This window comes from Lygodium microphyllum, chromosome 15 (assembly GCF_053477565.2).
Source record: "Lygodium microphyllum isolate KBCC chromosome 15, Lygodium_microphyllum_v1.1.10, whole genome shotgun sequence".
Lineage (NCBI taxonomy): Eukaryota > Viridiplantae > Streptophyta > Polypodiopsida > Schizaeales > Lygodiaceae > Lygodium > Lygodium microphyllum.
Window position 1 is genome coordinate 78,941,606 of NC_141149.1, and position 72,089 is coordinate 79,013,694.

General features: G+C 38.7%; 1 protein-coding gene and 1 pseudogene across 1 annotated transcript; one reads left to right on the plus strand and one right to left on the minus strand.

The window, feature by feature from the left end:
• Positions 1 to 14,225: 14,225 nt before the first annotated feature.
• Positions 14,226 to 31,222, minus strand: LOC148024695 (uncharacterized). Its single transcript, XM_087693738.1, has 10 exons — positions 31,158 to 31,222; positions 25,831 to 25,896; positions 15,491 to 16,086; positions 15,359 to 15,397; positions 15,144 to 15,221; positions 14,862 to 14,899; positions 14,678 to 14,770; positions 14,525 to 14,595; positions 14,380 to 14,451; positions 14,226 to 14,285 (listed from the first exon to the last, which is right to left on the minus strand). The coding sequence occupies exons 3-7, from the start codon at positions 16,076 to 16,078 to the stop codon at positions 14,731 to 14,733; spliced, it is 783 nt and encodes a 260-aa protein (XP_087549864.1). The 5' UTR covers positions 16,079 to 16,086; positions 25,831 to 25,896; positions 31,158 to 31,222; the 3' UTR covers positions 14,226 to 14,285; positions 14,380 to 14,451; positions 14,525 to 14,595; positions 14,678 to 14,730.
• Positions 26,968 to 32,019, plus strand: LOC148024696 (subtilisin-like protease SBT1.7; annotated as a pseudogene).
• The last annotated feature ends 40,070 nt before the right edge of the window (positions 32,020 to 72,089 follow it).

Here is a 72,089-nt window from a genome sequence, read left to right on the forward strand (position 1 = left end):
GTTTTTGTTATCATTCTTTTCTTTTCTTAGATTGTTATCCTCTCATTCCATCTCTCTCTTTTTCTATGACCTAGCATATAGTATCATAGAACACTAGTATTTAGTACCTGGTACTTAGTACCTAGCACATAATATTTCGTTTCTCCCTCTCTCATTTTCTCTCTCTTCCCTCACCTTGACCCTCTCTCATTTTCTCTCTCTTCCTCCCCTTCCTCTCATTTTCTCTCCCCCTCCCTCTCCCTCTCTTTAATTTCCCTCTCTTTCTCCCTCTCCCTCTCCCTCATTTCTTCTCCCTCTCTCATTACATACAAATTATACAAAAAATAAATAAAAAAGAGAGAGAATACACTCTCCCTCTCTCATTCCCTCTCTCCCTCTCACATTCCCTCTCTCTCTTCCTCTCTTTCTCTCTCTCATTTCCTCCCCCTCCCTCTCCCATTTCCTCCCTCTCCCTCTCTTTAAATTCACTCTCTTTCTCCCTCTCCCTCTCCCTCATTTCTTCTCCCTCTCTCATTATATACAAATTATACACAAATTAAATAAATAAGAGAGAGAATAAACTCTCCCTCTCTCTCGTTCTCTCATTTCATCCCCCTCCCTCCCCTATTTCCTCCCTCTCCCTCTCTTTCTCTCTCATCTCCTCTCCTTCTCTCTCATCTCCTCTCCCTCTCTCAATATATATACACAAATTATAAAAGAAAAAGGGAGAGAGAGAGAGAGAATGCACTCTCCCTCCCTCTCCCTCTCTCATTTCCTCCCCATCCCTCTCCCTCTCCCTCTCTCTCTTTCTCTCCCTCTCTCATTTCCTCCCCTGTCCCTCTCCCTCTCTTTCTCTTTCTCTTTCTCTCTCCCTCCCTCTCCCTCTCTCTCGTTCTCTCATTTCATCCCCCTCTCTCTTCCATTTCCTTCCTCTCCCTCCCTCCCCGTCCCTCTCCCTCTCCCTCTCATTCTCTCTCATTTCCTCTCCCTCTCTCAAATATATATACACAAATTATAAAAGCAAAAGGGAGAGGGAGAGAGAATGCACTCTCCCTCCCTCTCCCTCTCTCATTTCCTCCCCATCCCTCTCCCTCTCCCTCTCCCTCTCCCTCTCCCTCTCCCTCTCCCTCTCCCTCTCTTTCTCTTTCTCTCCCTCCCTCTCCCTCTCCCTCTCTTTCTCTTTCATTTCCTCTCCTAAACAAGCAAAAGAAGGAGATAATTAAACCCTAAACAAGCAAAAGAAGGAGAGAATGGACTCACCGATGAGATATGGCGAGGGTTTGGCAGCTCCTCTTCCTCTTCGCGATGAAGGCTCCTCCTCTCCTTCGCGAATGACAGCGGAAACGGCGGTAGTGGCGGCATCGGCGGCAAGCCTTCTTCCTCTCCCTCTCTCATGACAGTCGCTCTCTCTCTCTCTCGCTCTCCCTCTCGAAACGATCGACGCAAATGTGCGAAATGAACCCGCGCTCGGGTTTCGGCCTGTTTTTTTTCCCTGTGGGGCGTCGCTATTTGCATCGCAAATGCGACACAAATAGCGATGCCGCTACCTGCGTCGCTACACACGGCGCTATACATTTAAATCCTTGTAGTGATTTCAGGAGGAGCTCAGTGCCGAGATCACTCACAAATGTGTCCAGTCCAAGGACACTAAAGACCCACTTGAGCAGTACCAAAAAAAGGCTCTCGAGTTAGATGACTGCCATATCTATGAGGACTGAAGTTGAGTTGATCGTTGTTTGACAGTGATGTTAATGGTATTGCCATCGTGGTATGCCCGCTTGCCCTTCAATATAATGGATCCAAACATCTTGTATGCCTCTCTGTGTTTAGTGTTTTTGTGAGTCGTCTTCAGCAGAGGGAAAGCCAGATGAAGTGAAAAATGTAGATGTAAAAGCTGCCAACCTCGACGACAAAGTAGATGATCTGAAGATGAATGGAGATGCTGATTGTAATAGTGTGATTGTAAACTGTGACAAAGATTTTTTGCCATTAAGCATGAGACACCTACTGAACCCTCTAAACCTATTGACCTTGCTGCATGCAAAAGTAAGTAAAATTTGGACTCTCAGTCTTCAGGGGAGGAAAAGCCAATATTGCATTCCTAGTGTCCATTAGAGGGAAAGGCCAAAGTGGAATCTCAGTCTTTAGCAGATGGAAAGCTGGAAGTGGAGTCAGCAAAGCCAAAACTGGATTCATGTCCCTTGTTAGAGGGTAAACCAAGAGTGGATACTCAGTCTTTAGCAGAGGGGAAAGATGAGTTGACCCGAGATGGCCACAACTGTGGAACAAGTTGTGGGTGTGTAAGCTTTGTTGGACTTTTTTCCTGCTTTCTCTCCTCGTCACGGCCCAAATGCCCAGTACCACTTGAAGCAACTTGTCACCGCTTGTAGCTCAACATTATTCTTCACTTCGTTCTTTTCTTCCTAAGGGCTAGTATTAAGGTTAAAGCCCTAGCTTTTAAAGGCCCATTCACACTAGCTCATCCTCTCTCTCCCACACTTGTTCACACCTACACTTCTCCAAAACCAGTTTGTTCACACCTTATGCATTCGATAAGAGTTGTTTGCACCACGATTAAATGATCAATACCAATGTAGTAATTAGCCATGAGCCCAAGCCAAATAAATCTCACAAATAATATACCCCAAAATCTATGTCATGTATGACAAAAGAGAGCTTGTTAAGTTAAAGCAATCATACAAGCATGAAGCGAAAAGACTGTGTCAAGAAGACTAAAAGAGAAGAACCACACACCAACAAAAGGGATAAGAAGCACAACAAAGAAAAAGAGCATGAAGACAAAGAAGAACTTTGAAGAATGCCGAAGCATGCTTTCCGCTGCTACAAAAAAAATGCCTTGCAAAAATTTTCCATCATGGATCTTGCATTCCCTTAGTGGATCTACTTCCCATAGTGGATGTAACAAACCCTACCGAAAATGTAAAGTTTCAAGCTTGACCTGAGTAAGATTGCCAAAGAGCTAGTCTCTTGGTCCATGACCATATGTAGGGGGGAAAATGCCAAATGCCAACAGGTGTAGGAATTCATCATTTGAGGGGGGGTGTTGAGAATAGAAAATGATGCTTGGCCATAGAGGCCAGATGAATGCCCATAGAGCCTGAATCTATGCCCTGAAGAGGCTAGGAGATATGACAAAGATGTATGCTCTAGAAGCTCTAGGAAGAGATGTCCAAAATCCCATATGCATAGTGGGTACAATGGTACTATCCAAAAGCTATAAAGGCATGTACTTGTTGACACTCATTTCAATGCAATAGTACTATCATTCTGTGTTACTCAAGATTGTGTTTATGAGTCCAAGTTAATCTATCTTGGAACGTAATTCACTTGAGTTATAAATCTTTATCTCAATCATGTTTTATGCTTATAACCTCCGTCTGCCACAGCTAGCATAGCTCTAGATCTGTGTTTATTAACAAATGTTTTTTGTGAGATTTCTTAGATGGCTTTGAGTCCATTGTCCAAATAAAAAATATCATGGTTTATTTAAGATCATCCCATCATTATAATATGTAAGTGTCCCAAAAGATATGACCCAAAAAAAATAATGCATGATCATAAGAAGGGAGCCTAAAGTGGTGCCTTTGGAAAATGAGAGGGATTTTTCCTAGAGAGAGAAAGATTCCAACTTAAAGGTGGTCTAGATTACAAGTGTTTCCAAGGTGGAGATAGAAAAATATAAATCCATAGACTTAGGAGTTTGCTACTCATTTAAAGATTCTACATGAGCGAAAAGATAGGTATTGTGTCAATGCTTTTAGGGGTGCATTGTTTATTATTTTATTTTAGGCTATTTATAGTTAGTCTACCCAAGAATCACACATTCAAATGTTAGTTTTTGGTAGGTGAGAGAGAGATCTCTAGATAGAGATACTCTAATAGCCTATTGTATAGATTCTTCTTCAGTCTTCAACATTCATACTTTGTAGACTTCATCTTTGTTCTCTCTCTCTCTCTCTCTCTCTCTCCTCATAGTAGCATACATGACCATCTTGTCAGCAATAAGCATAGATGAACATGGATTTCCCAAATCACCAAAGTGTCCCCTCATGTGAGCTTGGACTAGAAGCCAATCCCGCCCTTTGTTAAGAAAATAGCCCATAATGAATCCAGTGTGTCAAAAGTGGATGCAGTGATGGAATCATGGAAAATTGCTATAATAGACCACTGAACACAAGAGACAAAGGAAAGAGAGACATTGCAAAACAAAGAACACTATACAAAGAACTCAGAAGCAAAGAGATACTTAGGAAATGGAATCCATATACCAAGATATGAGATAGTACAGAACCAATATGAGTCATCCGATGTGAAGGCACTAGCACTATCTCCTCTCTCCAGCAAGGACTTGTCACATGATGAATATGATGATTGTGGAGGAGTACCTGAAATAAATAGGTAAAAATAATGCCATAAATGGCAGCAAGTTGACCATAATTGTTGGTGGACTAGCACAAAATGGCCGAATTAGACATCATAAAATGCCTAAATAATCTAGGAAATGTGATGGTGCCCTAGTCCACTAAATCACATGCACAAACTCAACCATGATTGACATATCTGCTAACACTTGGATGCCAATCCTAGTTATAGGATTTCAAAACCTACTAGTTGATGCAAAAAGGAAGACTCACTTCAGATCCTTTGCACTTGTATATATGTATAGGTGAGGCTCACATGCCCCCACCTCACTACCCTCTCACGCTCTCTCTATGGCATTACAGAGTCATGAGGGATGACCAAATCACTTGCACTAGAAAGAAGTTGAAGGAGGGCCAACCAACCCCTTTCCCTTCTTCGAAGAAGATGACCCCTTTTACCCCTTGAACTTTGCCTTAGTCAAACGATTTGAATCCTAGTCTGAGGAGGAAGAGGATGACTCATTGAAAAATCCTTGGTCACTCCATCAAACTTAATGAAGCTTTTAGAGTATCAAAGTATGGAGGAAGCAATGTGTGTGGTGTAGAAATACTAGAGGGTCACTTAAAATGACTTAAAAAACTAGTTGGATAGCTATAGATTCTTTGGATACGAACCAAAATGTTGCAAGTCAACAAGTTTGTTGGTTTTGAAGTTCATATAAGACATGCACATAGATTGTTTTAATCGATAAAAGTTATAGCATTATTGAAGAAGCAAATGATGTGACTAGTTGGATAGCTATAGATTCTTTATATACGAACCAAAATGTTGCAAGACAACAAGTTTGTTGGTTTTGAAGTTCATATAAGACATGCACATAGATTGTTTTAATCCATAAAAGTTATAGCATTATTGAAGAAGCAAATGATGTGACTCGTTGGATAGCTATAGATTCTTTAGATACAAACCAAAATGTTGCAAGACAACAAGTTTGTTGGTTTTGAAGTTCATATAAGACATGCACATAGATTGTTTTAATCCATAAAAATAGCTAAGTACCCATTGATTAAAATGAGTATTATTCCACCTTCTTATTGGTTTCTTTAATCTAGATCCATGTGCCATTGGCTAGTTTTCACAACACTTTAGTTTCTATGATGATGATTGTGTTAGATTTTGTTGCCCAAGGATTGCTTTCAAGTGAGCCCAACTCAACTTGGTATTGTGGTCTTGTTGAATGTACCCAATTGGTGCTATTTTCTAAGAGAGGGTTGGAAATGCACTTTTTGATCTCCACTCCAATGATGGTAAGTTGTGGTGTTTTCAAAGTGATCATGTATGAGAGGATGTCCTAAGTGGATGCACTGGCAAAGATTTTTGGGCAAACCTTAGGGTTAGGTTGATCACTATGGCCAATGTTTGATTAATGTAGTTAAGGTGATGCATTAGAGTGGTAATAACATGCATCATCTATTCTATTTGAGGGATACCTTCTAATTGGAACATGGAATGCATCTATCTATCAACATGTGTAGAAGAAGCAAGACTTTTGGGTAATGCATAATGGCTTAAGGTCATAGAGATGCTCTATATAGGATCAGAAGTACTCCTTATGCCCGTCCTCTCCACCAATGCAATAGGGCTAGCTTCCTTCATATTTTTTTGTAGTGAATAACATCAATACATGTGAGCCCCTTGACCAACCGTCTTTGCCATGTTGCAGTGTGCATGCAATATCCCTCACAATAGTAAGATCAATTGTTAATAAGCTCCATATAGTAGAATGTGAGACATGCATATAAAGAATCATCAAATTTTTTTAATTTATGGCTGCATAATTGTGTTATTTAGCTATTTAGATATTGGAATTTTATTTCTAGTTAATATTCATGATAATGTCTTTTAAAACTATTATTAATATATAAAAATATTTTACTTTTATAACTTTAACTAGTTTTCTTATATAGGAAAAGTTTACTATATAAGTAGTTTTAACTAGTTTTCTTATATAGGAAAATTTTCCTATATAAGAATATTTTACTATATCACTAACTTGTAAAGTGTTCTACTTTCACTAATTGAGACTTTTTCTAGATAGTTTAATAAGTATCTAAAAATTTCTCCTTTTTTACTATATGAAAACGTGTTTAAAGTTCCTTGTAAGTGAAGCATAAAGCCCCACAACAATCATGATAGGCCCCCTCATCCAAGCCTCCATTCACATGGGCTAAATGTTAAAACTAGTTCAAACTCTTATATTCACACAAGAAATCTATTTTTGATGCTAATCATTATGTCACATGTGCATATGCATCGGGCCATGAACAAATACATGAGGGAAGAGGAGGATTATAGCATGAAGATATGGAATTAAAGGAGGACTAAGCTCATTGAAATGAGAGGTAGAAGTTCTATACTGCATATATTAGGACACAATTACCAATTTTGTAATTCAAACCAACATCTATATTTCATGTCACATGTCCACAAATACACACACACACACACACACACACACGCACGCACGAACGCACGCACGCACACATGTATACAAATATAAATAAATAAATAAATAAATAGCTATTCAGTCATGTTGAAAGTGTGCATCTTGTTATGAAATTGGGCATTGTTCCTTAATGTCTTATTGTAACGGTACACCTTTTTTTTGTTAATTCCATTAGTTATGGTCCTTGATGTCTTGAAAAATCAACTTTTATGATGTAGCCTCTATCTTAAAAAGTTCTTGACATGCAAACTTTATATAAGAATAACAAAAAAGGAACTCTTGGCTATAGAATTGTATCCCTATTTTGTAGGAAATTTTACAAAACCAATAGCTACCTACATTTTTAATATTAGACAAACTAGTGTCTATATATGCATCTATAAGCACATCTTAATTTTAGACCTAACAATTGCATATATAGGAGCTATGCAAGTCTTTAGACACACTTATAGAAGTGTTGATAGGTCCATCCGCACATCTTCTTTTAGGTTTAAAAACATGTCTATTTGTCACATATAGCTTAGTTTCCTCGTAGTCCCTATTGATTTTCTTGTGATGTCGATGATACGAGGATAGTGAAATTGGCTATCCACATGCCTTCTAAGTTAAATGTCTTATTTAAGATGTGCAATATAGTGAACATGAACATGGTCATTCACATACCTCCGTTAGGGTTAGGCCATAGTAGGGCCAATGGTGCTTACAAGGTTGTAATAAAGGAAGATTCCATGGCATGAAGCTTGCACCCTAGCGCTTACCCAATGTTTGCAATAATATATGTGAGCTAGAGTAAAGATCACCAACAAACTTTTAGACCTTCCCTCGCAATTGACAAACGTTTGGGTCGAGGTATGCATGGACCAATAGTTAGTAAGGGTAGCACTTAACCCTCCAAGTGCTATGTTAAACACGCATTCTAGGTTTTTGGGTTTGTTGAGGGATGGTGAAACCCCATCATCCCTTCTCTCGCCTAGTGTGACAATGGGTTTGTGGGGGGAGGGGGTCTACCTTCCACCCACTAGAGCCATGTGGGACCTGACTTTTACAGGAGTACTCATAGCCTTGCTAAAGCGGAGTTTTCAAGTGTGTACCCCTCTTGCAAAGGGGCCAAACAAGAAACTCATAGGTTTTTTGCAAGCTATGACATTGCAAAAATGTAACTACTCATATTTAGCACTATAAAGTCCCCTCTTTGAAAAGTTAAATATTGTTAAGTGTAATTCACTTGAGACCAGCCCTTTGTTTTCTATCAATACTAAGGGTCATGCTACACGTATAGTGTAGACTCTGCAGTAGCATTTCAAAGAAACAATGACTACAGTTATAGTAAGAAAGAAAAAAAGAGAGCATTTGATGTCACACAAACTCAACTTATTTGACATCTAAAAGGGCTGTCAAGTGTACGTGTGATATGACATTAATAGCCTTTTGGTTGTCTTTGTTGTGAGTAACCAAGGGAATTCCTTTCAACTGTAAAAGTATTACATCATTAGGGTTACTATTTTGAGTCTAGGACTCTGTCGCGCGCACGCTCGCGGGTGCGTTCGGTTTATACCTGACATTTCATCTCAGTATCACCGAACGTTGGTCCATGATTAGTAAACAGATGCATATGTATCCTCTGCTTAAACACACAGAAAATCGTCGTCCAGCTTCCAACTGAAGCTGGATCTGTTCAAGGCATCCCATTGATCAGTGGTACGATATAATTGGGAAGGAGGACTAGCACTGACCGGAGAAGAGTATAAGGTACTGGTAGAAGAAGAGTACTGTAAGGTAGTGAATAGTTCCAGCTGCTGGTGCTCGTGAATGATATCCGGGACGAGGGCCGGGCTCGGGGAGTCGCAGTAAAACGCCCCAGGGAGATCATCACCACCATCATAATCGTCGTTATTATCATTCTCGTCATGACCGACAGCTGTGAGTTGGCCGGTAGTGTGGCTCATAACTGTCGGTGGGTCGGTGGCAGGGGAGGCAGAGGGAGCCAATGAAGAGAACGGATGGTGCAAATATTGATCCCCCCAAGGGGAGGCCGGCGGACTGCTTGTATGTAAAGGATGAGGGGGAGAAGATGAAAAAGAAGACGCAAGGGGAGGCAACGACGTTGCTCCGTGAATATTACGCACAGATGCTACACTCTCATGGACACCATACACATGAGAATGGCACATCCGAAGCTTAATCTTCTTGCCGCAGCTAGATGGGGAAGCATCATCCATAGAGCTATAACAATCATGACCTACGTCGATAGTTACACTCTGATCATGGCTTCGACAATCCGCAGAAGCCTGGGCTGGCGCTGCAGTGTTCCAGGCGTCACAGAGTGATTCGCTGCTCCCTGACCTTGGGATGCCTGAACTGGAGGACGCATGTCGACGTGGACGCCTGCGATTGGATGCAGCAATGATCGGTGATTTGGTAGAGCTAGCTTCGAATTGAGATGATGATGGCAAGTAATTGCAGTGATCATGTAATCTCTGGTTGTTGTTGTTGTTGCTGCTGCTGCGGCGGCCGGCGGTGAGGCGTTGCACGACAGCTCGGAATTCTGCCTGGGTTGTCTTCACAAACAGAGGAGGCGCCGTGTGAACTATGGTTATTGTGCACGCGGGCTTCTTATGACGGCGTTGTTGCTGCAGCACCGTCATCTCTCCTCCTCGAATCCTCGCTATTAAGAGTCGCAGACTCCAGTAACGTAATTACAACACTAAGGCAATTTACCTATAACCGATAATCTCAGACTCCTGAATAGTGCTATAGCGATCATTACAAGCCCTCTTCTAATTACTACAGTTTGCATATTGCTTCTATGGACATGATATCTTTCTATCAGGCTAGTGAGACAGAACATGTACTTGTATACTTTTATAGGAAGGAACTATCCAAGCATCGAAATGAGACCAGAGTCCCTTAACCCGTGGATGGGAGAAAATTGCGCCTACACTGAATGTAAAATCAACCCGTAGAAAAGTCAATACACGTCATCGCAAACTCCATTGTCCTCAAGCGACCACATAAAACGGATGACCCGGTTACTTCTCGGAACTCTGTAGACTTTTATCCAGAAAGGCAATGAACTGAAGCCTACCTACTGCATACATCTACGACTTTCGTTCTAAAGACATAAAAATACCAAGAACGTGAGTTTCTCAAAATCACTAAAACTTATTGAGAAAGTGAGTTTCTCAAAATCACCACAAATCAATTCATCTTTAACATGTTGGGGATTGGAAAGGTCTAGGGCTAGATCTACTCTGGAATCTAGATCAAGGAAAAAAGAAGAGAGATGGAAAAAATAAATGTTGCAACAATAACTCTTGGATATATATCCTCTAAAACACAAGAAACAGTCTAAACCCAACACCAAGAAACTGTAATAAATCCCTTCAAGCTAAACACACTATGCTTAAGATAATAGCTCAGGCAAACTCTGTTTGAGATGATAGCTCAACACCACTCTTTTAGCTCGAAAGAAAATTACAAGTACAAAGGAAAACTTGTAGTCCTTATCTACAACTGTAGGTAAAGAAATCTTCAAAGTTGTTCCAAAAAAAAACTTCTTATATGTAGGCCTTTCTAGGCTAAAGACACCTAATAAAGAGGTAGAATCACTTGTCTTTTACACCGACCCTCTTAATTACAATAGTAAATCACTTGTTTATTCACCCAGGCTTGTGACAATGGCTCAGATCTCTATTTATAACCATTTACAATAGTTTAGGTCTACTTTTCATTGTTGCTTTTCATGCTTTTTGCCTTCAAAACTCTTACAGTTATCTTTTTCTGTAATTTTTTGTGTGTATGCATGCAACTTGTTTCGACCATAACTTTCGCACATGAACTTAGAATAGGGTCATTTGGGTACTCAAATCAAGTTGAACAAACTTGGTCAAAAAGCCTACCTGGGCAGAATTGCAAAAATCCCTTCAATATTGCCAGAAAAGATGTTTTTAATAAACGTATCACTTTTTGAAAATTTTTGGCTTGGAAGACTTATACTATTCAAAATAAGTCGTGACACATTAGTAATAGTCTTTGATAATTTAATTTTGGTTACTTACATGTCTGACATATGAATTGGTCCTTTGTACTATATCATTCACTAACTTACTCTTGACAATTTTGGTTACTTACATGTCCGACATATGAATTGGTACTTTGCACTATATCATTCACTAACTTACTCTTGACAAATCATATAAATCATTGAATAGTCTCTCCCATAGACGCACATAAAATCATATCACATTGTAGAGCTTGTTTATTTTCACACTTTAGATATGCAGTGTCTTAACATCGTATTTGAAAATAATATAATCCTCTAACTATAGATAAGCTTTCAAATGGACCCAAATCCTTATAAAGTATAATACTTCTCCTTCACCTTATTTTAGTACCTAGATAATTGTCTTGCCAAATTGATAAGTGTCCAACATCTGTAGATAGAAAATGAAATAAGTGATCTCTCAAGAAGGAAGAAATCAGATGGACTCCATGTTCTGTTGGGAATCCAAAATCTAACCTACTTGTCCAAGAATAAGGAACAATTTCAACCATGTCCTTCCATAGGTATGGTTTTAGGGTTTGGAGATCTAGGAAGAGTAAGTTCAAATAAAGTAGATATAGATTTTATCATTGCCATAGCCTCCACCCAAGTTTTGACGCCTATCAATTTCCTAAGTAAAACCCAACAATGTGGCAAGCTTTTAAATCTTGGATAGATGGACCTTTACAACCAGTGATCAATGCAGACATACTAGAGCCTAATCTCAAAACTTATATACCTAGTTTAACACTTAGACTAGTACCTAGATCTTTCAAGTCAAATGCTTTCTAGGAGGACACTAAAATGCATGCAGTCCTACCAATGGTGACATTAAGAGATACATCCCAATGAGGGATTCCCAACATTATAGTAGGTGTTTGTGTTTGGACTCACACACTCTTGCAAAGATGGGATATTTTCGAGGATATTTCTCTTGTAGAGATTTCTCACTTCAATGTAACTCACTAGAAAATGAAAAAAGGGTGAGACCCTTCTAAGTCTTGAAGTGAAAAAGGGGGTTGGAAGCATGAGAGAGCAAGTACAAGAGAGTTAAAGAGAAAGAGAGAAAAAAAACTATAGTGAATATGGATGAGATGCTAACAAAGTAGAATGGATAACTTAGTTCTTAACACATGGTAGACATCACTTGAAATTTATTAAAGCACATGAAGTCAACTCTAGTACAATTACTTCTTGAAAGACCAAGCCTTAATTGACAAACAAAACTAAAAAAGGGGGTTAGAAGAGTGAGAGAGGGAGTATAGGAGAGGTAAAGAAGTGAAGAGGAGAAAAAGTATATATATTCAATTGTTTGTTTGTATAGGCTATTACTACACTCATCGACATGAGCCATCATGTGACAAATGAGGGGATACATTGCTTCATGGGGCTGGCATGGACCTAAAGACCACACAAAGAGTCCTTAATATGGAACAACAATCATTGCCACAATCAATATCAAGTGACTAGTCATTGTAGTCCTCTCATAGCATATACATTGCAATAGCAGCCCTCAACTCAACTCAACCCCTTTTCCTCATGTCACAAGCAAAACGGCCACCAAGATTCCTTTTGTCCACTATTCTATCAGGGCCCTCTTCATCCACTCTCACACTAGGGATAGCAATACCAAACTTTGCCTCTAGGATTTGGCACCTACTATCCTAGATCAAGGTCTTACTCTTCTATCCCTATCTAAACCCTTTTTCTTGTTAGCCTCATCCCTCGTGTCGAGCTAGTCCTATTGCTTGCCTTCACTATAGAATATAACAACATTGAGAATACAATAGAGAGTGAACAAATAGAATGAATCAAGAGAACACCGAGAACTTGCATGACACAAGATTGGATACAATTCCCCCCCCTCCCCCCTCCAACTCATGGGTGAGCTCCTCCCCCATACATGCATTTATAATATTAGAATAAGCTTTTGTGCTCAAAATACATTGAAAGAATCCTTTTTGTGTTCCTTGCTTTTTCTCACTTTGTATCACTTGCTTTTGGTGGTGCAAATAAATCAAAACACATTCTATTCTAATAGCTTTACAAAAGTATTGTTTTTTTCTCCCAAAATTATACATAATAAATAAATCCATTGTGCATGTGCGATGTGCGAACGTAGAGTCCTTGCATTAATGGGTGGATACAAAATATACTGCTTTCAGTAATACTTTTCCACACTCAAGAGTGTATAAATTCCATGCATAAAGTTGCAAAAATATAATAATTTTGCTTACTCTATCTAATTATCTACTCACCACAACACAACATATGTTAATATCCTTCTATTTATCTACCAAGCATACTGTGACCAATACCATACGCATATGTTCACATGATAAGTGATTGATTATGTGACAAATTAAAAAAATCCACAATAAATTTGACAAAATATTAAGATTATTTCATAATTTTAAATTTATCCATGATAAGCATAAATTCATAATTTTGATAAAATACTATGATAAACATAGTTCCATAACATTTCTTTGGGGTTAAAAAGTAATCATTTCCAATTGATAACTCAAAGAAAAATATGTAAGGATGGCCAACCACATGCAAGTATTGCCTCATGCAGGGTAAATTTACATTATAAGGTTCTATGGATTTTACATGGAACACTATGATAAATTTGTATCCCTGGGATCTTTAATGTGCTTGTAAGTGGTAGGCATTGATTAAATTGTCATGTTGTGGAGTTAGCGTTGATTTCTGTATGCATTGTCATTCTTCATGGGCGACAGAAGAAGATGAGGTGACGACGAACACAAGGAACTTTAGATACCCATCCATATAGAAAAAAAAGAGAAATTTTCTAGATACTTATCAAAGTATCTAGAAAAAGTCTCAACCTGTAAAAGTGGAACACTTTACAAGTTAGTGATATAGTAAAATATTTATGTATAGGAATTTCAAAATTCTCTAGTTATCTATGTAGTGAAATTTTACTATATAAACAGACTAGTTAGAACTAATCATATAGTATTTTTTATATAAAAGAAAACTAGTTGCAATCATGTAGATAGTTTTAAGAATTACTATTATGGTAAAAAATATAAATAAAAATAATAGAAAGAATTAAAAGATCTTATCTTCATTAATAAAGAGGTCAATTCAAGATACATATATCATCAATACTCAAAGGTTTATTGTGATTTTTTGTGACATGAATTTTCTCTCTATAAGTAACCAATCCACGAGAGCTTTTCTCATGGCTGGCAATGTTTGCTCATTACGTCCTCCTAAAAAAGTAGGATCTCTCTTAATAACACCATATGTAGATTTTAACAATGCATATAGCTCATCAATGGATTGGATGTCTAAATATTTGAGGAGAATGGTTTCTTGGTCTTCCTCTTCAAATGCATTAACAACCTGCATTTTAGAAATACAACATAGAGTAGTGTGCTACTACATCATAATTTAATTAGCTACTCTATTGTCTTAATATTTAATAACATTGAGTTACCGATGAAGTTCTTGATGGCAATTCTACATTAGAAGGATCCACACTTTTTGATGGCTCAACATGGTCGAGAGTCTATAGTATAGACAAGAAAATAAAGTTAACAAAATAGAATTATGCCACATTAAAAATAAATGCAAAGAAGTACCTTAGATAATTTCTTATTTTTGCTCTTACTCTCCTTTGTTGTTGCTTGCTTTGTTGCATTTTCTTGCTCATCTTATCACAATAAGTTTGTAATTAGATATAATTTATTAAATGCATATATTAAAATAAAATATCAGGAGATGGCTAAGCATACCTTTCGTACATGAAGACTTTTCCGTGCTACTTCAACCTCCTTAGGATCTTGGATCATATCTTGTGGAAGAGAGTGTTCACTACTACATGAACCCTATAATACAAGAAAAGAAAAACTTAAAATGGAATATCTTTTAATTTAAAAGTATACAAAAATTAAGAATATATGTATATATTCCTCATACAGATGGAATTCCTTGTAGTAGCTCCATAAAACTATGATCTGAGTTTAAATAGTCCTGAAACATGGGTTAAGTGTTAGAGACAATCAAATGAAAAAAGACTACAAACCAAGATATACTAACCATTTCATTATTTTTTTGACATTTTTCGAAAGTAGAAATTGAAACAAGAGGCGAACCACCATTGTGAGATTCCAAATAGTACAAGCAAGAAAATTGAAGTCAATATTAAAAACTAAAAACTCCAAATATTAAAATATTTAAATGAGTGAACAATGTACATACATGTGTTGCACTATTCTCAGAAAAGATACATTGTTCTTCCACCATAAGTTGTGGATAATACACCTCCTTACTTGTATCCTAAAATTTTAGAGAAAATATAATGAAAGGTAAATATATCTAAGAAACTTAAAGTGAAATGATTATAATAAAGGTAAAGATAATAAAAATTATACAATAGAAAAAATAAAACTTGAGATGAAAATTGCAAATCTTACCGGTTTTTGTTGCATATCTACTTGCTCGAAGCTATGATTCTTTTATTAAAAAAACATAGTTGTGCCAATCAGTACCAATTTCTTATGTATATAATCTATGGTGAGAAAATTTTGATAAATAAGTATGCTTACCAAAGATATATCCACCAAAGATGATCTTTTCCTCTTGAGTTTCTTTATGAGATTTTGAGCAACAAAAAGATAGTACAGATATACATCCTCCTTTTTCCAAAGGTAAGTAGCACTAGGAAACTCAAGGGGTAAAATTTGATCATAGTTTTGATCTATGATCTCTAAAATCCTATGTTTGTCATCTTTATTATTATGAAACCGTAAATCATTGCCAATCTCATGGCTCTTGACCCAATTATACACTTTTCTGTGATTAGCACAATACCTAACATTTTGCGTATCTCGATAGTATTTTAGTAAAAATGGTTTTCCAAACTCATCTTGGTCTTCTCGACTAATCCTTTTAGGTGGTTTAAAAATCTGGTCATATGTAGGAGTCTTCATCAGAGATACATCCCCTATTTGTATACTCTTGATTTGCTTTTGAGGTGGCAACTGGACTCTTTTACTTGGTATTGAAACTGGTTTGCTCATGCTCACTGTTTGTTTGGAACTATCATTCTTTGATTGTAGTTCCTCAATTGTTTTTTGCAGAGTGATGATAGTTTGCATCATTGAATCTAGAGTTTGTTGACTTGGGGAGGCCATGAGAGAAGCTAAAATTAAATCAAGAAACTATGTTAATATTCAACCAATAAAGAATCAATCAATCATATATAAAGGATACAATATACAACTATACAAACCATGAGACAAGCTAAAATCAAACAAGATACAAGCTAAAATCAAATTTACAACTTTATATGCTAGTATTCCCCAAACAAGAGATTATATCCATACATTAATCTTCTTCAAGCAAGAAATTTTCTCATTTTTTAATAATCACAAATGCACATATACACACATACACACAAAGGTCCAACTACCTATACATGAGACACAACATGAGCTATATCCACGAGATACCGTCCTAATATACAAACACCCATAGATAAAGCATTATGATATACACAATGGAATGGCGATCAGATAATGATGTCCATTATGACCAATGCTACTAGCATCCATTTGGATCTCCAAGAATGCAACACACATACACACACTCTCTCTCTAAAGCAATCAAGTTACATCACGTGATCTCCACACTATTGGAACATCTATAGACTCTCCAATTGATAATGTTACTCTCCTTCTCTTTGTAACTTCAAAGTTTGACATTACCATGCAACACAAGTTCCAATCCCTCCAAATATCTTCATCAATATCAATTCTTCATGTACTTCTATTATGATCACACTTCAACCATGACAATTTGCACATTTTTTCTTCATAATTTACCTCTCTTATCATTGCATGAATGTACTCCCCATCCATATCATCATGTTTTCTTGCCAACACATTATCATATTTTTCCAACTGGCAAGGAGGTATACAACCAACTGCCCCTATTTGTAATAATCTTGTTCTTTGAATTAGATCTTTTACCTCATATGCAACAAGTCTATTATGTAAAGGTAAAGGAACAAACTTATGCAATAAAGAACTCAATGGTCTCATACAATCCCATGTAAATGGAAGTCATTGAGTTTGTAGTACACTCATTCCCATGATTGGATCTATAAGTAAGCATTCTTCATTTTCTTTTACAGTTATGTATTGCTTGTAATATTCTCCACTAAAAAAGGTGTAATACTCACCATCCCATTGAATGGAAAAAAATTAGTGAGTCTTGCTTTCCAATGACCTATACTTTCTAACGTACTACAAAAAGTGTCAGTTTTTACCACGACGTCATCTGCGATCTTGTATATTTCTCCATTATAAAGAATTCTTCTATATGTGGTAACTAGATGTCCTACTAGTGTATTCTCTTGAAGACCAAGAAATTGGGCAATATATTTTTGTTCTTCTGATGAAAGGGGCCTACGTTCTCTTCTCTTTTTTGTGATTAAAATGCCTTTTTCATGCATCATTATGTTACTAGGATATTGGGAATCATCTCTTTCAAAAAGTTTCCACATCTCCTTTGCCTTCTCAGTTGAAGAAACCTCCACAATACCATTCTCATGAAATGAATAACAACACGGTGTCTGGTAATCAGTGAAAGAATAACCATTAGGTAAAAGAAGACAGGCATGCACTTGGATAAGCATTCTTTCATGTGGCAAAAGCCCATCTACTTCCATTTCTAATAACTTAAATATTGAAGTGAAGAATGTCCTCTTATAATAATTTACATAAGATATTTCGTTAAAGCGATTATTAGTCTTTACCGCTATATATAATGCTACCATTCGCTCAAAGTCACAACACCAATACACATCATGCGATCCATGTCTCAATATGTCATCTAGTAGTTCTCCATTTCCCGCAACGTGTTCTAAGGGAGAAGAAGTAGCACCAAAGGCTTCTTCCTTTCGAACTCTCCAAGTAGAAAACAAAGTACATACAACACCTAAACATTCTTTTGACCAACCAATACATCGACTATAACTATAGAAGGCATGTGCAATATCTATGAGCATGGATGAACTTTTGGTTCTCTTCGGCCTTAAAGCTTTCATTGTACTTACTTGGATTACGAGGCCATTGTCCATGACGAATAGAGGGTGGAGAGAGCTTATAAGCATTGTCACAACAAAAATCTGTCATCTTTTTCTTTTCATTGGACATGGCTCTCATGAGTACTCGTATGTATTTTTGAAATATATTTAGAGATAACACATGCATCGCATCATATACCAAGTCTATTGACAAGTTAAAACCATAAAGTCATACAGTTTCCATAGAATAGACTCTCCAGCTAATCCTGCAAGCTTTAGTTTTCCATCCTTTTCAGCTTGTGTGGATGCCCTCTTTGAACTTGATAAGGCATCAATCATTTCACCTATGGACCATTGGGTTGGAGGATATCTTGCTTGATATCAACTACCATCATAAAGGTAACGTCCTTGGAATGAGGGATTACTAGTATCAAGAGTAGCTTGGGCTTTGTCTCTACGACAAAAGAATTGCCCACCATCTTTGAAGGATCCTATTTTGCATTGTGCAGGATGATCCCTTGTAACCATCATTAGCATTAATCTAACAACACAAAAGTTTGATTGTCCCATTGGATTTTCAAAAATCTTTTCTACAGGGTAGTTGTATGACACTTGCATACCATTTATGTAAAGGTCTTGTAGCTCACTAATAAGTGGTCTTAAAAAAGTTTGAAATACATCAGGAGTATTATGAATAAATTTAGAGCAACTAAAAGGTATGAATAAAACAGGAATAATGCCTAATATGGAACCCTTCCCACCATTAAGGACCTTAATTTCAACCACACCACAGTCCTTTTGAGTGGTACGAGAGGCTTGGAAGCCATCACAATGTAAAAGAAGTACCAAGTTCCAAGGATCACCTCTACACATTTTCCTTTTACATTTGTTGAGATGTCGACATTTTTTATAAAAAAAATTATACTCTTGCATCTCTTGGTCAAAACCTTGTTCTAGAACTATTGAGAAACAAGACCTTGGAAAAGTTATATATACTTTCCCACATGTAGGGTCATTGCACGCAACAACCATCTCATACTCAGCATCAAGATTCCAAAAATCTTGATACTCACGACACTTTGTTCCATCCCAAAACTCGTTTATAAATTCTGGTTGCATATGGATGTCTTTCCCTAAGTTCCATCGTGTTTTATGATGCCACATGCTTAGGAAATCATGACAAAGTGTCCTGGATCACACTAAAAGCTTTAATTGTTTCTTTAGAGGTAAATAATCAATGTTGACATATCGAGCTCCACTCGTGATACGCCAGGGTGACCGTTGTGCATTTATGTCACCGACGTGTTAGTTGCAGACGCGGTTGGTACACCGCCCCTGAATAATAGCTACACGATAGCTATCCTTATCTACTCTAGTTTGTGGCTCAGTTAGTATGCCACCTTAGTTAGTTGAGTTTGGTTTGAGACCCATATATACAAGGTTCTTCTATTTCTTTGTAAGAGAGTTCATTTTGGCTTCCACAACTAAGAAGAGGAAAACTGTTTTCAGTCTCCACCCTTGTGTGTATTTCCCCATTGTGCAAGCAAGAAAGCTTCAAGCGAGACTCCTTCCTTCTCTCCCACAATCTTGACATGGTATCAGAGCCTTGTTCGTGGTAAGGAGCTCAAGAAAGCAAGCCAAGCTCGCGGTGTTCTGGTAAGAGGAGCAGTGTTGCTTTCATTTTCTGTTTTGGGAGCAGATCTCTACAGGTAGCACAGCCGGAAAGTGCAGGAGTGCATTGTCTCAGGTTGAGACGCCCTTCGCGGTGAAGCAAGAGGGTAGTATATGCTGCGGGTGAGAGCTTTAGCTCTCGGCGACCCTGTTTTTTTGATTTGAGGCCATTTCGGGGCCTGTTTTGGAGGCGGAAGTTTTCTGCACGCACTCAGGAAACGTCCCAGTTTTATGCTGTGCAGCCACTGTTCTACAGGTCGGTGAATAGTTACTATAAAAATTGCATTGTATGCTTGTGCGCAGAGACATTGGGAGTTACAGAATCATCCCTGTTGCCTGTTGATGCAAAATCGTCACTAGGAAGTGACTGTGTGGTCAAATACCACTTTCGCCAGTTTTGCAGATTTTCCCTTGTGAGGGTGAAGCTGTGGTTTTTGCAGTGACAGAATTTTTTGCAGTCTTCTGTAATGGCATCTGATTCTCTTTCACAGATTGTCACTGAAAAGCTTGACAAGAACAACTTCCAAGCATGGAAGTTTAGAATGACGAATTTCCTTATGGGAAAAGGATATTGGGAATTTGTTGCAGGAAATGAAGAAGAACCAGTTCTTCCTGATGTTCCCAATCAACAGCAAATGCAGGCATTTAAAGCATGGCATGAGAGAGCCAGGAAAGTTATGTACTGGCTGTCTATCAGCATTTCAGACTCTATGATTGTGCATATTCAGGATGCAAGTACGCCAAAGGAGGCATGGGATACTCTGTCAAAGATGTATAGCACAAATACGCAAGCCAGGAAAATGCAGCTCAAGCAAGAGTTGCACAATGTGCAAAGAGAAAATATGAGCATCAATGACTACCACATGAAGGTGAAGAAGATTGCAGATGCACTTGCTTCCATTGGGTCGCCAGTGGAAGATGATGATTTAGTTTCTGTGACCTTGAATGGTCTAGGAAAGGATTATGCGCAGTTTCGGACATCCATTTCCGTCCGTGAAAGATTTCCTGATTTTGAAGAGTTGATTGCTCTTCTAATTTCTGAGGAACAGAGAAATGGTGGTGCATCTTCTTCAGGAGGAACTTCAAAAGAAGCTGTCTTCTACTCAAATGCTGGAAGAGGTAGAGGCAGAGGTAGAGGAGGCCGATTTGGAGGCCGTGGTAGAAATCAGAATATGCAGCAAACTCAAGAAAACCAGTCCTATGGAGGAGGACGTGGTAACTCTAGAGGCAGGGGGAGCCAAAGAGGTCGTGGTGGATGGCAAAGAGGCCAAAATACAAACAGTAATGTTGAATGCTACTACTGTGGTAAAATGGGTCATATGGCTAAAGACTGCTATAAAAAGCAGAATGACATCATGAATGGAAAACTGCAACAAGGGAATTATGCATCTTCTAGTAGACAGGGTGATGACAGAAATGAGCATTTGTTCATGGTGCAGCACATGAACAATTCTGTGACAAGTGGAGAAGAAAGCAACGATGTATGGTATGTTGACTCAGGTGCATCAAACCATATGACAGGTCATGCAGAATGGATGGAGGATGCAAGGAAAATGGAAAAACCAGGATTTGTGGAGACTGGTGATGATACTGCACATCCTATTGTGCAGATAGGAAAAATTCCCTTGTCTATGCAGGATGGGAAAAAGAAATACCTATCCGATGTATTTCATGTCCCGAATATCACCAAGAATCTGGTTTCTGTTTGTCAAATGGTTGAGCAGGGCTTGCAGGTCAGATTTAATCCTCATGGATGCTTTGTTGAGGATATGAAAAATAAAGGTCGCTTGATAGCAAAAGGAAAGAAGAAGGGCAGAATGTTTACATTGGATGCAGACATGCCTGAATTGAGTGCAGCAATGTTTGCACATGGGACCGGTGTAGTTGCAGATATTGATATCTGGCATAAACGCATTGGTCATGTTAATGTACAGCGACTTAAATCAATGCAGGCCCAAAATATTGTTGCAGGATTGCCAAAATTCAAGGTTGCAGAAATGCATAAGGTATGTGAAGCCTGTCAGTTTGGAAAACAGGCAAGGAAACCATTTCCTAGACATGTTCAAGAGAGTGAGAAGCCATTGGAATTAATCCACTCTGATGTGTGGACTACTAAAGCTGCATCTCTTGGAGGCTGTCATTATTTTGTCAGTTTTATTGATGACTATAGCAGAAAAGTTTGGGTGTATTTTATGAAAAAGAAAAGTGAAGTTTTTGGGCATTTCAAAACTCTTAAAGCTATGGTTGAAAAAGAAACAGGTCTGCAGATAAAATGCCTAAGGTCAGATGGAGGGGGAGAGTACCTCTCAAATGAGTTTGCAAGGTTCTTGCAGGAGCATGGCATAAAGCAGCAATATTCATGCAGTCATACCCCACAGCAAAATGGAATTGCAGAAAGAAAAAACAGACATATTGGAGAGGTGTCTCGTGCCATGCTCAATGAAAAAGACCTGCCAGATTTTTATTGGGCTGAAGCAGTTGCTACAGCAGTCTACATAATGAACAGGACTCCCACTGCAGCAATACATGGAATGACTCCAGAGGAGAGGTATACTGGTAGGAAACCAGATATTTCTCATTTGAAAATTTTTGGTTGCATTGCCTATGTACATGTGCCAGATGAGTTGAGATCCAAGTTGGATCCAAAAGCTGAGAAGTGCATCTTTATTGGTTACTCTCTGCAGCAAAAAGGGTATAGATGCTATAACCCTTCTACTCGTAAGTTTACAGTGAGCAGAGATGTTGTTTTTGATGAGATGAGTAGCTGGTATAAACCAGTAAATGTGATTGATGATGTAGATGCACAAAATGTTAATGCTGCACAGAATTCACAGCAGCAGTCACAAAATATTAGTGGACCTGGAGCGTCCTCTAGCAGTGGTTCACATTCTTCGCCATGGACAGGCAGATTGAGATCAGGAGAATCTTCTCAAAGTAATGCAGATAGTGGTATGCAGGTATCACGAAAAGGAAAAGAGAAGGTTGATCAGCCCATGTTTGATGTGAATGCAGGTCACTCTTATGTGGATGGAGAATCCAGTGGCTCAGAACAGAGCATTGATGATGAGTTGGGTATTCCTTCTATTGTTACACCTGGAGTAAGGAAGACTAGGGATGTTTTGAGAGCACCTGGGAGTGAACCCACTTTGCGCAGGTCTACCAGAGTTAGGTATCCTGTGGATAGGCTGAAATATGATGGATTTACAGCCATTCACTATGCATATATGGTCAAGGTGATACAGGAACCAGAACCCACTTCTTTTGAGCAAGCCATGGGAAAAGAAAAATGGGAGAAAGCCATGGATGAAGAAATGGATGCCTTGGAAGCAAACACTACATGGGAATTGGTACCTTTGCCTAAAGGTAAGAATGCAATTGGCTGTAAGTGGGTTTATAAGGTGAAACACAATGCTGATGGTTCTGTGAACAGATACAAGGCAAGATTAGTAGTCAAGGGGTATGCACAAACATATGGCATTGACTATGAAGAAACATTCAGTCCGGTTGCAAGGATGGCAACCGTAAGAGCAGTCATTGCTATGGCTGCATCAAAGGGATGGTCTTTACATCAGATGGATGTAAAGAATGCCTTCTTGCATGGTGATTTGCAAGAAGAGGTCTATATGGAGCAGCCACCAGGTTATGTGCATGCTGTTCATCCTGAGTTTGTTTGCAGGTTGAAGAAAGCCTTGTATGGCTTGAAGCAAGCACCTAGAGCATGGTCTGACAAGATAGGACAGTATCTTGTCACTATTGGCTTTCAGATTTCCAAGGCAGATTTCTCACTTTATGTGAGAAAAACAGAGAAAGGTATTATGCTGCTTGTCATTTATGTTGATGATTTGATTATGACAGGTGACAGTGATGAAGATATCCTTCATGTGAAAATGCTATTGAAGCAGAAGTTTGAGATGAAGGATTTGGGAGAGCTGCGTTATTTCTTGGGCATTGAGGTGATTAGATCACCAAGTGGGATACAGCTCTTGCAGAGGCAGTATGGATTGGACATGCTGTCCAAATATGGGATGACAGGCTGTAAGCCTATTTCAGTTCCTTTGGAGCAGAATGTGAAGCTGAGCGCAGATGCAGGTGAGCTTCTGGAAGACCCTACTATGTACAGACGCATAGTAGGAAGCTTGATTTATATGACTATTACCAGGCCAGATTTGAGCTATGCTGTTGGATTGGTAAGTCAGTTTATGCAGGCTCCAAGGAAACCACATTTGGATGCGGCTAGACGCATACTCAGGTATGTGAAGTCCACATTGCAGTATGGACTATTTTATGAGACTGGGGTTCAGATACAGTTGCATGGATACACTGATGCTGATTGGGCTGGTAGTATTTCTGATAGACGATCTACCAGTGGATATGTGTTCTCTTTTGGGAGTGCTGCAGTCACTTGGAGCAGCAAGAAACAGCCTACAGTTGCCTTGTCGAGCACAGAGGCTGAGTACAGGGGTGCAGCAATGGCTGCATGTGAGGTAGCTTGGTTGCATAAGCTACTTTATGATATGCATCAGTCTACAGATGGGCCAGTTGTTATTTATTGTGACAACATGAGTAGTATACACTTGGCAAATAACCCAGTCTATCATGCTAGAACAAAGCACATTGAGGTGCATTATCACTATGTGCGAGAGAGGGTTTTACTAGGTCTTATTGATCTAGTTTATGTCAGCATAGAGGATCAGGTAGCTGACATATTCACGAAGGCATTGGGCGCAGAGAAGCTGTGCAAGTTCAGAGACCTCCTTGGTGTGCAGGAATTGGGATTGAGCTCGAGGGGGAGTGTTGACATATCGAGCTCCACTCGTGATACGCCAGGGTGACCGTTGTGCATTTATGTCACCGACGTGTTAGTTGCAGACGCGGTTGGTACACCGCCCCTGAATAATAGCTACACGATAGCTATCCTTATCTACTCTAGTTTGTGGCTCAGTTAGTATGCCACCTTAGTTAGTTGAGTTTGGTTTGAGACCCATATATACAAGGTTCTTCTATTTCTTTGTAAGAGAGTTCATTTTGGCTTCCACAACTAAGAAGAGGAAAACTGTTTTCAGTCTCCACCCTTGTGTGTATTTCCCCATTGTGCAAGCAAGAAAGCTTCAAGCGAGACTCCTTCCTTCTCTCCCACAATCTTGACAATCAATACCTAACATTTCTCTCCTTGGTTTATTGCATTTTTTACACTTTTCACAACATTCAATACAATCAAGCTTTAGTATTCTTTTTCGCATATTTTGTTTGCAAGAACACAAGACTACATCTTTGGCATAAGAATCTTCTTTACTAGGTGTAAGAAGTTCAATTTCATGATCATTGTTTTTACTTCCCATGCAAAACCTATAGCGCTCAGGTTGGACCATGCCAAGACCATGATACATGGATTCAAGTTGCTCCCAAGATGTCGAGACTCTCACTCCATCAAGGTTTCCATCCCATGTATCAGGTAGTTGCACTAATAGCTTACTTAAACTTGGCTTGCACTCTTCAACTCTTTGAGCCCTAGCCCTTGGATTGCCCATGTCTCCAAACAATAATTGGAGCATCTTCTCTTGTGCACTAATTGATATTTGGTTCTCATCCCAAAGAGCTTGAAGCTCAATTATTTTTTGTATAGTTTGTTGATATAATGATGGCCCAGTAATAGATATGTGATTGTCTATAGAAGGATCTATTTGAGGAGACTCAACATTGTTAATTGAGTTGTTGTCATGACTAAAGGAGGGACTTATAGAAGTATTGATAATTTGATAATTGCCTTGTTCATGTTGCCTTTCATTAGGAGTAAGACCAATTTGCATACTTAGTGCACCATATTTGGCCTTCAACTCTTGGTGTCTAATAAAAGTTTGTGGACCAACACTCCTCCCACCATTACAATATGCAAGGCAATCACACCACCTACGTCGTCTATTTAATTCACCTATGTTAGTTTCACCATGCATTAGAGATGATTCTTAGTGCCTTCGGTTCTCAAGATAATCTCCTTGCACATTTGAGTCCCTTGGTTCACTAGGATGTGATCTTTCTAGAGAAGAATGCGTAATCCCAAGCATGTCATTTTTAGCGTGTCTAAAATAAGTACTATAATTCACTAATTGCCAACCTTCAGTACTATGTGCACACTTATAGTTACATGTGCATTTTCTTAATGTGCTTGTAGAAGAAGACATCCCTTACTTGAGTATCTTCAATCTTCAGTCCAAGGTTGATGAAATTATGAGCTCCACAATTAAAACTCCAAGACTGCAAAAAATGGGCCATAACATAGTTTACGTTAATAACATATTTTAGTTGCGCAGTTAATATCATAGTTTATACTAGTTTAGCAATAGACTTACATTTAAAACCATACTTTGTAGTTGATATCATAGTCTATACCAGTTTGTTATTCTCAAACACTTCCTTAAAAACAATTAAAAACAATTAAAAAGAAGCAATCTTTCCCAAACACTTTCTTAAAAACAATAAAAAACATTTAAAAAGAAGCAATCTTTCCTAAACACTTCCTTAAAGTGATGGGGTCAAATTTTGTAAACATTGGCATTAGTTGATGAGCACATAAGTGGGTATGAGGCCAAAATAAGGGATTGGAAAGTTGAGGAAAAATGAGGGAAAACAAAAGGATAGGAAGAGTGAGGAAGACTAATGGCTTGGAGCTAGGTGTAAGTTTGCTCTTTCTCCTGATGAAGAGTCCAAGTGAGGATCTAGAGCAACATACTTTGTTTGTTTTGAAAGAATTTTTGATACATGTATTTGATGTACACAAACAAGGGGGATGCTTAAGCGTATAGGTAGCTTATTATTTGCAAATAGGGAATAAGAACCTTTTCCAAATTCGATAGAACCATCCAAGTCATACCCTTTGGTATCAAAGGATATTTATTATATGATGAAAGTAGGCATAGATTCTTTTATGCCCGCACACTTGTCTTTGATGAGGAATCCCTCCTTAACCACTCTCCAAACACATAGAAACAACAATTAGATCCTTTTAAAGATAAGTTATTATTCAAAGACTTAAATGAGGACACCATTGGGTCGTCTTATGAATCCCCACCTTACCATTCCATGTCCCACACTGAGATTATGTAGCCGATTGTCCTACTTGCACCACCACCTTTTCCAAATTCGATAGAACCATCCAAGTCATACCCTTGGTTCAATTAACGTATGTGACACGTGGCTAACTCTCATGCTCTCATGCATGAGAAGTCAGTGTAGTAGTACTGCTGCCAGAAGACTGGGACTTCTCTCCTTGCATGTTGTGCAGGAAGGACAGGGGTGGCAAGTTAGGCCATAAGCAATATCCGCACAATGGCAGGTGAGGCCGTAAGCAATATCCTCACAGTGGCTTCTTTCTGTGCAGAAGACAAAGTAATGAGGTTGTTTTGCAAGGAGCTTAAGTGATACAACTTTCTCCTCTCCTCTGTCAAAGAACTGGAACCTAGTAGTGAAACCAAGGAAGATGATGATGATGATACCCTCCTCTACACCTACCATATAGTGTTCCATGGCTTTGCAGCCAAGCTCAGCCCTGCCCAAGCTCAGGCTCTGGAAAATTTGGACGGTGTACTCGTAGTCTCTGAAGATTTTACCACCCAATTGCATACTACCAGGATGCCACAATTCATGGGCCTTAACACTGCTAATGGGCTCTGGCCGGTCTCTGGCTATGGTGATGATGTGATTATTGGAATCATGGATTCGGGAATTTGGCTTGAAAGGAAAAGCTGTGAGGATGAGGCCCTTGGCCCTGTTCCCATCAAATGGGAGGGTGAATGTGAGGCTGGAGCTAACTTCTCCCCTTCCCTCTGTAATGGCAATCTTATAGGTGCACGTGCATTCTATAATGGATATGAGTCTGCAGTAGGACCCATAAATGAGACCTTGGAGTCGAAATCTGCTAGAGATGATGAAGGTCATGGAATCCACACTGCCTCCACCATTGTAGGAAACCATGTCCCCCAAGCAAGCTTTCTTGGTTCTGCATCAGGAACAGCATGGGGCATCGCTACCAGGGCCCGAGTTGCCATGTACAAGGTCTGCTAGATTAAAGGGGGTTGTTTCAGTTCTAACCTGTTGACAGCATTTGACAAGGCTGTAAAAGATGGAGTAGATATCATCTTAGTGTCTATTGGTGGTGGAGTGCTTCCTTACTTTATAGACCCCATAGCCATTGGGAGCTTTGGAGCTATGGAACGAGGGGTCCTTGTAGTTGGCTCAGCTGGAAATGGAGGCCCAAACCCTGAGTCAGTCACAAACGTTTCTCCATGGCTGCTTACTGTAGGTGCAAGCACACTTGATCATGATTTTCTAGCCACTGTAAAGCTTGGTAATGGAGCTACCTACACAGGAGTTTCATTGTATCAAGGCCATGATCTAGCCAATGAACAGGTACATATCTTGCTAAAACTTCAACTTTCTTGAGTATGTTTGAATGGATGCAAAACATAGCTTGTGCATCTCTTCTGGGATGGTATAACAAGCTTCTGCATTTATACCAATTGATGAAGGTTCTTTTGTGTGCAAAAATCATGCAGGTGCCCTTAATTTATGCAGGCAATGCAGGCCAGCCAAACAGCAATGGAGAGGCCAATTTGTGTAGGATGGATTCACTAATGCCAAACCTTGTCAAGGGTAAGATTGTAGTCTATGACAGAGGCCTCAATCCTCGTGCTGCAAAGGGGATGGTGGTGAAGCAAGTCAGAGGAGCAGGCATGATCCTCGCAAATGCTCAGACAAATGGTGAAGAGCTTATTGCAGACAGTCATGTTCTGCCAGCCACACTTGTGGGCTACAAAGTTGGTCTTGCAATCAAGTCATACATTGCTCAATCCCACAACCCTACAACCACCACCTCTTTCTCTAGGATAGTGGTTGGCATCAAGCCAGCTCCTATTATGGCAGCATTCTCAGCCCATGGTCCAAACCTTGCAAACCCTGATATTCTCAAGCCTGATGTCACTGCCCCAGGTGTCAACATTCTGGCTGCATGGACTAGCAAAGTTGGCCCCTCAGAACTGCTCGATGATCATCGCATGGTTGACTTCAACATCATGTCAGGCACCTCCATGTCATGTCCCCATGTCAATGGCCTTGCAGCCCTAGCTTGAAAATACCCGCAAGCATTCCTTTATGCGTGCTCACATAGGAGGGCTTGGATTTGGTCTCTCTCAGTTTTGCATTTTCTCCTCTTATGCTCTCACCCTCTGGTATGCCTCCACATTGGTAGGAAGTGGAAGTGCCAGTTTTGGGGACATAATGAAATGTTTCATCGTGCTTATGATCACTGCATATGGCGTTGCTCAAGCATTCTCTTTGGCCCCAGATATATTAAGGGGCATGCACACATTGGAGGCTGTGTTTGATATCTTGGACAAGCGGATAGAGATTACTTCAGATCTAGATGATCCAAATGGAGAAGAAGTGGCCAGATGATCAGACCATTGCTCTCTAGTACCCAGCTGCTTAATTGAGATGATCTGTGGGGATAAACCAACCTCGGCTTGATTACTACTCCCTGATTGAACAGTGAATCCATGCTGCATCTGTGATCATTCGCATGGGGAAGCACTACTTAAGTAACAGTCATCCACTGGAAGGCATGGCTTCAATTGGGCATCTGTATTGGATAGCCATGGCAGGCATGTAGAGCCAACACATCCGACAGTCTGCCGTCTGGAGGTCGTGACAATCGAGGACCCTTGCAGATAGTGGGGCTTGAGAAAAATCACGGCATAACATGCTGCCGGCTAATCCTCTCTTTGATATGAATTATTTATCAAACAGATCCTTTACCGTGTGGGATTGGCTACATCCAGCGGATCGGCTGAAACTGCATCAAAATAGTCCATTGATGAGACCAAACCCATTGCTATGAACACAACAGGATTCTAACAGGTATGCTAGAGCAGTGGGTGCTGCTTCTGCCGCTGCATCAGAGGCAGCCGTTGCTGCTGCGCAAGCTGCAGCAGAGATCATGAGGCTCACTTATGCCCAAGAATCTGATCTAGATAAGAAATTTATGGACATAAGCATGATGCAGGAAAGGGCATCAACATTGATTCAGGCAGTTTTTAGAGGCCACCTGGTATGTTCAATTGCCATCCATTAATTGATCAACACTCATGAACAAGATCGATTGCAAGGTATCCACTTACTTCAAGCATCACGCTTGAATTATTCACATAATTTAGTCTGGGATTTCCCTTCAATGCTATTTTGGAAAAGGAATATGAAGCAGATTGAGGCTCAAGTCATCATGTCAAGCACAAAAGAGAGATTGTATGAGTTTCCAAATCGAAGGATTGAGTTGTGAAGGCTGTCTAATATTTATAAGCATTGTGCTATGTTGAAGTTCAAGTATTACCTTGATTAAAACAATCTAATACATCACCTATTTCACATGCAAGGCAAGCCTTGCGTGCTCTGAAGGCACTGGTAAAGCTTCAGGCAGCACAGGCAAGGCAAGCCCTGCGTGCTCTGAAGGCACTGGTAAAACTTTAGGCAGTTGTTAGGGGTCATCTTGTTAGAATACAAGCCAGGATTTCCCTCAAGTGCATGTAAGCCCTTGTCAGGCTACAAACAAGGGTAAGAGCAAGACAAGTAAAGACCATTTTGGAGAAAGAGATTGAGAAACAGGAAGCTGACAAAATACAACAAATAAAAGCCAAGGAAACTTACTTGAAGCAGCATAGAAAATTGCAGGAAATGGCTGCAAAGCAAAGACTCATACAAGCAGCAGATCAACAGGGCAACTTACCCAACAATACCCAGCCTCTGAAAACTATGCTTAGAGAGGGAAACTCACCACTACATGCTGGCAGGTCAAATAAAACAAACACTATCAGTAACTTTCAGCGTCTCAAATTGTTGGACACAGCATCCCACAGCAGCTCTATGAGAAGTGTAAGTCTATATAGAGCTTTAACTTTCACCTAGTATGATCATTACATCTTTCTTTGCCTTAGCAGTGATCCAGGATGCTACAGTTGGTGCATGATAACCCCCCTTGAATGCACTTTATTCCAGATCATAACACATTTTAATTCGAGGTGTTAATGCAGTCAGATGGTATGCGAGACTGGGACAACACTCTCTTCTCCAAAGATGAGATTGAAGCAAGGGCTCTCGAGAAGCAACATGAAGCAACCATGTGGCAGGGAGCGATGACATATGCAGAGACGCATCAGGTACATTCTTCAAAATTGCCTCAGACATGCAATCATTAAAGCATCTGGTAGGAGCTAAAGCATGCAAGGTGTTAGGAAGGTATGAGGATGGCAACAAAAGTGCCCACTTAAGTAGTCTTGGAAGAATCATTCAATGATCAGCATGCAACTAGCTGCTTATCTATCTAGTACCGAAGTTCGATGAATCATCTGAACTTTTGGACATTGAAGTGAAGCAAGTTATTCCTTTTGGTTTGTTGTGGCATGTAATTGGTCAAGTGAAAGGAGCCATTGAGTTGAGGCATATTGATTTTAGCTACCCAGCAGGATCACCTGATGTACAGATCTTCATGGACTTCAATTTGAAGATCAAAAGAGGGCATAGCCTTGCACTTGTAGGGGCAAGTGGTTCAGGGAAGAGCTCTGTAATTTCTCTAATACTGAGGTTTTATGACCCATAAGGCGGCCAAGTACTCTTAGATGGCAGGGATATAAGGCTTTTGAAGCTCAAACAATTCAGGTAGCACATTGGTCTCATGCAACAGGAACCAGCATTGTTTAGCACTAGCATCTATGAGAACATCTGCTATGGGAAAGAAGGTGCAACAGAAGCTGAGGTTGAGGATGCCTTTACTAAGCCTAGAAGCCTAGGGCTCTGCGGTCCTAAATTATTTTCCTTATTGACGTATCCATAGTCTTCTTCATCCTCTTGAGCTTAAGGAAAGTTGGAATTGGAAGAAAACTGATTCATGGGTGAATCAACGAGTGACCATACTTAAAGACAAATCCTTTCAATCTATACATGTACTAAAAAATCTTTCTTCCCTGCTCATAGCTGCTACCAAACTATCTGTAAACATCCCATACTTGCTTTATGGCAATCAAGGCATTCCTCTTCAGCGTCCACCACACGCTATCGTTACACCATGAGCATAGTGGGATGACCCAGAAGAGCAGCAATAATAACGAGAATGCCATGAGAGCCTAGATGCCCCCTGCGGCTCCAAGAATCGTAACCTTGCGTGGCTGTTTGACTAGAGCCTTTGCGTCAAACTTTGCAAGAATAATTAGCTGGTTGAATGCTTTTGTTTATGCTTAGGATATTGATTAAGCTAACGGTAACAGTAAGCTGAAAGGTTCTCATAATTGGAAACCCTCCCCAGGATGCAGGCGGAATAATCACCAAAATTGTTGAAACTATATTGTCGGGCCAATAAGCCAGTGTCTGTACAAGCACAAGAAAGAAGTACTAGTGCAGGAGACCCCCATAGCAGAAGTAATTGAGACCTAACAAGCCTGATAATTAAGCCATAGCAAAAAAGTGATGCATGAAAGAAGCTTATAAGACATTGCAAAAATATTGTACCTGGGCTGGAGCTTAGTGATGGTGACCGATGCTGCAATCTATGATGTCTTTTCTTTCTCTATCATGAAATCTGTGCACCTCCACTTAGCTCACAGAGTACGGCCTGCTATGTTGCTGAATGAAAAAAGGGGAAAAGAAGAGAAGGCAGGAGTTCCAAAACGTTAGAGGGAAAATATATTAAGTTTAGTGTTTCAATGGTAGGATATATATTAAGGTTAGTGTTTCAACGGTAGGATGATAACTTTTTTTTTTTTGAGTTTATCAATATTTATTTCTCTATTTCATTTTTGAAGAATTCTAGAAAAAGATAAGTCACATGATCATATTGATAGCATCACCAATTTGTTATAAAATCCCCCCCCCCCCCCCCCGAGCCTTTGATGACTCAACTCTTGGTGATTTTTGGTGCATGCACCGCATCAATTATCTCTGTGAGTATAATGAGTAGACTTTGTCGATCATCATCATTCCAAACGCAAGTCTTGTAGAGATTTTCGATGTCTCATCAAAATTGGAAGACTTAAAGGGATCTTGGTAACACTCAAGATTCTTCAAATTAAAAATGTTTTGTCTCATTAGTGATAATATTAGCTACCAAGACTCGTGGATTTATTTACATATCTAATAGAGTCTACATCTCTAATAGACCTATTTCCAACATCTAGTGTCTAATTGGATCTTATATATCCTTTAATATTCCTATCTACCCAATGCTTCAAGTCAATTTGCATATGTTGCTGGCATTGGCACCTTAAAATCTCAACAAATACCCTAATGACTCGTTGTTGGTATATTATTATAGACAAGGGCTCTTAAAAATAATCCTAATTGTTATCTCAAAAATATATTTATAATATAGACTATATCTCTATAATAGTCTACATCTTTGGCTCAACAAACAAAATTTTGTTGATATTGATTATTCAGCCTTTAAGAGAGAATTAGATTTGTCTCTACTAGTCATGGGACGGTCTCATGGTTTTGCTTTGGAGATATTTAAAAAAAATAAAACACAAATTGGATAAGAATATGAAAGGTCATTAGATGATGTAAAAGTAGAGTCAACCTTTTATTTTGATATGTAAATTCACTTACTTTTTGTTTTTAAGTTTTGAATTTCGTTAGAGAACATAGTTTCGTGTGCATATTGTGGGAGGTATATATGTGTATATGTGGAATTAAAGTCATATGCTCTTACTTAGCAATATGCACGAGGGAGGGAGAGAGTGAGTGAGTGAGAGAGAGGCATGATTGCCTCTAAGGCATGATTGCCTCTAAGGCATGATTGCCTTAGAGGCAATCATGTCTCTCTCTATACAAATATTCTTTTTAAATTTTGTAGGTAGACTCCTTGGTAGACGCAAATTGTGTTTGGGGTTTGACTCCCCTTGAGTTTATCTTTATTTGTTTCATTTACTGTCACATTGATATTGATTATTACTTGTCTACATGACAGGTGAACAATGTCCAAAAAGAATTTGAAAAACAACACTTTGATGAAGGTTATGATTGAAATCAACTATGAAGGTATAATCCTAAATTTTTTCAGGTATAATCCTAATTTGTACAAAGGCCCCTCTCACTAGTGTGTAATAGTACCTGATTTCCATTAAGAGTGATGGCATAAGCATGGCTTAGATATCTCTAAAAATAATACCATGTTTGTTTTCATTCAGTCTCACATTCATGATGCTTATCACTTGTCTACATGACGGGTTCACTATAAGACAATAACCATTATTTTTAGTTTCAGCCTTATGTTGATTATTACTTCTGAACTATAGGACAAGAACCATAGTTTGTTTCAGTTTTAGTTTCAATTTCAACCTCATGTTGAACTATAGGACAATAATCATTATTACTTTTGAACTACATAAACCATTATTACTTCTGAACTACATCTACTCTGAAAAAAGTAGGGAGGTTGTCTGCTACACCTACTCTGAAAACAAATGATTTGATATGAATGATTGATTACTTGTTGATAATCGGAGTATTGCCTTGAAAAGTGTCCTTCAATGCTTGATAACAATACTTATACTAAGCAGTTGATGACTACAACATAGTCATACATCCGAGGCAATCGGCGAACAAGGATGAGATTGTGCGCATGTGAGAAGATGGACCTAATCGTGCACGCGAGAATGGACATTTCTTGAATCTTGGAGGAACGTTGAGCTCCCATTTAAGAAAAAAACTAATTTTATTTGCATCTTTCTTTTTTTTCTCTTACATTGCCCAAGGTTTAATGACCTTTTACATATGTCTTATTACCTATGCCCAATTGGCATCCTAAGTACCCAATCCCTTGCTCCAATTCTGCTACTTGGAATTCTGGCTCCCTTAGCAACTTTGCTAACTCATTCAATCCTAGGAAAATAAGCTTGCTCATCAATTTATAAAATTAATTGGTCGAAGCACCAGCCCCATAAGATACCATTTTCCTTAAACTAAAATTTGGCAACTTCACCTTTGTGTTTTTGCAAATCTTCTATTCACTAATATGAGACCAGTTGTATGCCTTGTAACATATGCAAATTCACTGAATCTAAATTAGTAATATAGGGAGAATTTTTCGTTATTCCTCTATTCTCATTGCATTTATTTTAAGCCTGAAATTATCATGCAATAACAAACATTATAACATATCTACCAGTAGAATCTATTGCTACCTCTGGATAGTATGCCCCCAATACGATTTTCCCAAAGATGAACCTCAATTAGATGACTTTAGACTTAACTACTTAAAGTACTACTCGCCCCTACTAATGCCCATTGACCTTTGAGTTCATGCTTCTATACTACACATCAATAGATTTTTCTAACATTTCTATATTGCACATCATAAAATGTAGGTTTGCTTGGTGAGAACTAATAGATACTTGGGTTGGACATATAGCCTATCTTGTAATCATCAACAGTGCACCATCTCTTCTTCTTACTTTCATTACATCTGTAAGGCTATGGGAGAAAGAGAGTCTTGTGATTAGGATGCACACTTGTAGATGGATACATTTAAATTGGAAATTTTGCAAATTCATCTCAAGATTTTGAATTTGCAAACCTCAAAGAATCCATCAAGATATATTTTGGACATGCTCTGCAATATTCAAGAAGAACAAAATGTTAAATCAAATCGAGTCAAATTGATATAATCCCTTGATCACTTAAAATGGGATGGTTTCAAAAGAGGTTTAGTACCCCTTACTGAAGATTAAGATACAATACCTAAAATATGCCTTCTCCTTGTAAAATTGGAACTTGAACAGAACGTAGAGGAGAATCTATAGGTAGAATGCATGCCAAGCGATAGAGACCATTTGTTCTTGCCATACAAAGGATACCTATATTCCCTATATGCTCTTTTATACTTGGTATCAACACATGTTTCTCATATTTTAGACATTCCAAGCTCCATTTGCATGGAGCTTATAAATATTTGTTGACTATGAAGCATGAAGCATAAGAGCCAGTGTGCTAGCATGCCACCCACTTGGCCTATGCCCGAGGAGAACACCTAGGCTATCTGAAACCTAATTGCCCTTCCACATGCACCAAGGGGTCACATGACAATCAAGGTCACTATGCAATTGGCCATACCATCAAGCACCCATATGATTGTCACTTTCCTCAAAACTATAAGAGGTAATTACACTCTTCCACTTTAACTAAGAGTAGGTGCACATAAATGACATTTGGCCCCCCTCCAATAAATTAACTAACCTACTTCCTAACTCACACAAAGGAACACCTACTCACTATGACCTTCCAAACTAAATTGGAAATAGTTAAGTGCGTTAGCAACAATGTAAAATTATAAGATAAGACCCAAACTCCTTACCCTCAAATTTGGACCTACACTTCTAATGATCATTGAAGATACAAAGTGCAAACATGTCAAAGTAGAGGTACAACACTAAACATAGTCTTAGCACAAGAAAGATAGGCAATATGAGCATAGAAGGAAGATTTGAAAAAGAAAGAATGTTGATTAAAAGAGAAATCCAAGAAAAGAGCACACTCTCAGCGTACATGCTGCAAAAGGTTGTCCAAGATGAGCTTATCAAGTACCTTGGTACTGAGCTTTCTATGAGAAAGGAGAAGCTTGAAGGGAGATGTACAAAGAGGAAAATCATGCTCAATGAAGTTGTTTCCTTGCACTATGGTTCAATACATTTTTAATATTTGCATGGTGCAAAGAGATGAGAAAGAAATCCAACAAAGGACCAATATCAATGATTGCTATATAGAGACATTGTTGATGTACATGTCATATGAGAAATATGACATTGAATAAGATAGTTCTACTCCCATTTCCTAGTCATCAAACTCAAGTGGCTCTTACACTATCCGACATGGCTTGATATAAGGTAGTTGCAATAGTTATTGGGTCCTATCTCCATGGCTCGATATAAGGTAGGTGCAAGAATTGTTGGCTTCTATCTCATAAGGTCATACAATTGTTGGTTCCTATCTCATAAGGTCATACAATTGTCATCTCAAGGCTCCTTTTCACATGCACATCATTGCTATGATTTAACATTATATTAACAATGCATGTATTAATAAATGTTGAGGCGATCCTTGCTTGATAGGATCATGCCTTCTTCCTCAAACAACTTGCTTCCTACTCAAAAGTCTTCAACAATAGGCATAATTACTAAGAGACATTGTTTGTATGCATGATCAATTTTGACAAAGAGAAACTGTTTAAAGTTACTAATAGTGTACTTACTAATACAAATGATGTACCACATGTCCATGATAGTTGTGTGATCTCCTAGTGCTTTAACAATTTTGGAGCTTGGTCGAGCTAAATGGGTTTTCATCTCATCTTGTGAGCTCTACTACCTCTAGGTATAAATAAATGAGTTATTATCTCATCTTATGATATTTTCCTAAATTATAAGGTTCATCTTTATTGTTAGAATATTAAGTAATCCAAAATGTTTTCAACCTCTTGTGATAGACCTTGCAAGGATGTTATCCAAACTTCCTTGTCTAAAGTTCCTTGTGCGAAGCTCGGAGAGCTGGGCCATGCGTTTATTGGGCGACATTGTAAAGAAGCCGAAGGGAGATTGAAGACGAAAGAGGCGCAGTCGACAACGACACCAGAAGGAAGGATGTGGCGACGAAGCATAATAAAAAAGGGAGAGGTAGAAGATGCAAGCTTGCTGAGGACGTGCACAGTGATGTCGTACTAGTAGAAGACGGCAGAACAAGACTATCAAAGGCCTTCAACACCACTTTTGAAATTATTGCTAGCATGATTGTGAAGGTGACCAGCTCAACTATATCTCTGAATTGTTCGTCAACATCACTCGGTGATAAGCTCATGAGAGTGTGCAAACAACGCTGAATTGAAGGAGATGGCCTGAAGGAGTATTAGGATGAAGATGATATGGAGTCGAGTTTGCTACTAACTGGAAATTGAAGAAGATGGCCTGAAGGAGTTTTAGGATGAAGATGATATGGAGTCGAGTTTACTGCTAACCGAAAATTTCATCTTCAAGAAGATAAACAAGTGGAATTTTTGGCCTTGAGTCGCATGAATAAGAGGCAGTTGTGACATTACTCTTGATTGGCAACCGCAATCTATTTTAGCATGGATGGTGGAAACGAGTCTTCAGTGTGATTGAAGATGATCAATCGTGTAGATCAATTGCAATCATCACCTTGGATCAACTGAGCATGAAGGTTTTGTTGGAAATAATTTCAGTGCTCCAGAGGCATCATAATCAGGGTGCTTTTCTATGGACAATTTCGAAAGATGCATAAGTATCTGATGATTTTGAAATCACTTTGTTGCTTTAGGTGTCATCAATTGCAATGGGAGGAGTGTCTATGGTAGCACTCGAGGTTGGTTGCTATACCACAGATTAAGGCTCTGAGATTCCGTAGCTTGTGGGAGCACTTTTGTCATAGAGTTTTAACTATATATGTGCTGAAATAAATAATATTTCAATATCTAAAAGTGAGCTTTAAGACTTGCTAAACAAGCTATGGGAGATGTGACATCTTGACCAGCAATGTCATGCTATAAAGGATCTTTCATGATTATGCCAAAAAGTGATTAAGCACTTGTCTCTTGAGAAGGTTACCTCCAGCTGTTTTGTCTTGTGGAAAGCTTTTTAATATGAGCTTATGAATATCGATAGAAAAATAGCAAGATTGATGTCATGTGTATTGTGAAGTTATGCCAATAAAATTTATATGCACACACCTTGAACTATTTATACCTAAACGTGAACTTGCTCATCTAAGCTGAATTGATGTATTGAGATTCTTTTTACTCCAAGATTTACCTTGAGTTGAGTGTTCTACCTCATCCTTTGCTCCCATCTAAAAGTATCCTTGCGATGAGCGACTTCATGAACCCCCTCCGCGCGTATTCTGTGCAACACCGCGAATTCCATGCGACACCTGGTGAACTCAATGCGAAAGTATCACTTCTGATTGTCGAGGTGGGAGACTCTTCAAATACTCCACCCACATCATCATCAAGTGCTTTTTCCTTTTCAACCAATGCGATGAAGAATTTATTGCAGACTCTTTCTTCAGCTATTATGATGCAAAATCAATAGATGCAGTTATCTATGCAACAACAACAGCAGCTTCATTAGGAACAATTGGGTCAACAATGAATGCTACATCAAGAACAAGAGCATACACATGGAGCAACCAAAGCGATCGAGGCCATGATAAGTGAGTGTAAATTATTTGATGGTTAGAATGTTTCCGCTTATCTTAAAATATTTGAAAGCTAGATGCGTTTCTTTGGAGTTCCTAACAACTGGAGCAACTATTTCTTACAGCTTGTCATGCCTGCTTTGCAGGTTAGAGTGACTGATTTATTTATGCAAGATTCAAATTGGAATGTCTTCAAGAAAGCACTCAAAGATTAATATTTCCTGGAAGATTATGGTGTTGCTACTCGGAAGACATTGAGAGAGTGGGTCTATCAGCCCAACAAAGGACTTGTTGCTTCCGAGTTATTGCGCGAGTTTGAAGAACGTTACAACTAGTTGGATACCCTTGAACAAAGAGCCCTAAACTCAGAGAAAGTGGAGTTATTCTTGCAGGGAGTAGATCCTGTGCTTTAGGACGAGTTGGGAGAGCTTCTTGAAGACTGTATGCAGCCTATGGGATTGAAGACAGATTGGCAAGATGTTGTCGATGTGATTTTTACATTGGCAAAGAGGTAGAGATGGAAGGCTCGCTTACAAAATGGTATGCAAATACCTCTAACGATGTCTTCTCCTACCTCCACTTCTCCTACTTCTCCTATTGCTCCTTCCACTTCTTGTGTGACTACGAAAACTATGGTCAAGCTTGGTGAGACTGAGACTCTTTGCATTGCTCTTTTGGATCATGGTTCTGAGATTAATGTAATTGTGCGAGGTTTATATGATACTAGTAGATGGCCAATTGATGTTGATCATGGTTGGCGCATGCATGCGGCCAACAACACTGCATGAGATTTATATGTTACTTGTCCAATTCTAAAGATTTCTATTGGAGATGTGGTGAGTCTTATCATTTATTTGTATAAAACTCTTGTTCTTACCTTATTATTTTGAGACAGACATTTATTATTGAGTCTCGGATGGAGACTAAGGTTCTGGATGATGGGTCTGCCTATGCACAGATTCAAGCAAGGATGGGAAGAGAGCTATCCGATTCATGACTATTTGCATCAATCATAAGAGAAATAAGGATTCTTTGAGGTATTCTCCTCTTCCAACAGGAGAGCTCGATTTTTTCTAGGTACCACTGTCTTGCGAGACGATGGTGGTATGAGTCAGGGAAAGCTCTCACCTCCTGGCAGCAATAGTTTTTCCTCATGTGTTTACGGTGTATCCACTAAAAGTACTTTGTATTTTTAGCATATTTCTGATATGCCTAGAGCTACCAGACAGTATGTAAAAAGAAAAGAAAAAGAATTAATGACTACATGTGTTTTGTAGGAAGAAGACCAGATAGATGGTCTCTATGATGGCCTTTCATGCTCAAATACCGAATTGGACAGATGGCAGAACAAAATTTGCAAGAATCTAGTGTCGATTGGATAGATGATTTCAACTGATACACATGACTATACATTCGGAAGTACAAGGATGAGGTACTCGATGTCTTTAAGCAAATAGGTTTATAAAGAGAAATGCAAGTCAGATGGTTCGTTGGAAAGGTATAAAGCACGGCTCGTTGCAAAGGGATATGCACAGCAATACGGCCTAGATTATGAGGAGACTTTCAGCTCGGTTGCCAAGATGGAAATGGTGAGAATAGTCATTGCATTAGTGGCTTCTAAGGCCTGAAAATTATGAAAAATGGATGTCAAAAATGCATTCCTGAATGGTGACTTGCTTGAAGAGGTATATATGGAGTAGCATGAGGGTTATGTACACAACCCGAGGTGTATATGGATGCTAGCTAGCAACCCCGTCTATCATGCTAGATCCAAACACATAGAGACTCATTACAATTTCATCAGAGAAATGGTACTTGCAGGACAGATTGATCTACTTCATGTGAAGATAGAAGACCAGGTAGCCGATATCTTTACCAAATCACTTGGTAAAGAGAAATTCGCTTGTTTCATGGATCTACTTGGAGTACAGTTACTAGTCTGAGCTCAAGAAATGGAGTTTGAGAAGGGGGAGGATGAGCTTGATATTTTTGATCTTAAAACACCTCCATCCATTGAGATTGAGGGTGAAGACAAGAAAGAAGACATAGAAGATGATTTAGACGTAGGTAAAAACAAAAAGGAAGAAGTAGAGGTTAGAGACACTACCACTCCCTATATAAGTATTTCTGGCTCCAACACCATGGTATAACTCTTACAGATGTCCAAATGCTCCCCCAAAAATACTTGAACAAGTTTGGAATAAGCTGGAGTGAGCAGAAGATCAATGTGACTTATTCATACCTCAGGGTCCTGACTATAATGAAAGCTTGAAGTGAAGCTCTTCTTCTTGGGCCTAACAAGTGATTAAAAAGCTCCTTGAGTAATACTTTTTTGAATTGATTATATCTAGCTTTTGCAATCATAAGCTCTTTTTCTTCTCGGGCCTAAGTAAGTGATGAAAAAGCTCCTTGCGAAATACCTTTTCGAATTAATTATATCTTGTATTTGCAATCAAAGGATTCAAATTTTTTTTATAATCTGATACACAATTTTTAGACATTAGGTGTAGCTGACATTGGCAAATGAATTATGCAAGAATATTTAGTGCATATAGCTAGAAGGGTGGCAGGGCTACATGCCCTGCCACCTAATTTTTTTCCCCTCTGTAACTGTGACTATTTGCGTCGGAAATTTACTCTGCGTCGCTATATGCGTCGCTATTAGCATCTCTATATGCGTCACTATATGCGTCGCTATTTGCGTCGCTAACCCAATTAGCGATGCTAATAGTGACGCATATAGCGACGAATCGATCGCGTCGCGAATAGCGATGATGGGGGTAATTATATTCATGAATCATTCCGTCGCTTTAAACATCGCTATTGGGTCTATATGTTGTAGTGAATGCATGGGAAAATTGTTTCACATAAAGGATTCCGTTTTGAAGATTTAAGGTCTTGAGGAAAAGATTGTAATGATCCTTCACTTTAGATTTTTCCTATGTGGTTTATAATTCAGATGTTGCGAGTGCAGATTAAAGGTCTCTTCAAAAGAAAACTTGGTTCAACATTAGCAACCTACAAAGGCTAAAAGTTATCTGCTCATATCATGGCTATTTAAGTGGAGTAATGCTACAACCAACACTTGCACTCTTTGTGGAGATGAAGGAGACTTGTTGTGCTAAGACCATTGCTCCTCTACTTTTTATACATCTTGGCATTGTCATCTTGGTAAATGTTGATTGTGCTCTAAAGATTCCTCTTTGCGATCAGTTTGAGATTGGACATTATCCTACTCTATTGCAAACTGGAAAGCTAATGAAAATGCTCGCAAGCTTGAATTAATATTACTACTACAATTTATCAACATCATCTCAAAATAACACCAAACTATTGACCATACAATCGAGTCACAAAAGGTAAGGTAGCCTATAAGCCAAACAAAAGAGCAAAGGCACAAATTACTAAGGCAGCCTATAAGTCAAACAAAAGGGCGAAAGCATAAATTGTTCTATTGAAACAAACTCACATGCTCAAAGGCAAGGATAAAATGGCCCATAGGTTTAAAAGAATTATGGCCTAAGTAAAATTAGTCTCAAGAACGAAAGCTAAAGCCTAAGAGCTTTAAAAAACATCTTTAAGTCTAATGAGGATATGGGCGGCAAACTGTATGACGTGGCAGCTAGGTGGCATAAGCTATGATGACAAACAAAAAGCTGAAAAACGATTGAGGCGATAAGATCAAAGGCAAGCTTTTCTAATAAGAAAATCATCGTTCACTGAATCAGGATCAATGACAAAAAAAAAAAAGACGAAGGGTGACACACGCTGATTATTTAAGAACGAAGTCGGAATGGACAGGGAGAGGTTCGAAGGGAGAGGTAGCGCAGGAGCTCTGTGCGTACATTGCTAAAAGGAGAGGAATCGATTCGAAGGGAGGACGAGGATGCTGAATCGAAGAGAGGTCGAATCGAAGGAAGGGATGGCAATGAAGAATTTGACGCTAAAATGTGCTTCGTAACCACGACACGAAGGTGACCTCAAGGAAGGCAAGCGAAATAAGGTGAAGCTGGAAGCATCGGCGACTGTGGCTGCAACAGAGGAGTGCCGAGGACGAATTGTGACAACGACGCTGGTTCTTGGAAGCTGCGACGAAGGAACCGGTGGCGGCGTTGCAGAAGACAAAGAGGATGAGTTTGACAAAGAAGTGATAAAGACGAAGATGAAAAGAAGTGCTGCTGCATCAAAGTTCTGGAAGAATCGCCAATCTGCGTAGCCGCTGGGACCTGCCACCTGCCTACTTCGACAATGCGATCCGGACTGGCCAAGGCGACGGCTCACGTAACTCGCGTCGCGGCGGAGCCCCTCCACGTCACCACGGGGCACGTCCAGTGGGTGGCAGAAGAAGACAAGGTGACGATGAAGCTCGGAGAGCTGGGCCATGCATTTATTGGGCGACGCCGCCGTAAAGAAGCCGAAGAGAGATTGAAGAAGAAACAAGCGAAGTCGACGACGGCATTAGAAGGAAGGATGTGGCGACGAAGCGGTAGAAGAAAAGGCGGAGGCTGAACACAAGCTTGTTGAGGACGTGCACAGTGATGTCGAACCAGTAGAAGACGGCAGAACGAGACTATCAGAGGCCTTCAACACCTCTTTTGCAATTATTGTTAGCATGACTGTGAAGGTGACCGGCTCAACTAGATAAACAAGTGGAAATTTTGGCCTTGGATCGCATGAATAAGAGGCAGTTGTGACATTCCTCTTGATTGGCAACCACAATCTATTTCAGCACGGACGGTGGAAACGAGTCTTGGGTGTGATTGAAGACGATCAATCGTCTAGATCAATTGCAATCATCACCTTGGATCAACTGAGCGTGAAGGTTTTCTTGGAAATAATTTCAGTGCTCCAGAGGCATGAGGGTGCTTTTCTATGGACAGTTTCGGAAGATGTGTAAGTATCTCATGATTTTGAAATCACACTGTTGCTTTAGGCATCATCAATTGCAATGGGAGTAGTGTGTCTATGATAGCACTCGAGGCTGATTGCTGTACCACAGATTAAGGCTCTGAGATTCCGCAGCTTGTGGGAGCACTTCTGTCGTGGAGTTTCAGCTATATATGTGCTGAAATAAATAATATTTCAATCTCTAAAAGTGAGCTTTAAGACTTGCTAAGCAAGCTATGAGAGATGTGACATCTTGACCAGCAATGTCATACTATAAAGGATCTTTCATGATTATGCCAAAAAGTGATTAAGCACTTGTCTCTTGAGAAGCTTACCTCCAGCTCTTTTGTCTTGTGGAAACCTTTTTAATATGAGCTTATGAAAATCAATAGAACAATAGCAAGATTGATGTCATGTGTATTGTGAAGTTATGCCAATAAAATTTATTTGCATACACCTTGAACTCTTCACACCTAAACATGAACTTGCTCATCTAAGCTGAATTGATGTATTGAGATTCTTTGTACTCCAAGATTTTACATTGAGTTGAGTGTTCTACTTCATCATTTGCTCCCATCTCAAAGCGTCTCTGCAAGACGAGCGACTTGACGATCCCCCTCCGCACGTATTCTATGTGACATTGCAAATTCCGTACGACACTGGGATTGCCTCTTTCTTTGAATTTTGGAAAGGGAGGTATGCAAAAGTTGTTAGAAGACTTGGCTAGCCGAAATGCTTATGCGGTTGGACATGCTGCTACTTTTGGTCTATAGGTGGATATAATGCATGGCCAAGTGATGGTTAATTCGAAGGCTGCAATATGGACACATGCTCTGCATGCAAATGAAAAGAGAAAAGCTATTGACAGTGAAATGTCTCATGCAGGGCAAGACATTCGTGACATAACTGGCTAGGAATCACCTATAGATGCATATTTAGCAAAAGTGCAAAACATGGATGTACTTGTGAAAGAGAAGCAGAAGAGAGATGAAGATAATGCAGGAACAATAAGAAGTGTGGATTAGCCTAAAGCTGCAAAGTAGCCAGCTCTTGAGCATGTTATGAAAGAGGTTGGGCAGGAGCAAAAACATGATAGCAAACAAGAGGGTAAAAAAGAAGAGCAAGGACCTGGGATCTAAGCTAGAATCTAATATTGAGACAACCACAGATACCTTAGAAGATCATGTAGTGGAAGAGTTAGCCATCACATCTATAGATTTTCTTAATGCATCTGAAGAGGTTTATGAAGCTTATGTTTTACTTGATGCATGGACTCAAAGGGAGATTGGTAAAGTGTTGTATTCACATGATTTGCAAGATATAGTTATCATTTTTGAGACAATTGATGAGCATGTTGGATGGGAAGCTCCATAAATGGAGAATGTTTTGGATGCTTTGTCTGATGCCTTGATAGGAAATGCAGAGATGCTTTATGATTTGGAATGTTTAGATGCTTTTAGAGATAGTTTGAGTGTGTTAAATACATTGATTATATTGAATCTGGAGTAAAAATGTTATCAAAAGCATCTTCCCATGCAATGGATTCTGAAAGAACAGGCATGCTGTTCTGTATTTGTTGATGGGTGCATTGATAGCATGTATATGGAGATTCAATTGTCTCTAGTATATGATGCGTACCCAAGGTCTAATGACCCTGTAGGGGAGGCATAGTATGGTTTTAGAGTTGTGAAATTTCTAATCATTTTGATCTATGATCTAGGGGGATGCCTTCTCATATGCATGATGAGTAACAAGTTGATACTATGTAGGTGGATGCATAGCTGGCACATACCGAAGGATGTGCAGGTTCAGAGGGGGTGGATGTCATGCCACTACATGGACCCAATGCGAAAAACCCTGGAATACATCATCATCTGACTTTCTTATTAATGTAGAGATTCAATGTCATATTAGTCATTAGTGTTAGAGTCCATAGTATGGATAGTTCCAAAATACAGTATTTTTGGACAAGTTTAGCCTGCTTTTGATATTTTGGATATCATTTCTTGTAAATATCTTAAAAATGTATAAAAAACTTTTAGAATAGGGTGACATGCAAAAAGCAAGTGGCTTTTCAACTAGTTTTGGGAGAATGCAAAAAGAGGGGCTTTCAAATTCACATAGTACGCAATCACAGTTTTTAGGCAGTAATAAACAACACTTCGAATGGGGAGAAGAAGGAGCAATTTGGGAGAATTTTGATCAGGTGCCCTAGGGTTTTACTCCCCTTTTGAAGCCAACGAAACCATCAAATTTGTCGTCTGAGCAGTAGAGAAGAAGCTAGTGTTTGGTGCACCTTTTTTGTCTACCAAGGAGCTCCAAGAGATCTAATGCTTAAAGATTGCTTCTGAGTAGTCCTAGCTAAAGATTTTGTTTATTGTTTGGTGCACATTTTTGGTCTATCAAGGAGCTCAAAGATATCTTATGCTTAAAGATTGCTTCCAAGTAGTCCCAAACAAGGATTTTTTAAATCTTCTAAAGTTCTATCTATTAAGAGTTATCCAATCACACACATGTGACAGCCTCTTTGTATGGAGCAGTAGGGAAAGACTCATATAGTTTACTAGAGAAGGATGCCTGAATCCCATAGGCCTATTGGAGAAGAAGGGAACCATCATGAGCTTATAAAGTATTGTACTTTCTTATCATTCAATGAAGAAATACCATTTTACTTTGTCCTTCCAATCATAGTTAGTGTCATACTCAAGATTGTGTTTATGAGTCCAAGCTTCCATCTTGGAACCTAATTTACTTGAGTGATAGTCAGTTCTTCTTGTCTATGTCATCATGAGTTTTCTCTTTCTCTTCCATCCACCATAGCCATGCTCTAGATCCATGCATTTCAACACTATCAATACATAGTGCTTTGAATCATTGAGCTTTGTCTTAATATTGTGTAAAGGCTTTGGCAAATTTGAATCCCTTGCATATTCTTTTTTTTCTCTTCTATCTCCTATTCTCTACTTCCTTCTCTCTTTGATCCCTAGTGGATATGACCTTTCGACTAAAACCCCTTCAACAGTGTCTTCACAATCCACCAAGGATATGCTAGTCTATTCAACCTCCTCACTCAACATTTACTTTCTTGTTCTCCCCATCCTTGACACTTTGCAATTCGTACTTGAACCTACATTGGGAAGAAGAGGGATCATCTAGTGATGAGATCTCTAATTAGATATCTCACCACTTAAATTTGCATTCAAATTATACCATTAGGTAGAATTGATAGTTTAAATTTCTACATAGATTGAGTTATATTACTTGTATTTCTCTAATTTAGATTTAAATATATTCATTTACTATTCTTGTGCCATTGCTTTTGTCAAAGTGCTTTCATTGGAGTCTCAGTACTATGTTTATCGTTTGATACAAATTATAAGTGGGTGAAAGCATATATAGATGGCCTACTTTTGATGCTAAAAAGTAGATAGTTTTTGGGGTTTAAAAATTGGATATTCTATATTTTTGATATATTATAAATAATAGCCACATAAAATACAATTTTATGTAAGACAAATGCATGTGAAAGAAAGATCAATATGTTTGATGACTACTTCAAATCGCATCGTTGTAATGAATGCAAACAGTTTATGGCAACTCTCTCTCTCTCTCTCTCTCTCTCTCTCTCTCTCTCTCTCTCTCTCTCTCTCTCTCTCTCTCTCTCTCTCTCGTGTAACATTTTTGTATCTTCATATGTGCGTGTGTGCGTGCGAGCGTGTGTGTAACCATTTGCTAGTAAAAATTCTCTAGCTATTGTGGTGAACTTCTCCTTATTTGATCTATCTCTTTCCCTCTCTCACCACTAAAACGTATATCATTGTACCAAATGTGACCACTTTTTAGTGGTGCAAAATCACTTTTCAATGATTCAATACCACATTTAAGTGATTGAGCACCACTTTTTGAGTGGTTCAACATAAATCTTAGATGGTGTAGTACCATGATTAAATTGACATTTTTCAACAATTTAGCACCACTTTTAAGTGGCGTAGAACCACTTTTCAATGATTTAGCACAACTTTTAAGTGATGTAGAACCACTTTCAATAGTTCAACACAAACTTTGGATAATGCACACCATTAGTAGTTACAGTCAATATTGCAAAGTCAAGAGTAAGATTTAAAGCTGAGAGCAAGCTTTGCAAACATATAGTTGATTGAACATTGTGAAACATTTTAATGTGGTGATGCAACATTTTAAAGTGGTGCATCAATTTGAACTACTAAAATAAGACAATGAATTTGATTAAGATAAATAGGTTAAATGATATTTTGAATCATCAGAACTTCCATATAGGCTATTTTGCATTACCTCATCATTTTAGAAACTCAAACTTGACTTTTAGTTTGAAGGGTATGCTATTGTATAGGGCCTCATGATCTTTGTTGGATAATTAAAATACCTTGGCTATGATCTTGGCCATTACAGGTTCCATAGGGAACTTTATTGCCCTTATCAAGTGGAAATATATGAAAGCTATCGGCTTATTATCCCATATCTCATACAAGTTTGCTTGTGGAGATTTATATCAATGACATGTCACCATAAAAGTTTGGGACTCTATCTTATTATCCTATTCATCATTTTTCTTCTTACTTAGAAGGTCCTTACCTACAATACAAATCAAAACATAGAACTTTGTAGCCTTCTTATCATTCTCTTCAAAAGGAATAACAAAATTATCTCCACATGAGAGATATCTCTCAAGGAATAATAATGTGCATAGGTGGTAACTTTGACATCATTGACTAAGTATCTACCTTCCTAGAAATCCTAAAAAATAATTGCAAAGTGTGGTTTGGCCACATCTCTACATGTGATCTGCTCTTATACCTTCTCCATTGACTATTCCTATAAGGAAAACGAAAGCGTGACAACCATTTTTCTCATTTGACCAATCCACATGCTTTGTAAAGTTGAGCCCTTGATCTCTCTACCATCGAGCATAAGAAGAAAAATATGCTACACAAATAAGATGTCATATTGTTTGTCGTTTGAGAAAAAAAAAGACATTTGAGAGAAAAAGGGCTTATTTATTGCACCCGATTCAATACAAAAATAAGTAATCATAACAAAAATAGTGACCTATGTACATTGATGGTTTTAATTTTTCAGAAATACCATTACATTGATGGATCTCATTTTTCTCCTTGAAGTCAATAAGTGTACCCTTACATTGATGGATCTCTTTTTTCTTCTTCAAGTAATAACTCTCAATGACATCTATAACAAAGAAGGCCCTCTCATCTTAAAACAAAGAAATACATTTCTTGAAGTGTTGTGATAGCCATATGAATATGAAATTGTGAATGATATACTTCTTCTAGCAATCTGAATAAACTTGCAGAAGTTCTACAATTAGCATTTTCTTTTGGATGATGTCTCTCATAGTGCTCTTCATGTCTTCGTCTTCTAATCCATTGATACCAACTATATTTTGAAATATCTTGATAGGTACTTGCTCAGTCTCCTCAAGATTTTATTTTGGTTTGATAAAATGGAATTCCACTTACACCACATGCATTACATATTTCAATCAAGCACTTGTGTTAATGGAAACTATGATCAAAGCAATTGTGTAAAGGATAGACTCCCAAATTGATGTGATACTGATACTTATATTCTTGGGTGCAAAACATCAATCGCTAACAACTTCATCTTGACAAGTGCGCAAAAACAGTTGCATATGCAACAAAAATCATGAAGATAAATGTTACAACCCTAAGTCTATATAGAGTGCATAATGGGACTACATTGCTATATGACGAAATACAACATACTATTCTAAGCATTATGGAGAACAACCTTGTTGCTTTAAGAATTAGATATAAAACTCAAAAACAACTTCATACAATTTTGAGAAAATACCATTGAGCATTTATGACAGCATATGATAAGGGTAAAAGACAAAGAATATTGTTGTAGTAAACTCATAGAGCTTTATTATCAAGATCTCATCATCTACTATAGTGTGACTAGCCATCACAAAGAGAATGAGAGAGTTCTTTCAGGCCATGCTTGATCAAGAGCTATCCATAACCACTAATGACATGATCTTATAAGTCCATTTACATAAAGACACTAAATAGACTAAGGTAATGACTAAGGATAATACAAAGACAGGTAAATATAATGTTTAATACCATGACAACACCTATCACAACCAAGTGGATGGTTGGCACCAAACCCTTTTAATGTCAAATGCCTTATCAAAAGATAGATGTCATCATTACATCTATGTTGGTTTTGATAAGTATATTTTAGTAAGTTATGAAATTCTATTACATGGTCATGAATAGAGCCTCTCTAGTGAGATATTCATAACCATGTAATAGAATTTCATAACTTACTCAAAATATACTTATCAAAACCAACATAGATATGTAATGATGAGATAAAGAAAAACCACTCATAGTTTGTCCAAAGCATTTCATGAGCCATGATGCTTGTGCATTACATGAGAATCTAAAATTGAAACCTCATTAGGCATATCATCCCCATGTAGCTCATGAGTAACCAAAGGCAAACATCCATGTCATGTATCTCATCTAGCATTAAGTCTTTGACTTTTTCTTGCTCATTTATATATGACAAAAACAATCAAGAGCAAGCATTTTAGCATTATGTTTAGTTGACTTACAACTTTGCATATTAGAAAGAACTATAACCATTTTATGATATTCATTTTACAATCCATCTTCTCCGTCAAAGAATCCTTCTCATGAATAAGGATTCCAATTTTTCAGACATAAACCTTTGTTGCACCAATGTGTAAGTTCTAGTGATCACCTATGATATACTATTCAACATAATAGTCCACTATTCCTACATAAGCTCAATCAAAGAATTGATTGTATATATTATTGAAAGGTTTGCCTTGGGGATCTCGAACCAACTAGAAGGCTCCCAAGCTTATGTGGCATAAGGAGAATGAGTTTGATATTCAAGAAATAAAGATGGTTTTAAAAAAAAGAGTGAGTGGGGGTAACATTTTTTTTTAATAATTTCCCCCACCCAATTGAATGCTCATATCCTCTCTTTCATTCTCTTTTTTAATTGAATATATGATATGATCATGGAAAGGGAAAAGGTATGTCTTTGAAAAATTATATGGCTGTGTGTGTGTGTGTGTGTGTGTGTGTGTGTAGAGAGATGAAGTTTTTAAATTAGATATAAAATGATATGATATTTTGATGGTTGAACATGTGCATACAATGCAAATGAACTATAAAAATATCCATAAATACACATACACTATTAAAAATAGATTTTTTTAAAAAATTCAACATTATGAGGTGGGATAATAATTTTAATGGTTGAACATGTTCATGCAATGTATATATACTCTAAAAGCACACACAAGTACATACATACTATTAAAAGACATGAATAATATAGGCACATATACACATGTACATGCGCACACACGTGTAAACACATACACATATGTATGCATATGCATATATGCATACATGATCATACACACATAAATATGCATACATACTTATAGAACACACTTATAAATAGATATATTAGAGAGAGAGAGAGAGAGAGAGAGAGAGAGAGAGAGAGAGAGAGAGTGTGTGTGTGTGTGTATACATACTTATAAAACACACACATGCACATGCACATATGCATTAAACACACACAACCACACATAAATATATACAAATACATCCAATGTCTATGTTTAGATACACATATCAAGCATATAAATATGTGCATACATATATATACACATATGTACATATGCACACATGTGAGGTGAAGAAAGATGAGATATAATAGGAAGAAAAAGAAAGGAGAAAAAAAAAGATGAGTGATAGAGGGGACACATATTTACGATACCACATAGCCAAACATACATGTGGTAAACACACACACATACACTACAAGAGAAAGGCCCTATAGACGCGCATTGTACACGCGAAATAGCGGGCGCATTTATCAGGGCATCTATGGGCGCTAGTATATAGACGCGAAAAACGCGTCTATATACCCGCGTTTTTAAACGCGCTTATAGATGCGAAAATAAACGCACATATTTTTCATTTCTCATAAAGTCCCTAAATATGATCAAACATCTTAACTGCTAGTATTTTTTAGAAATATATTATCAACTTTACTTCTTTCTGAGTATTACAAATATACATCCAATCATTCAAAGCTAATTATATGCTACAATGAATGATCAATCTTATCTTCAATGAGATCGGCCCTTGCTAGACTATCTACCTCCAGGTCTATGTTACCAATAGGCAATGAAACAAATAAGTCTATCCCACTGTCAGATGTATTGCTATGCTCAATTTCTTCATCATCATCTGCAACCATATTGTTATCCTCTTCTGCGCTTCCTTAAACATCCTTGCGGGGATCATCTTGCACTGCATCATGCATATCATCGATCATGGCATCATCATGTACGTCATCATTGATTGTTGGATTGTCATCAACTATCTCTATGTTGGTAGCATTGCCATATATTAGTTTTGAATGATTAGATATGGAGATGACGTGCCACCATCAGTTATTATTTACAATTGGGTGATACACAACCTGCATTTAAAAAACAAAAAGTAAGCAACTTAGATATTTACTGTAGTTTGAGAATGTATCAAGAAGTAATATATATGAAATTAAATAGCTTCTAATATACCTGCTCACATTGTTGAGGTAGTATGAATGTGTCATTCTAAGCTTGGCGAAATTTTGTAGAGTCAATCACTACAAAACCACTTGGATGACTTCTAATTGTGCAATGCTCACCCATTGTTACTACTTCTTTAAACCACTTCACATCTAGTACATATATAAAAATAAGCCTAAAGTCAAGCTTCAAAATATATTGGATCAAGCCACAATAACTTCCATGGTGCCATTGGTATCCTGGAAGTTTGCAAGGATACCACAATCTTAGGTATTTCTCTTATCATCTATACGTTGAGTTCGAAAATGTTTGCCTGCACACCAAATAGCATTGAACAATGTGCACTAGTAGTACATTGTTGAGATCATATTAATGATTTAGTTAAAGATGAAACATGTGAAATGATTATATCATATATAACTAAAGATAATTTAATTATAAGTATGTTTCACCTTTGATAAGCAACCTCGTGCGTATTCCCACTCCTCTTGTGATATATTCATCGCCTCCTCTTTTTTCATCTTCTCCATTTCTTCATGTAGCCAATCTATATCAATATGACGTGGAAGTGCACTTAAATGTTCTGGATATGGGACATTACGTCCATGTCTAGCAGAAAATGCTTGTCTTTCGCTTACTCTTCTTGCCCTTGCTTCTTTATATAGTGTCACCCATTTGCTCATTACTTCACTGTTAAGCACACAAAATACATTTAACTTACGAAGTTCCTCTTTCATTAGCACTTTGCTCCTTCCTTTTCCTTGAGGTATTATAGAGGTCATCCTCAAATCTTCATCATCTTTCCATAGTCGTGGTAAAGAGGGGTCCACTTTAGTAAGATATTCAAAGATTTGTACAAGGGATGATTGCACTAACTAACCCTCAGCCATGCTTCCCTCGGGCCGTGCATTTTTCCTTATAAAATCTTTTAGGGTTTCTATAAAGTGCTCTAGAAAAAACATCCACCTTGCATGAACTACCTCACAAATTGCGATCTCATCAATCAGATGTACGAGTAAGTGTACTTAAGTAGTCAAAATGGAGTGAGGAAAAGTTTCCTCTACCAAACAAACCACCTCAATGGTCAATGCTCGAGCCTTGTGCAACGTATTTGGATCGATTTCCTTCAAACTCACAAATCTACCAACATGCAATTGAGAACGATGATTAGTTTTGTCCATAAATTCAACCGGGTTTACTATGTGATCTATGTAGTATGTAAACTAAAAAATAAGTATAATGTATATATACCTCGCAAGCTCACACATCTTGTAAATGATATCACACACATCTTTCAAAACACAATGGGATATGTTAGTAGGAAGGATGACCTGTATGTAAATATTCATACATTGTTAATTAGTTTACATAGTTACTCCACTAATTAATATATTTATGGCTATGAAAATCCTTACCTAAATCATTTTGTGCCAATCGTGAGACTTCAAACCGGATAGTTGCTCCACACCTCTTTTCTTTTTCTTTATGAAGGCTCCCTTAAGGCATCTCATATATCCTGTGGGAGTTCGAAAGCTACATATCTACTGCTTCACCATCTTTTCTTCGGTCTTCGACAACATCCAAGGTCCAGGCAGTAACTCGATCTTTCCTCTGGGTTCGATGCATGGCCAAGCTTGTCTCATACGTCCAATGCTATGTAAATCCTCCCTTACATTGACAGAATCACGAGCCCCGATTAAGTGATCCCATAATGTAGAGGCAACGTTCTTGAATATATGCATGGGGTCCAACAGGTGATTGATCTTGAGTTTTATCCAATATGGGAGATGAAAAAATATAGAGAATCTAAGGCACAAACAATATATTATTTCTTGTTCTCATAATGGAGTGTACTTTAAAGACAAACAAAAGAAGTAAACTAGTATACTGACTCATGCCGAGTGGAGGATGATGATTGGCATGTATCCAAGTGTCCTTCCAATCTTGAATGGTAAGAGATTGTGGATTTCTTCCATTAGTGGGGGGTGCATATTTGGGGTGGTCAATACGAATAAAACGATGATGATTGTCATAGATAACCTTCTTCAAGTGTGTCGGACTAGAAGAAACCAAAGAGGGACCGCAAATTGGACATGCATGATATCCTAATGTAGTTAAACATGTAGAAACAAGTGGGTTAATGATGACATATATTTGATTAAGGGTAAGAATGAATAAAATAGAGTATGCAACTACCTGAACACTCTCCATGGCCTGGAATGTCATGTATGGTCCACAACAACATGCCCTTTAAAGTGAAATCTCTAGAGGACAATGATGCACTCACATCTTGCACCTCAATACCTCTCCATAGCATTTCTAGCTCCTCGATCAAAGGCTCTAAGTAAACGTCCATGTTTTTTACTTTGTGTTTTTCAGGAATCAAAAGGGACAACATTACATGTCCTTTTTTTATTGTCATGAACAGAGGGATATTATAGTTCACCAATACTATTGGCCATACACTATATGAGGTGCTTTTGATGCCAAATGGATTTATTCCATCTAATCCTAGACCAAATCTCAAATTTTTGGGCTCTTCTTTGAAAGTAGGCCACAAATTGTCTACGTGTTGCCAAGCTAGTGTATCTGAAGGAATTCTCCACTTTCCATCACTTGAATGGTGACTAGCATGCCATGACATGAGTCTCGCAATAGATTCACACTTAAATATAAGTTGAATACATGGAATAATAAGAAAATGCTGCAAAACCTTACGAGGCACATCCATTGATTTCATCTTTGGTTGTATCTTGGTTCACCATAAACAGGACACTGCCGTGCAAATGCATGATCGCCACGAAACAAGATGCAATCATTGACACATGCATGGATTTTAACGTAATCGAGACCTCCAAGAGATGTCAAGAAACGCCTTGCTTGCTCCCTTCTAGTTGGTAATTTATTTCCATTTGGAAGCATTTGTGACAATAACCTGCATATATTGTGCAAACAGAGTTAACAAACCGCGAATATTGTTTAGAAGCATTTATGAGTTAATATCAAATGATACATACTTCAATAATGCATTCAAGCTAGCATTACTCCATCCATAAATGGTTTCTAAGTTCAGTATCTCGAGAGATGCACGTAGAACGGAGTATGTGCAACTTTCGTACAATGGAGTTTTCGACGCTATATGTAGCAGGTCATCTGTCTCTCTTGTGGCGCCCTCCCCCCGAACCTCATGGGAAAATAAATCGTGCACCATGTTGTCCAAAATCTCTTCCTCCAAAACTTGATGGGGCATTTGAAGAGGGCTGCTATTGTCTTCATCAGTCTCTACTCTTCTTGAGAACTCTGCCTTCTCGCGTCGACGCTTCGCAGCCTCTCGATGCCCTAGAGGGACCATTTGAGGATGTGGTACCGCATCCTGCTCAATTTTAAAAAAAATGAGGTTTTGTTTAATGGTGAAGACGCAACATAGACCAATAATATTTGTGCAAATAAAGTAGTAAAAATTACTGGGTCTTTTTCTTGGTCCCACTCTCCGTACATGCTGAGGTGTGACATTGTGATTCGACGTGCTCGAAAAAAACATCCTCGACAACGATCACACATACATTTGATTTTCCGTCATAGCCAAGCATCTGGATTGTGAAGACGCAATGTCTCGTCCTCACTGGAGGATGTACTATTTTTTTAACTCAATATGTCCCATATTAGTAGAAGATGATGACATAATTACACCTGAATCATAAGGACATATATGATTTCATTTGGTATATATGTCATATTCCCTAAATATTTTGATACTTACAATATGGAGACAAACATTTTGATATTGAAAAACTAGGAAATTCATATTGATCCAAAAACAACCATAAGCTAGCATTTTAATAAGTTTAATTGTAATTACGCATCTATCAGCGCGTGTAATATGTTTTATCTGCGCATATAAACACGCAATTACATGCGCTCACAGACGCGGCATGCGAATATAAATTTTTTTATAAACAAGTTGTGGCTTTCTTTTCAAACCAGTGCTTTCCTGCGTTTTTTGCGTGTTTTCTGCAGTTCGAGCTCGACATCACTAACCATGTCTATCTATCACTTCATGAAGACAATGAGGGAAGAAAATGAGAGTAAAAAGAGGACAAGAGGAAGGAAGAGCTAGAGAGTAAAGAACAAGAGCCAAACAGCAAGGAAGAGAAGAAGAATCAAGCAACCTACCAAGGGAAGGGAGAATGAGGACAAGGAGCTTGCAACCTAGCCACCAACCGTCGGAACAAGCAAAGAAGGTGAGTTCTTCTTCTCTCTCTTAATCTTCTTTGCTTTCTCTTTGTCTGTTTCTCTCTCTCTCTCTCACTCTCTTTACATGCTTCAAACAATATATGGAGGTTTTTTGCGTGTTTTTTATAACAGTTTTGGAAAATATGGTCCGACTTTGTGCGTCTGTAGGTGTGTCTAGCTGACTGTCTAGATGCGTATATAGATGCGCTAACAGACGTAGGTATAAACGTGGATATAGACACAGCATGTAATATGTTTTATCTGCACAGGGTAGTAATAGATTTTTGCTTGTGTAGATGTGAAATCCTAGATCTTCCAGCACTGATCCTGAGTAGGAACGCATGAACAACATGTTAGCGGAGTTTTCTAGAGGTGTTAGTAGTTTTTTTGGAGGTTTTCCGAACAAGGAGCAATTCATGGGGGAGATGACCAGTTATCTTGGTTGGCCTCCCACTACAGAGGAGGTTTTTAGTGTCATGTCTGGGACACCTATCACATCTTTGCCTAGCACTGCCGCACAAACACCAAACCTTGGCACAACAAACCTTGATACACCTCTACTAACAGATACTCCATGCACTATGCATACACACAGATCAGCTGATGCATAAGGATCAGCTGAAGTACATGGATCGACCAAAGCATGTGCATCAGCAGAAGCACGCGATCGAGTGAGGTAGAGGATAGTGCCTGTCGAGGGAGGAGGGAGAGTCGTGCGGGAGGACGAGGAGGTCAAGGGCTTTGTGGGGGTTTCCTTGGAGGTGGCTCTCGATCACTCTCACCCCAGAAATGAGAGAGGTGAGCCTCCACAAATGTACTACTCTATCACAGATGTTGGTGGTTTCTTACATAACCCTCAGAGGGGAGGGAAGTGATAGCCTACTTGAGGAGTGTGGTGCATGCCACATACAAAGATTGTATGATTTCCTTCTAGCACCAAAAAAATGGTTTGTGGCAAGAGGTACTGCGGGCAGTACATAAAAGGTACCCTAATCCTGAGAATTCACGATTCTTAGATGATTGGGGATGGTCAAAGGTGAGAGACATGCTTCATAACAAGAGGTCTCACCTTATGACACGCGCCAAGGAGTCATTGCAGAGACAAAAGCAGGGGCGCCCTGGATATGGCCAACCACTCAATTGCCACCGCAAGGAGTGGAAAGAGGCCAAGAATAGAGCAGCAGAGAAAAGGACAAGCTGCCAGCATGCAAAGGCATGACGTATCCAGAGGGCAACCATGGGATCATTGCATTATGGATCGGGTGGCAGGGAGTTATGGGAGGTTGAGTTTGTAATAATTATTTGATTTCTCTTTTTAAATTAAATTTTGTAATTTGTTTCAATTCATTATGCAGTGTGTTTTAATACGTTGTATGTTAAAATTGTTTTGTAGTATCATATCGTTGGTAGGATGCCTACTCCTAGAGAGGTAGGCTACCATCGAGGTCATAACCGGGCATCCACTTGCCAGCATTTCTTCGAGGAGGGACTGATCACGGAGAAGCAATATAATCGTGCCATGAGGATTCCACAGCCATAAGAGGTATGTTTTATTTTTTACATGAAAAGTATAGGTAACTCTAATTTATTATTTGTAATGGTATTTATATACCTTAATCCTTTGTGTATGCGAACCCTGATGCAGTCGAGGATAGCGAAGGGGGGACTAGCAATAGCAGTGGTGGCAGTGGCACTGGCACTGGCAACAGTGGTGGTAGCGACGATGATGCCTCTTCTGAGGAGATGTAGAGGAGCCCCATGCATGCATGCCTCCCCTTGGCTTGTGGTTTTCATTTTTGATATGTATTACTTTCAGCTAGTGCTTGCGACCATGACCATGCTTGAGGTCAGAAGCACTAAAACTCGTCATGTAAAAGCATTTCATCTTTATATATGAAATTTCATGTTCTACATTGTTTGGTTTTCAATACAAAAATCTTCGAAATATGCGGCACCGGCAGCGGTGGTGGTAGCGACGATGATGCCTCTTCCGAGGAGATGTAGAGGAGCCCCATGCATGCATGCCTCCCCTTGGCTTGTAGTTTTCATTTTTAATATGTATTACTTTCAGCTATAGTGCTTGCGACCATGACCATGCTTGAGGTCACAAGCACTAGAACTCGTCATGTAAAAGCATTTCATCTTTATATATGAAATTTCATGTTCTACATTGGTTTTCAGTACAAAAATCTTCGAAATATGCGGCACCAGCACTGGCACTGGCAGCGGTGGTGGTAGTGACGATGATGCCTCTTCTGAGGAGATGTAGAGGAGCCCCATGTATACATGCCTCCCCTTGGCTTGTAGTTTTCATTTTTGATATGTATTACTTTCAGCTATAGTGCTTGCGACCATGACCATGCTTGAGGTCACAAGCACTAGAACTCGTCATATAAAAGCATTTCATCTTTATATATAAAATTTCATGTTCTACATTGTTTGGTTTTCAGTACAAAAATCTTTGAAATATGTATAAATATTTCAGCACAGTACGCTCATCATGTGTTATTTTCAATATATGGACTTTGGCTCTCCACATTCTTTTGCTTTCAGTATAATAATCTTTCACTGTTTTCCCTAAGCATACAATTTGATGGGGGAAAAAAAACCAGAGAGCATGAATTGCAAATTACACGCCTTTTTAGACGCGCAGTTACACGCCCCTATAGACACATAATATGAATATATCTATTTTTTATACATATGATTATATATTTATGAAGCGCATCAATAGGCGCGTCTATATGCGCGTGTAGTTTTCACTATAAGCACGCTTGTAGACGCGAAATTTTAGACGCGGTAATAAACGCACTCGACATTTTTAAACACAATTCAAGTATTGCGTTTACAAGCGGTCTATAGAGCATTTTTTTTGTAGTGATACACACACATAGGTATACACTATCCTATTGCTATGCGGACACAGTGTGAAAAACTCTAAAGTGCATCATCATTCGGTTTTCTTATTGATCTAGAAAGCTAATGCTATATTAGTCATTAATGCCAGTGTCTGTAGTGCCGATGGCTCAAAAATACTAGATTTTTGGACAAGTTTAGCCAATTTTTGATATTTTAGATATTATCTCTCATAAATATCCAAAAGCTGTAGACAACTTCTAGAATAGAGTAACATGTAAAAGAAAGCAGATAGCTTTCAGCCATTTTTGGGGGATTTTATACAAAAAGAAGGATTGGCAAAATCCCGCGACGTGCAATTGCAGTTTTCAGGTAGTGAACAACACTCCAAATTGGGAGAAGAAGAAGGAGTGATCTGGGAGAATTCGGGCCAAGTATCCTTGTATTTTATCCCCCTCTTTTCGGAGCCAATGGAAGCATCAGATTGGTGGTCTAAGCAGCAAAGAGGAAGCCATTGTTTTATGCACATTTTTGGTCTATAAGAGATTTATCTTCTTAAGATACAGAAATAATTTGACAGGCTTCAGCTCTGTGAGTATTCTTCTACATATTTTATTTCTTTAAAATCCTTCTCTTCTATCTACTCCTCTTCATGAATCTCCCTTCACCCTGCTATCTCTTACCCCCATGGTAGACTTTCAACCCCAAACGCTTCGACTGTGGGGTGAACCTCATGTGAAAGTTAAAAATAGGTATGTAAGGATGGGGGATTCTACAGGTTCAAGTGGTGGCGATGCTTTACAATAGATGACTGCTTTGTTGTAGCAACAACAACAGCAATAGTTGTTGCTACGAGAATAGATGCAAACTTGGCAAGAAGTAGAAAGAATTGATTCCTTAGTTGTGAATGCATTGCAAGTAGTGGGATAGGATTTGAAGCTGTGTAAAGGTCAAAATGATTCGTTCTTCATCCAGTTGTATGAAGAAAAGATGTTGTTTCATGGGGTACTGCAGTTTGCATGGAGGTGGTATTTCTCCCATTTGGCTATGCATGCATTGCATGATCGGATTGATGAGTTACACGGAAGAGATACTAATTGGGCAGCTTTTAAGAAAGATTTAAGAGAAGAGCTTTTCTTGGAAGATGCAGGATTGGTAACTAAAAAGACATTTATAGATTGGATTGAAAATCCCAATAAAGGTTTGGCTACTACAACTTTGCTATGTGAATTTAAAAGTCGGTATGCATAGTTCATTAGGGCCAAAAACACTTCCAAAAATGCACTTTTGTTAATCACGGGATTAAGAAATAGGCCAAAGAGAGTTTGCCACGTGTGCAAGAATATGTATTCTTGTCTCCTCTTTTCTAGAGATAGTGGAGTCCATTTCGTGATTCTCTCTTATTTTTTAGCCAAAATCCCTAAAGTTTGACATGTTTTGGAGTCCCAAAGACGTTATTTACTCACAAATCTGACAAAATACGTGACAGAGATGTGATGAAATTAATAATGAGTTTTTTGAAAGTGGGGAGATCTTTCAATATTCTTTTTGGTGCCCAATACATACTCATTTGTGTTCTTGGCACTACTTTTTAGTTCATTCACCCCTCTTTGAGCTTCTTTCTCTGCGCTTTCATTCTTTTCATGGCTTCCTCTAGGCACCCTTCTCATTTAATACACTCTTGCACAGTCTATAGCCAGGGAGCAGATGGAAATTGGGAGCCCAAAACCTTTACTGTAAATGATTGGGTTACCATGCTGCCATCTTGTAAGGGCTCTCATAAGGTGAAAAGAAGAAAACGAGATGATATAAAACATCACTGGAAGGGGCGTATCATTGCCTTCAAGATTATGCCTGAAGGGTGGTTTGTCAAGGTGCAACATGTTTACATGGCCAAGGATATGCACTTGCCTCCAAACGAATGTGTTCCCCAACAAACACATTGTAAGTTATTAGTTGAATAATGTATGTAATTCTTTTCCATTTAGGCAAGTACTAACAACCGATTCGTCATTGCAAATATCTTTCCGTCAATAAGTTTTGAATGGCAACCTGTGGAAAGCCTAAGTGGGACTTTCCATGCCATTCATAAGGTATTGGGAGACATTATTTATGCCAATCAAACTGTGTATTTTTTTAGTGAATGCAAGGTTTTTATATATTATACACAGTATGTGGTTCCCTCTAAAGCGGATAGGTATGGGAATATCGAAGATTTGCCATTGCCAAGCCTTTCATCTCTAAACTGGGAGATTCCTGACAAGGTAACGGTACAGAGTTTCAAATTCAAAATATCTCAGGATATTCAAAAGTCCATGACAGCTGGAAGGATCTCAAGAAGAATACGTTTATCATGGTTTGTACCCCTCCATATCTTCGTGGCTTGCTTCAAAACAGCAAATTTACAAAGAACGAAGGTATCCTAGACAACACTATAGGGACGCTTTGGAAATCTAGAGAATGCGACCATAAGGGTGATATCTTGAGGTGTAGTGCATGCCCTCAATCTTGGCTTTGGCTTATAGTATCCCTCACCAAACTCTTTCTTTGGGCTTTGATTACAGGAGATACAAACTAAGATTGGGTATTTGGGTTCCCTTGGATTTCGATACAGATTGCACACCGTATAAACTTGCGGTGCATGTTTTGCCGCATGAAGAAGTAAAGAAGATGAATGTTACTTTCAATTGGAGTCTGAAAGATGTGAGGGATACCTTAGAATTGCTAGACAATACATCCCCTGGATATAAGTTCAAAGTGAATGGCATAACAATTGGTAAAAGAGCCGAGCGCTCTTTCTCTTGTACGAGTTGTTTGTCTCCCACAATTGTGAGTTTTGAGCCTTGAGAATGAAAACTTTGAAGGAATTTATCTTAATTGACTGTCCTTAAGATATTTCTTAGTGGGAACTCATAAGCTATCATGAAGCAAGTTGCCTTTTGAATGTATAGAAATAAATGTACATTACATTCGATTTATAAGTGAAAAAGTTCATTACATCATGAGGTACAAAAATGTCATATAAATGTACAAAGCCAAAATAATAAGGCTTGTGTATGCTTATGTTTGCTCTTTTGATTCTTTATCTGCTGCCTTCTCCTTTGTTGGCTTTGTGGCTTCTTTATCGATTTCTTCAAAGATGTTTTTTCTCATAGGGCCTTTCTTTGATTGTTGAAAGAATTTCACCTTTACATGTACTCTCTTTTCTTGGGGTTTAAGAGGGGATGGATCAAATTTCAAAGGAGAAAGCATTGGCATTTCTTTTTTTTAAGACTCTGCAGCAGTGGTCTTTGTGGCTGACTTACCATTACCATTACCATTGCCAATATTGCCTTTGCCCTTTCCCTTGCCCTTGCCCTTGCCATTTCCATTTCCATTTCCATTGCCTTTACCCTTTCCCTTGCCCTTTCCCTTGCTTGTGCCCTTGGCCATTGAAGTTTTGGGAGGAAGAGGTGAGTGAGGATCATATGGTGTGATTGCCTTGTCCAAAATCAGCTCAATGCATCTCTCCCTTATCCACCAAACATACGAATCAGGATAGTCTCTACACTGTAAGAATAAATGTTATAAGTTAGTGAAAAGACATCATGATAAGGGTTACACAAAAATCAAATGAAATTAACTTACATCACTCCTTCTATTTGTAACAACTTTGAATTCACTCTTCTGTAAATATTTGATATAACTCTCCATCCACAAGAATGCACATCGCTTTGCAATGGAACTTCTTGTAGAAGAAACGTATAAGGCTTTTGAGGATCAGCAAGATCCTCGTATGTAGTATTCAAAAATGTAGAAACAAGTCTACCAACACTACAAAAGGAAGCTTTGAAGTTCAAAATATTTTTTGTAAATATAATCAAAGCAAGTAATTTTCTTTCAACATACATTCGTGCTTGGCCATGAACACCGCTGAGAGAGTTCATAAAGATAATTTCTCTAGTAAGATAGTTAATATAGATAAGACTCCAATGCCCTCTGCAAATTCAAAATAGAGGTGAGCAGAAGGGTAAAAGTAAATAAATATAAATTTTTCTCTACAGAAAAGAAAAATACATTTCTACATAAGGGAAAAAGATGTGGTAATTTGTCACACTATCAAAAGTACGAAAGAATGGTGCAATATTAGACCCAGATCTTGCAAATTGTTCCGCTGAAAGAAGTGGATCAACAACATATATGGCTCTACGGATATCGAGAGTGAGAGAGGAGACGAATGCCCTACAGTCAATAGCAAAATCTATTTGAATCGATCAAAATCAATACAAATTACATATAAAATATACTTGAACCTATAAGCCTTACCTTATGCAACAAAAAACAACGGAGTCAGATAGTTGGACATCCCTTTTCTCCAACATGGGCTTGTCCTCGGGAGATATACTAAGGTAATCCTCCTTAGGTTCCGCAGAAACATTCACAACTATTTGCCCATACACTTTACCCATCCTCTCATTGTTGACGAGAGCAAGTGATGCGGCTTTCCTCTTGTAAAATTCGTCTTCAAATTCCAATACCTCCTAAAATATTTCACTTAAGATAGACTCCTGCTGGGTGGCACCCCTTGTAGAGTAAAGGTGAGTTACATCCTCAACCTTTAGCTTTTTCCCTTTCTTGGACAATTTCGGGGGAATGTTAAGGATTTCAAGGGCTTTTTGATCATTGGAAGGCAAGGGCCTCAACACTTTATCGAACCTATACCTGATTCTGTTGATCATGTTGAAATCTTTATTCATAAGGGTAATTCTATGAGCATGCGCAATAGCAATGTAAGCATCGTTCATGAAATCAATAACAAAATCTTCTGTAGCCTCTTGTAGAGCAAGAATTGTTGAGAGTTGCCACTTCTTATTTAGACCAGAGATAGTTGCAATCTGTCAGAGATCTCTTTAACAACTCTTATGAAAGCAGCCTTTGGAATCACGTGCTCTATAGCTCTCTGGGATTTTCTAATCTCACTAAAACACCTCTACATGTAGAAGAACCGGGATTTCCTCTTTTTCTTTTGTGGCTTGGGAGGCTCACTGGCTTCAGCAGAAGTAGGGTCAAGTGCAATTGGGGATGAATCCTTCACAGGGCAAGTCTCACCCTTTGCTTCTTCAACTTCAGGAGAAGAAACATTCTCTGCACTGAAATGCTTTAACTCCATGAAAGATGCTAGGCCAACACCTGGTGTAGGGGGGATCTCTGTGGCAAAATGCTCTGGGGCCTCTGATGGCCCAACCTCAGCAATATTTGAAGAGGGTTCCTCCTCAGATTCATCAAATTGTAACTTCCTTCTACCCCCACTGTCCTTCCTATCCACATAAACTTTTCTTGCAGTTTGCTTTGTCCTTGCCATACAGAGGAGAAAATAGAAGAGCCAGAAAGACAAAAATAATATAGGAATTTTCTCGAAAATCTGACAAGAACGCAGCAGGCACGATACGGTGCGAGAAGGAACAAACGAACAAGACACATGGTCATGTTCGCGCTGTATCGGAGATGAGGATAGCGAGATAGAAAAGCCTGATATGACGCGAGATGGATATTGGGAAGACCACCAAAGGACGCCCTCGCTCCGTATCGGCCCACCGAGGGAAGACAACCGAAATGAGAAAATCGGGAAAGAGGAAAAGGCACACTCGCTCTGAATCGAGGACGGGAACCAATACGACGCAAGAGGATAGTTATGCAGTAGACGCAACACTGGGATCGCTCTGTATCGCACAAGCAAGGTGCGAGAGGTCGAGAAATGTAAAGTGTACACGTAAGCAAAATAATCCCTTATATACCCTCGTCAACCATGCCACGTGTCAAACACGTGTCTCGCATTGATTGTGACATGTGTCTGCCTAACGTCCATATGCCACGTGTCGACTAACGATCGGTCCATGTGTTTGCCACGTGTTTGTCAGCCACATGTCGGCAAACGGCTAGTGCCACGTATCAAAGCCCAATGGCTAGTGCCACGTGGCATTATTGCGCGCCCTGCATAAGGGGGTGTCCCTCATCCGTACGACTTTTTCGGCTTTCTTTGTGGACTTCTCATTCTTCTCCCGATACGGCGCGAGAGCAAGTGTTCCTCTTTTGCGCTTTTGAATATTCACGTCGTTTTGGGCTTACCTATTCTTGTCTTCCTTTGGCGTGGCTCCTAACCCGATACTGCGCGAGGGCGCGTGATCACTGATTCTGGTTCTGCCTTATCGCGTCATTTCGGTTGCGGCCCTTTTCTTTGAGTTGTTCTGGTTTGCATTATCGATACGGCGCGAGTACGAACATTCGTGTCTAGCGTTTGACTCTTATCGCGTCGTATCAAGCAAAAGTTGGAAACATGTCCGAACCTACAGATTTTCTGGGCTCCAAGGTTTTGCCAAGAACTGGGAAAAGGAGAAGGCTTTTAAAAGGCTCAAGGGCTTCAACATGTGATAAGCCTGTGCATTCTGTTTCTTCCCCATGCTCTGCCACTAGTGTCAGAATGCCAAGCACATCTCCAGGGAAGCGAAAGTCGGCAATGAGAGGTCTTGGAGTATCAAAGCTTACTGATGTCACTCCATCAGAGAGGCTTCTTGACTTTATCCTTCAGAATGGCATGGATCTCTCTTTCTATGGAGTTGTTAAGAATGTCTTTAATCCTGATTGGGACCTTGACAGTGTTTTGAAATATTGTAAAAAACACTTTTTGGAGGACTTTTTGGAGTTTGAAAATCTAGCAAGTCCTTCTATTGAAGTTGGTACAAAGGAATATGCCAATGTTCCCATTGGGTCAATAGGAAATGAAAGGCCTATGTTTACTAAGAGGTGAAGTGCCCACTCTTTGGACAGGTTTTATGCAAGAGACATATTGTGCTCCAGTCATTCCAAGAACTACAAGATTATGTCAAAGTCTGTTGCTTTTATTGTTTTCACCCTTGTCAAATATCCTCTAAAAGCTGATGAGCAACAGTTGGAAGGAGCAAAGTCTGCTAGCTTTTGTATGTTAGATGATCTGGTAGATGAAAAGGAAACAGAGGAGGTTGTAGATGCCAATTTTGAGGCTTCTATTGGAGAAGTTGGATGTTGCTCACTTCAAAGTTGAGACCATCATTGAGAAGAGCCAAGGAGATGCAAACCCTGCAACTGATGAGAGTTCTCACCATACTGTTCCTTCTCTACCATCTATACCTTTCAAGGAGAAGGAGTACATTTTACTGTCAGATATTCAAAAACTTTTCAATCTTAGGGAAGATTATTGTCTAGCCATTATTGCAGAGGCTTCTGATGATGCAAATGGAATAGTTGACACAGAGAATGAATCAAAGGAAGAGATACTCAAACTTGATAAAGAAACTGTAGACAATAATTTTATTGATGCTGGTGAGGCCCTCTCTCTTTGTTTTGAAAAGGCAAAAGAAGCTGAGAAAGAGTTGAGTATTACTGATGAGGAGTTCGATCGCATGCAAAGCCAACTTGGGATTTCCAATTTTGAAAGAGAGGAGTCTGAATACGTTAAAGAATTGATTAACACCAATGAGACATCATCATCAATAAATTTATGGAATCCAGTTAAATTGGAGTACGATAAAAACCAAGTGGTAATATAATTTTGAATTTGCTTTTACACATTGGTAGGTTTGAGTTTCACGCTCATTCAGTATGGGTTTTATTTGCAGTTGGAGATTGCTGATTCAGATAACTTCTTGGGACGTGGCAAAGGATCGAGAGCTGGTGGTAGTACATTGAAAGACATTGCACTCAGCCACTACTTGGCTAGGATTGACCTTGATTCCTTTTTAGTACTTCATAGTAGTTTCTCAGAGGATGCAGCATGGACCATACTTTGTATTAAAGCTCTTACAAGGCTTCTAGGTCTCTCAGGAGTACAATATAATGCCCGCAAAGTAATGTGTTTGGAAAAGACTGCAGTAATTAGGAATTTTGGCTACGGTCCAGGTTACTCTGCTTCTAGAGCAGGATACTTTTTGGCGTTCACATCCTATGCCTTGGCTACAAACCGAACTGATGTAAAATCTATAACTGGCTACAAGAGAAGAAAATTTCTACGTTATAGAGGAAAGATTCTTGAGGAGGAAGAGAATGTAAGAGTTTTGGAAAGCTAGCTTTGTATATATTCTTTCTTATATATAAAAGTGCGACTGCTCATGTGTCATTGCCGTCTTTTATCTGCATTCTTTGAAGTTAATATCGAAAAAACCAATTGAATAGCTCCTCCAAAGCATTGCTTTTTGTAACTCCTCCCCCATGCCTTGTGCTTCGAAAATAACTTCTGCGTGCTTGATAGTGGGATTTTTCCATGCCTTGGTTACTATAAGTTGCTAAGGGGCCATGCTCCTCCACAAAGTAAGGCCCATGAATATGAAGAATATGCTGCAATACAAAGTAACACTAATTTTATACCAATTGAAAAACCTGTCAAAATAAACCCATATTAAATAATTGTTACTTTACCAGATAAAAAGTGATATCTTTTTCGCCCCATGCCTCTTTTATCGCATGAACAAGATTTGTGATTGATCTTTTGAACTCTTCCGCATATGTATATGTTGTCTTATGTTGCTTGAGGAGTTTTAGAAAAACATCAAGGTGTATCCAAATCTCCATTCTAAGAAACGCAAGCCTCGACGTGCTTGCAACATTTGTTGTGATCTCACATAGCTCTCTCCAACACTCCCAAGCCGCATTCACCTGCTTTCCTAAATGGTTTCCTAAGAATCGTCTAGCCTTTGAGCCTCCCATAGAGACATCGGCCAAGATATCTCTTGTTTTTCCTGAAAGTATTGGATCCTTTCTCAAGTGAACTTGGCCTCCATGAAATCCCATTTTTGATAGTAATGCCTCACATTTATCAATACACTCATCTGATAAAGATAATGGCTTAATGGAATATGCGTAGTCAAGATGCAACCTGAGAAGCTTATCGATTATTCTAATCTCTGCATGCAAAGTACAAATATGAACATTCTTAAGAGAGATTGAAAGAATGGGATCCCAGATGTCTTCTATGTTTTTAAATTTACTCAAATCTATAGAGTCTCTATTTGGGGCTCTTCTTACTGGTCGCAAACTACTCCAATATTTGGATCCAATACATTCCATGCAATAAATGCAAGGATATTTTGCATTTGCACCATTACATATTCCAAGCATACATTTGATAGTTTTTAAATCAGCACTCATATGCCATTCCACATTAAAATTACCAATCCCATCAACTACCAACATTTCACCTTCACTTTGAGACTTAATGATATTTGGAATACCTGTATGGTTGAACAACCATTTCAACATTTGATGATTTTGAATTGGTACCTGGGCTGCACCAATCCATCAAATCTCCATCTTGGATTGAATCTTATGCAATGGAGCTTGGCCCTCACCATTGCTATGGTCCAATGTCATGTTCATGAGGCAAATGCTAATTCTTTCCATCTTCTGTCCCTTTTGAATCTGTGCTTCATCCAACTTCAAGGAAAACTTTAGAACACCATTACTTTCTTCTACTGTGATTTTATACATGTGAATCATTGCAATTTGCACCTTTTTTAGATCAACCCATATATTGTTAAATGCATTGTAATAAAAAAATACATTTTTTTGTTTTTCATAGGACATAGACCTTTCGATGTGAATGTAATCTCCAAAAACATGTGGAATCTTGTGATTCATGGAAATTCTTGCAGTCGAAACTGTAAGGGCTCGAGGCAATCCAAATATAGTTACCCTATTGCATTTAAGATTTTTAAACCATAATCCAGAGATAGCACGATAACCTTTTCGACTTATACCCACAGTATCACACGTCTCTACAATTTCATTTGCTTTCACCATGCCTTTTAAGTCCTTCACTAACTCTTTGAGAGTTGGACCTCTCAAATCTGGATTTTCGAGTGACTTAAGAATCCTCAAAATATTTTTCTTATTCACGGTTTCCTTCAAAAGTTCAATTCTTTCCTCATTCTCTCGGATATTGATGCCTAATATGTTACAGACATATTTCTTTGTAAGATTTAGTCTCCTTTTCTTTGCTCTCTCACACAAGTTGGTTATATTTTTTAATGGTCTCTTCCTCTCTCTAAATCCTACTGGAGTTTCTCTCAAGCGTGTTATCTTATCCTGCAATGACTTGTTAACATTTTTCAAAACATCAATATGACTTGTCAACTCTAAAATATTTGTTTGTGTAGTTTCTAGTGCTTTTTTCATTTCGTGCATTTGAGCTACATATGTGTAAGATGTAGAGTATAACCTCATACAATAGCCAAGCATCCCATTGTAACCTTCTCCAACATATCTTATATAGTCATGGACATTGAAAAAAGGAGGTGGTTTACCTGTAGAAGGATCCCTGGGATAAATATTTCCGTCCACCCACAAATCTATATGCTTCATTCCTTGTGTTTGCAACCTGTTGGCTTCGATCTCATCTATCAATACTCGATGATGTATACTTCTCCAAGATGTGTAAATCGGATCTAGTTGAACAGTTAGCTTGTATTTATGTGTGCTTGCGCCTGTGTTATTTGAAAAGGTATTGCTAGACATTTTAGCAAATGAACCAAGCAAGAATGTCACAATGATAGGAAGCAAGTGCAACAAAAAGAATGGCAAAAGAGAAAAGTGTGTAGAAAGAAAACGCGGGAGAAAATAAATGCGAATTTCATATAAAAATCTCGAAAATACAAAATCTCTCGAGTTCCAAGACAAAAATGACCGAAAAGGTGACCCCTGACTTGGATTAAAAGATGAGGGCAATTAATGGCCGACCTCTTCAATGAACCAAATATTCTCTCATTAATCACATCTGGACAACCAAATTTAGAGGTTTTATTCTTCCTAAACCTCAACTAATTAGCAACTTAATCACTTTCTTACAAGTGCCATTTTTGAAGCGTTTTTTGGCCCTAATGTGGATGCTGATGAGTAGTAATCATTGGAGAGTCAGAAATTTGATTTGTTTTTGAAGGTTGTAGATCCTGTCTTGCAGGAGAAGCTGACTGATCATTTAGAAGATGCCTCTTCTGAAACAGGACTGAAATCAGATTGGGCTAATGTACGTGAGGTAGTGCATATGTTGGTAAAGAGAGATTGAATGAAATTAAGATGGGATATAGCACCACACCTACTGCTAGTGCTCAGAAGGGAGCTAAAATTGTAGCCAAGGCACCTGTGGCTATGGCAGAAAAACTAGTTATCCCTGTTGGTCTGGCTCTTAAAGGTGATGCTGTGGGGATGAATTAATCAAAGGCATGCATGATTTGAGGCTGAATTTTATTGCAAAGGTAAAAAATTTAGATGAATAGCCCAAAGGTCATATAGGGAAGGATACAAGAGGAGATGCATTTGATGTGACAGTTTACAACATGAAAAGCGAGATTGTACAATCTGCCATGAAAGCAGAAGCAAAAAGGTTAGACTTTTGGAAAGATAGCAAAATACATGCAACAAATTGGTTTTCCAATAAATCCAAATCTTAGAAATGGTGGCAGGCAAAAGGTGTTGGAAGATATGGCTCCAAGGACATCATTTGTTGCCATAGATGCAACCACATATGTGCAGGGAATTGAAAGGACCGATGAAGCTCATAAAGGAGGCATGGCTGAAGCAAAATCTCACATTTAGATACAATCATTAGATTGCATGGAAAAAGACAAAAAAACAAAGTCTGAATTGGTTGAGACAAGTCAGAGTATACGAGGGAGAATAGGATGGAGTGCAACAGTGGATTCATTTTCAGCCTATGCTTATTTGGCTGAGGTTCATAATCAAGAAGCTCTTGTGGAAGAAAAGAGAATAAGAGATGAGGACATTGCTAGTCCTTCCTCTTCAGACCCATCTAAATGCATAACACAAAGTAAAATGGAGTAACCAGAAAGAGGTTGAAAAAGCCATACCTCAGAACATCACGGAGGATGCATCTTAGGATAAGAAACAAGAAGGGAAGAAAAAGGGCAAGCATCCCAGTTACATGTTACAATCGGATCTTGAGACTGCCACAAACCTTAAAAAGGTCTTGGAAGATCGCATACTTGGTAGTAGAGTGGTATTCACACTTGGCAAAGTTCTTGGAATCACAAAGCGTGAATTTCATGATGCAATCATTGATATGCTGAAACAAAAAAGATAGTTTAATGGTGAAGTTTTGCAAGCATTGATGCAGGTTGACAAAGACATAGAGAAACAACTTCAGAGGGAATATGATGATGCATATAATGCTGATTTGGAGTAGGTTGATGTTGAAAATGGGTTAAATGGGAGAGTAGACAACAAGCTTGTGGCTAAAATTGGTCTTATGGGCAACAGTAAGAATAGAGAGAAGGCTATGTATAATGGGGATGTCCATCAACAAGCACATGAAGAAGAAGATGCTCATTTTATTCCAAGCATTCATTATTCACGAATGCATTCGGCTTGTGCTACAACAGAGACAATTGTTAAAGTGAGAGAAAGAGAGACGGCTGGCATAGCTCTCTTGGATCATGGTTCCAAAATCAATGTTTTGGTACGTAGCTTGTATGAGAATGGAGGTTGGCCGATTGATGTAGATCTGGGATGGCGCATGCGGGTAGCAAACAATTTATCAAGGAATATTTATGCGGCTTGTTCG

What these genes read in the sequence shown, in the direction of transcription:
- LOC148024695 (XM_087693738.1), bottom strand. Translation starts at nt 16,078, where the DNA reads ATGGCCTCCCCAAGTCAACAAACTCTAGATTCAATGATGCAAACTATC. An exon ending in CTGAGAATAGTGCAACACAT is followed by an intron (nt 14,900 to 15,143) that starts GTATGTACATTG and finishes ATTTAAACTCAG; the next exon opens with ATCATAGTTTTATGGAGCTA. An exon ending in TACTACAAGGAATTCCATCT is followed by an intron (nt 14,771 to 14,861) that starts GTATGAGGAATA and finishes CTTGTATTATAG; the next exon opens with GGTTCATGTAGTAGTGAACA.